Source organism: Pagrus pagrus (assembly GCF_965226575.1).
Source record: "Pagrus pagrus genome assembly, chromosome: 6".
In the NCBI taxonomy this organism is placed as follows: Eukaryota; Metazoa; Chordata; class Actinopteri; order Spariformes; family Sparidae; genus Pagrus; species Pagrus pagrus.
This window is the reverse complement of record NC_140190.1, coordinates 1560577-1632665: the sequence shown is the minus strand read 5'-3', so window position 1 is coordinate 1632665 and position 72089 is coordinate 1560577. Positions and strand designations below refer to the sequence as shown.

The following is a 72089-nucleotide window of genomic DNA, read 5'->3' as shown; positions in this document are numbered from 1 at the left end:
TAATGGATTACGTCTCTGCTTTTCTTGCGGTTGGTGTGTTAAACAAATAGCTAGTGGCAGAGCTGACGCTGCAGGATGTGAGCTGCAGTTTCCCCGGTAAACACATAGACCTCTTCGGCTGTCGCAGCGGTAGTGTCGCAGCCCTGTGGACATCCGGCAGCTCTCCCTAGCCCCGAGATATTCTGACAACAAGGAGCTGCTCTGGAGGATGAGGAGCAGCAGGAGACCGAGAGGGAGGCCGAAGAGGTCGGTGTGTTTACCAGGGAAACTAAAACCCAAATTTGAGCATCAGAAAATCACAACCACTTGGTGAGGAAGCAGCACTGTGAGGACAGCCGAGAACCACAACAGGAAAGAAGAACGGTGAAAGCCATGCTGGGGTTGTAGTTTGCCTTGTAGAAGACAATAGAAGGCCTCAATGTACAAGTGAAGTGCTGTGAGGACACCAGGATCCATGATTAGTCTGTAGAAATGTTTGTGCGAACAGTGGAAGGTTCTGGAGGAAGGACAGAAAGCTGCATTATGATGGTAGAAAGCTGGTTAGTACAAAGCCTTATAGAAAGCATGGTGAGTCTGTCAGCACAGCCGGAGGACTTGTGAGGACAGACGATGGCAAAGATTGAATAGTAGGAAACGATGTGATGTGAGAGGTTTGCAGAAAACTTTAGAGGCAGTAAAAACACTTTAAAAGAACGTTTTTCTCTGCTTCCCAACAAAGTGTTCGACTATTCCCAAAATGACTCATATGAGCATATTTCATTAAGTCGATCTCAATCTGTACATGTAGAATAATTGATCCTTCATATTACAAGCTAGACGGCTGTGAATCCAGTTTGTGTGTCAGTGTTTTTCTATCAGATCAGCTGGATGATGGTGGTGGTCTTCGCGACGTTACGCCAGTGATGTTTTAGAAAGTACAAGTAGTCACCACAGCTAGACATGTTTAAATATTTGACACAGAAACTGTCAGGTGTGGTTAGGGCCAGTAATCATAGCCACAGTCATGACAACTGATCCCTGGCTGGTTCAAACAACCATATTGCCGGGGGCCCAGTTCAACAGTACATCAGTCATGTTTAATAATAAAGACTGTGTTGAAATTTGAGATACTTGCTCTGTTTTATGAGACTGAAACCAAATCCAAGTTGGTGAGGTTGGTTTTAACAGTGAGAGTTCACTGAGAGGTGAATTAAATGTTTTCTCTGTAAATCTAATCTGATGTTTGACTGCTATAATAATCAGGAGGGGCGCTGCTGTGTCTGCCTCTACATGACAGATGGCTGCTAAACTCAGGATTAAATTTGGAAACACTCCATTAAAATCTTGCATTGTTGGTTATGTAAAACACTTTTTTTTTCCTCTGCTGGAGTAAAAGTCCGTCGGAACAGAAAGTCCTCTCTGGTTACGTAAAGGACCAGCAGCAGCAGCAGCAGCAGTTCATGTGAGGTTAACTGTCCTGCGTGTCTTCCGACCAAATGAACCCATCAAGTCTATATAATTAAGCCCTGAGTGGAGATACGGTGTTTGCCTCTTATAAATTCACGGGGGAAATGTATTCACATTGTATATATATAAGTGCATTCATGCATACGTGACTCTCTGAGGGCCGAGGAGCCGGTTGTGCCTTCATGCAGATTATATGCTTTCATAAAGACGAACATCCTCAGCTACCTCAGGTCAGCACACTGCTGATGTAGTTTTCTGTTGTTATTATTATTTATTAATATTTTCTCTGATGTGTTTTTTAATTATTTGACTCAACAGTGTTGTTCATCATCATTTGTCTCATCATGTTTAACACTTTCCACGACACTCTGAACTGTCTTTTCCTCATGAATACACATGATGTAAGTGATGATGACAGAGACAGCTTGACAACTTTGTTCAACTCGATGCATTTTTAATGCAGAGATCTCTGTCGAATCTTTACATAAAGGATAAGATCAATCCATCACACATAAAGGAGCAGATCGGGTAACGGAGACATAATTGCGGCTCGTTTGAACGGACAAAGGCTGGAAGAGGTTTGATGTATGTGATGTAATTCATAAGGTGTCAGAGAGAGAGAGAGAGAGAGAGAGAGAGAGAGAGAGGATGGTGGACTCGTCAAGAACATGTCAACCAGCTCGGCCCAGTGAGGACAGCCAATGAGGAGAGAGGACGAGTGGACGGCTGAACAAAGGGGATGAGATTAGTGAACTGCTGCTGCGAAGAGATAAAACAAAGAGCGGAGGGATGGATGGATGGATGGATGGATGGATGGATGGATGGATGGGCGGATGGATGGATGGATGGATGGATGGATGGATGGAGGGATGGATGGATGGATGGATGGATGGACGGATATTGTGAATGTCTGTCTTTATATGAACATATTTTCTTTTTTAATGTGCGACATTTTATAGAAAAAGACTTTTAGGTGACAAAATAAAGCAGCTGTTGTTGGTGCTGTAAACCAAAGACGAGTGAAGACGTGTCCGTTAATTTACACAGCAGTGATTGTGATTGTCAGTTAGCACCAAGCAGCAAACTGAAGGGCAGAAACAATTACCAACAGTGGCTGACTCATAGTTTTTTCATTAAATGCGGCCAATTTCCACCAAAAATGAACATGTAACGATCACAGTTCGGTTCGGTTGAGGAAAAGATGAGGTTAACGTTAGATCAGAACGTCACGCTGGTGGAGTTACAGACTTACTCTGGCATCGAGCTGCAGTCTGAAAGTCTGAAATCAAACTGAAGTAACTGAAGTGACTGAGCTGAGCGCCCCATTAACACATCCAGCAGACGCAGAGCAACATTAGCATTATTGAGAGTTGTGTCTCTGGGGAGCTGATGAACATAAACCCAATATTCACTCCCCTTTTAGATCTATTTGGGTTAAACAGAACCTCCTGAGCAGTAGGACTTGGTCTTTTAGCTGTTAAATGGGCCTGTGCGATAATCAGCGAGTCGATTAGTCTTTTTTTTGCTGAAAACAGCTGCCTGCTGCTGGAAATGTTGCTGATGAGAGCGAATCAGAACGGTGAAGCTGTAAAACCAACTCAATGAGCCAAAAGACGTTAAAAAGCTCAGTAACGCTGACAAACTGCAGAGGTGGCTAATTAATCTGCAGCGGTCTGTCGCTAGACGCAAACACTGTCCGCATCATCTGGACATCACACTCATTTGAGCCAATTAGTGAAAGAAATATTAAATACACAATATGACATCATCTTTCAGATCATATTTCAGCCCTCTCTGGACAAATGGAGTGAACAGAGGAAACGTGTTCTGTAACAGCGAGATACAAAGTTCTGCTTTCTTGTTGAGAATCAGATCCGTGCTTCAGAGACTTGAAGGGAACATATTAAATGGTTAAATATGAAAGACACAAGCTGAGGCTGTGTGGGGACAGATATGTGTGTGTGCACGAGGCAGATGGACGTAGCAGGGTTGTTTCAGGTACGTTGGTGTGTGATCAGCTGGCAGTCGACTCTATTAGTCTCTGGACTGAACACACTGTGGCCACGAGCCTCCTCAGCTTGGCTGTTTTCCTCCCGTCTGTTCTCACTCTCTTATTTTCCTCCTGCACTGGAGTGAACTGGAGCCTGTAATATTACACTGAGCCCACTTTTCATTGCCGGGTCTTTGGGAACGATGTGGCATCATAAAATATCCAGAAGCCTCGGAGCAATCTCACGATCCATTTTTCATTTTCCCACAAACCTCCTTCTGCTCCGGAGCCGCCGCTTTAAAATGTGTTGAAAACAGTCGAGGTGTTGGCAGATTCGTCTCCGGTGCCACATGGAGGGTTGATGGAGGAATCAAGAGGGCGCGTTTTCACCCACATTTATATTTTTAATAAGAAACTCTAGAGATATGTAGCAGGAAGCCAGCTGGACGTGTCTGTTTGATGCACTGTAGGAGCTGCAGGATTACAGACTCCAAATGCCAATGAAAGGTTTGAACATCTACAGTTTCATGAGAACATGAAGACTGTGTGATGAGGTCAAAAGCTTTAGTTATATTTTTAGCAAATGTTCCTCAAAAGGAGGAAATAGTGAATTTGTTGGCGGATTAATCCACATTTCTGAGTATTTGTTGCAGCAGGACGGCGTCTGTTTCACTTGAGTTAAAATAAACCACGATGTGTGTATGTAACAGACTGCTGTCACGTCCTGGACAAAGAAAGGCCGAACACTAAAAACAAGTTATTTTACATTATTAAAAGGGACATTAAGGTAAAGACAAACTAAAGCCCTGGACACACGTACACAGGTATTTCTCAAGACAAAGCCTTTTCTGCACTTTGGCCTTCTGTACATGTAAACAATGTTTCACGTCACAAAAAGTGTTTTTTTTTTTTCTTGTTCTCTTGGTTTGTCGGCTTCTGATCGTCCGACGTGGCCTCGTGGACGTGGACTGATGCGTGTCGTCCTTCAAGTTTCTGATGCTGGTGGAGAACGATTAGAGAGAATACAACATGAAGTCTGTTCAAAAGGAAAGCTGGGTGTTTTTTTCCTTTTCATGAATGATAACATCGCCACCCTGATGATCACAGCCTGTCAACTCTCCTACAACTTTAGTTTGTCCATGAAATCACTTCTCTCCTGAGATCTCTGACAGCTGCTTCAGCTCTGACAGCCCGTGGACTCAGTGTTTGTGTCTCTCCGCATGTATCAGATGTCCCGGGGTGATGATGTCACGTTGGTGTCTCTGAGAGAACTATTGATCGGTTTGCCGTCTCTGCAAACACGTGGTGGACTGGAATCGAACAGTCCAACATTAGCGGAGGCTAATTGCTTGTTCTGGCTGCCGTTCTGAATCTAATACGACCATTGTGTTTGTGTAGATGGGAGAGAGATGGTGAGTCCTTGAGAGAAAGAGACGGATTGACCGTCTGCGATAATGTAATCTGTGTCGACTCGTGCTCAGGAACTCATCACAGGGGTCACCATCCATCACTCATGCTGCACCAGTGGGCTAATGGAGTCAGCCTCCATTTCAGCAAGAAACCATTAGTGTTAGCATGGCTTACATAAACACATCGAAAAACATTATTAATTCTCCCACTTCACCAAACGTGATGTGTGGGTGGGCGGCTGGAGTCAGAGGTTATGGGAATGGGAGTCCTGCATCAGCGGCACCTTTCAGGAGGCGGGTTCACCCGGAGTCACAGCCAAAAAACGCTCCATGACCGAGGTCCAGCTGCAGTTTGTGAATGTTTGTCTGCAGATGAGCCGTGATGTGTGGAGGACTGGCTGCTGCGTGGATCAGGTTGTGATAAAGTGAGAAAACAGAAGCCGGAGAACAGCGAACGTCAGACGAGCTTCAACAGAGAGCGAGGAGTCTCAGCCTCGGGAAGATCAGCTGCTGCAGAGTCGACTCTGACGCGCCGTGAGATCTGAACAGAAATACAAAGTCGGACGCAATAACTGCTTTCATTAAAATTCACTTTATGGGGCAGTAAAATGTTTGGTTCAGTGCAGGCAGTTGGAGCCAAGCATGACACCCCATTAAGTCTGCTGGATCTCCTCTCTCATCATAATGTCAAACTCTCTGTGTGACATTTTCTGTAATTTGTTGTGCCTTGAAATTTCTGGTTACGAGACTGAAACTGGCCTCAGGCCGGCGCCAACACCTCCAGCTGCTCCAGTAACCTGCACAGACGTCCTGAGGGGCAGCGGGAATAAAATGTACGGCAATGAAGTCACAAGCGGGTCGCTGAGTAAAATAACAGAAATATGTTGTTGGTGAAGATTTCACTGATGCCTTCAACATTTTTGCACCTCGATCAACAGCATTTCCTCATCATCTTAATAGGAAACTAAAATTATTCTGAATATTTCCTCAGGGTTTCATCTCCACATCTGTCTCATCCCAATTCAGATTTGTTCCTTCGTCTCCGTTTTTAAAAACTGTGTTCTTGCAGGATTTCAGTCATCAGCTCTCGTCTGTGAGCTTCAGCTGCCGTTGCTTTGGAGAAGCCGGACGGAGGAAGGAGTCGGACTGTACGTATCCAAAACTGACTGACTGACCCAGAATTTGAAAGTGACCTGATTCTTTTCTCAGGATTTCTTCGAGTGTAATCTTTCGCTTCAGCTCGCTGTTAGTGGAGCACAAAAGATAATTTTAAACTGTGTGATTGGATATTTCTTGACAAAATGCATCTTGAAAAAAGAATGATTGCTGGATGTTCAAAAGGTGCTCGTGAACACAACAGTACGGCCTTGGAGATAGTTTCCTTTAAAATTGGATTTGTGAGGAACTTGACGAATAAAGACAAAATATAGCTGTCCATAATAAAATAATTAAGTAGGATTGGTTTGAAAAGAGTGGATAGAATACCTTTGTCATTGTGTTGTAAAATGTTTCTGCAGGAATGTTTCGAGTCACACAGGTTTGCTTGTCAATTAACCAGGTCTGAAGTTGTTCAGGAAAAGTTTGGATGTCTTCATGTTCCTGACCGTCGCTAAGATCATCTGCAGAACCACATGCTTTAGTGACAAACAGAGAACTTCCACCCAAAGTTCATTTGTTGTTACGTTCGTTAATTAAGTGAGTGGTCAATTAGCAGTGTGAGCGGACTGTAGCTGCTGCTAGCTAACGGCTCGACACGTGGCTTCACCTGGACTGTTCCCGACCTGGAAACAAGACACAAGAACCAGATAGCTCTCTGAGCCAGCCGGGACGGGTCAGAGTTCCTCTGGCAGCGCTGGATAAACACCAAATTCTGTGAATATCCCTCCCTGCTGCAGTCCCGCTCATGGACAGAGACCCACAGACTGCTTATCTTCTCTGAAGGACTTCAGCACTTTGGAAAAGAGGTTCTGCTTTGTTTGGTTCTGTGCTCTTTGCGTGAAGCGGCCGACTGTCTCTATGTTCAAGAGCATCGACGCAGGCCTGCATTGATTTTATTTTCATTGTTTATTCCTTTTGCCTGCTTCTTCTGGAGTGATTATTGATTATAACTAAAAAGAAAAGCCCAGGGAAGCTGTTTAACTTGTTGCAAATTTGAGGTTTAAAGGGAAAATCTGGGACACAACACTTAAAGTTTAAGTTAATATGTGTCTTTATCTTTGCCTCGTAATAAAAGTAAGAAATTATTTTAATTTTAAAACAGTTTCCAGATGTTTTTCTTATTTTAGAGGTCCAGGGACATATTCATTAGACTGGTGCTTGTATATAGTGTTAAAGGCTCAGTACACTCAAATGTTCGGGTCGTCATATTTGTTTGTATCTCAGAGGTTAAAGGTTTCTAGAGTGACCCAAGATAAATATCATTAAGTATCCTTCTACATGTATTAAGTAGACGGGTTACACAAGATGTTTTACTTCTCACCCTCCTCTCCTCTCACGTGCCAGTATCTATGGTGCTGAAAAATAAAATAAGGGTGGAGAGCCGCACACGTCTCCCGGCATTACCTCGACTCAGAGTCACAGTGCACAGACTCTCTGGTGCACGCACCCGGGGAACGCCCTGCCGCCAACGCCGCCAAACGTTAGCGTGACTGCAGTCAGAGTTCAGGAGCGCAGCAGCTGTGGCAGCGTCTAATGAGACTGTGAGTCAGACGGAGGGCAACCTCACCACTCTACATGCAGCCGTGGAGATCACACATGACTTGTGGCCCCTTCAACGTATCCACATCTGACCACGTAATGATCGCTCAGCGTGCATTATGAAAACAGCTCAAAGAGCAGTTTGTTCTGGACCTTCATGGAGGGAAATACCCTGCAGTGAAAACAAACAAGTCGTGTGATGGAAAAGTTTGTAACGCACGTCTGAATATTTGGCATTAAAATACCCCTTTATAGACGTATTAGGATCAGTATTCTGGAAACAAAACACATTCCTGTTCCTGGAAGCGTGGCTGTCAACATCTTTACAATCTAAAATAACTAAAGAGAAACTATTTCAGCTATTCAACCAATTAAAGCGGGGAACCGTTTCTGCCTGATACCATCTGTTTTCCACAGACGTCCTTCAGTGAGCGGAGACGTGCTGGAGGAACACACGCCAAGAAATTCAATTATTTCATCCTGTTCATCAGATGGTTTTTGTTTATTGTTTAGCAGAATATCTTAAAAAAGGATTTCAGTGAATTATAGAAAAAGTTCAGACACCGGCCAAAGAGCAAATTACATTTCCTGCTATTTCCTCATTAACCACTAAACCTGAAATGGTTTTGGCACAAGAATCTGTCAGTGCGTCTCTGATGACGCCCCCAGATCCAGATTTCCATTTTAAAATTATTAATATGAAAATAGTGAAGCCTTAGAAAAGTTGACTTTTCAGAAGAAAACCTTTCACAGTGTGGTCTGTGGACGGTCCAGAAAACTGTAACTAGGGCATCGGTTTTGGAAAGAGTCGTCGCAGCTGAATTATTTAAATGTATTTTTTCTTTTTTTAAAGCTGTGAGCAACAAAAACTACATTTATTTTTTATCTGTTGCACTGGGTGGATGCAGAGACTCCAGAGGAATATCTCAGAACACGGAGGAATTATATAAAAACCATCCGTCTGGACTGACACAACTTCAGCAGTCGACCCGGCTCGGTCACACAGGTGTCGTCACGACTCACTGATTAGACCTGAGATCAAGTTTAAGTTGATGTCACCAGAACCACACGTAGCTGCTGTCCAGTTAAGTTCATGTACAGTTTGTCCACATTTGGTGATTTTTAAGTTTTTTGACAAAATGAAAGATCAAGTTTTACCACGTGCATGGACGGAAACGGTGACACAGACGTACCATGGGAATTTCAAAATAAAGGCGTATCTTAACGATGGAGGTGATATGAACCGATGTTTTCACTTTGCATCGATGCTATTGGATCGTCGATCACTGAATCAATATATCGATCCGGATCGATGTATCGTTACAGCCCTAGTGTCGAGGTAAACTCAGGCTTGTTTACGACACAGCTTTGAGCCATATTGTTGTTTCCTTGAAACTAGAAAAATGAAACAAAAGTAAATATTTTGAAGCTTCTTATTGACCACAAAGGATTTTTTCAGTAAGAAAATATCAGCCTCAGGCTCTTTTATCCGTAAATGTAATTTCAATATTACATTGTGTTTGCATTCATTTTAATAAAGACGGCAGCATTAACATTTCCTTATCGAGTTTCCGTGTGTAATGGATCTCCATATGGACGGCCTGTAAAAGGTTGTGGAACATGAACATGAATATTTATTCGGTCACATTATTTCGGCTGTTTTCATTCGACTGATACCGTCGGATAATAAAAGCTGATTGTTATGGAAGCAGATTTTATTGTGATTTGTGTTGAACCTGCAGTTGAACAGCTGTCAGGCCTCCCGCCGCGTTTTCAGTCCAATCCGTCGATTCTATTCATCAACTCCCTCAAATGACCACGCGGCAGAACAATCCTCTGAAAGTAATGAGACTCATTTACAACTGACCTTTTCCCCCGACGACCGCACATCTTTGAGATTGTTCAATTCTTCATGATATAAGCTGATGTGTCAGAACACAGAAATATGCAGCAGCAGCAAATATCCGTCATAATGAAACGGGTTTCAAAAGTCAATTGGTAATTTTACATATGTAAATTACACATCACATTCATATATTGTAAGCGGAGTTGTAATGCATGTTCAGATCTGTTTTATTCAACAGTGACATTTACATTAATACTGAACGTTGCTGGTCGGATTGACGTCAGTAACCAGCCTGCTGTTCTGACCCTCTGAGGCTCCTGTAGGTAGGTTAGCCTGTCCTGCTGCAGTCAGTAGCTCCCACAGACATAATACATACAGCTAGCTTAGTTGTTCTGAGCGAGCTGGGTGCAATAAACACTGCATCGCATTTGCATTTGTTTAGTTTTGTCAGTGTCAAGTTTAAAGCAGATAATTAATCTAAACAAAGAGCGACAATTACCAAGAGACAGCACCTCGCCCTCGACTTCACCAGACCAACGGAGGGTAATGAAGAGCTTCTTAGCTCGAACAGTACGTAACTAACAAGAGACACCACCTGGAGACTGAACTCTACATTTGTTTTTCCGGTACGACGTCACACTTAATTAGCACTTAAAGTACAGAGGATGTTAAAAATAAATCCTGTAGGAGCAAACAGCCGTACTGTGAGCAGCCAGGGGAAGCTGCACTCATGCAGCAGACAGATCACACAACAGACAAAAGAAAGAAAATGAATGAAACTAAAGTGTCAAAATGTAAACAAACAAAAAACAAAGCAGTGCTCAGCTTGTAGCCCGGGCTGACTCACTGAGTCCATGGCAGCAACGGGTGCCACACATTTAAAAAATCCTGAAGTGGTGATTAAATATGATCCAGGTCGGCTTGTTTGAGTCATAGAAGGCTGAAACGCTGCTCTCTCCCCAACACAATGAGACAGGACTCTGTGGAGAGTGGACACAGCTCAGGACTCTGTGGAGAGTGGACACAGCTCAGGACTTTGTGGAGAGTGGACACAGCTCAGGACTCTGTGGAGAGTGGACACAGCTCAGGACTCTGTGGAGAGCGATCACATGAGCTGAGCCAGCTTTGTTTCATGTTGTTGTTTCGTACGGTGACCCATGAACACCCACACAGTCCTGCACCATCCACCCTGTACAGACACGTGCACACGCACGCTGCCAAAGAGCACGTCAATATTAAATCGACCGCCCATCACACACACACACACACACACACACACACACACACACACACACACACACACACACACACACCCCTGTATTAGAAACATGGAGCCCTGAGGTGATAGGATTGAGTGGACACTAACTCTGACACCATTAATATAACAGTTATCAATACCATCTCCTGAGGGCAAATACCAGGATTATGTGGTGTGTGTGTGTGTGTGTGTGTGTGTGTGTGTGTGTGTGTGTGTGTGTGTGTATGATGAGGTCAAGATCCCACCAATCAAGCCCTTAACGACCCAGCAGGGTAATTAAGACTCTAACAGCTAACTGCCCTCCAGGAACACACACACACACACACACACACACACACACCAATTACTGTATAACAGCTGAATACTGAGCTGTGACTGCTGAGGCTGGTCTGAGAGAGAAGTCAGATGACTGTACGCCACAATAACCCATGATGCACCTGGTTTTAAAGACGTCCGTCCTGGTCGTTTGCCTCCGCAGTGATCAAATCAAAGCGGTGGCACCAGGTGTCCGTCAGCGGCACACTGCCTTTAACTGTTTCTGTCCAAGTGAGAGAAGGTTAATGTGACAGTAAGTTACTGCCAAGGAAGCAGAAGTGGACGAAGTAATGAGGCCGAGGAGCCGCAGAGGACTGAGTGATGGGTTTTCTAAATGTTCTTTGTGCAACTAAAATACAAAAGCAACAGAAAACCTCTCCTACGTCTCGTTTCTGTTTTAAAATGTAATGTTGGCTCTCAAATAGTGAAACAGTGCATCATCACCACCACCTGGTGTGATGTAGCTGTACCAGGGCAGGTGGGGGCATCATCAGAGGACTATTACAAACTATCTGTGGAAACAGACAGATATATACGTATATTCAGGAACCCAACAAATGCAAAAAGAAAGTCATTTTCTTCAAGCACACAGCTGTTCGTACAGTTCAGGTTAGGTTAGCATGAATTATAAATAAAAACGCTCATAAATATGAGGACGAGGTGAAGTGCTTGTATATTTGTGTTAAATACAGATGTAAGAAATTAGATTGACTTACAAAGTTAAAAGAAATGTGAAATTTAAATTGTATTTTTACTTTTTAAAGCAGAAATATGAATAATGTCATAATGTCTCATAATTTTGAGTTTCCAAGATTATTTGTTATTTTTCCTTTTCACTCTTTGTGTCATTTTTCTGATAGAAATAAGCTGCGTTGGTTTTTCAGAAGGACTTCTCTGAGCAGGTGAAGACGTCTACAGACACACAACAAGGAAATTCATGACAAAGACACGAGGTAGGTGGACGGACAGAAGAAAGGAGGGAAAGGTAAAGCGGGGGGTGGGGCTCTCTGAGTAATGTGATGTAGCGGGGTCCCCTGAGTCTCCTGGTGGAGCAGTGAGAGATTAGCTGTCCAGTCAAACACAGCCCCCCCCCTCCACCCTCCACCACCACCACCACCCGAACCTCCCTCCACCCTCGCTCCATCTGTCAGACACCACAGAGACGTCCACCGGCCTCGCAGCAGGATGTCTACACACACCTGCATCCACACACACCTGCAGCTAAACAAACACACACACACGATTGTGTTCGCCTGCATCTGTGAGGACATTATCACCCCGAGCCTACTTACACGAAGCTCCTTCTGACAAAGACAGGGACGATATCTGAATCTTAGTGTTGGTCAACAGCTCGTTCGTCTCTGTCGGATTAAAATATCAAACTACAACACAAAGCAAAGGTCAGTGGCCCCAAACGCCAGAGTCCAGCTAATGTACAGTGAAGTAATGTGGCTACAACATGTTTTCTGTCACCGAGTGAAATGTTGAATCTTTGAAAAACAGCTACAGGACATCACATGAAGTGTGTCTCCTTCTCTACCAACATGCAAACCAGACTTTTTGACCCTCCTGCATAATGTTTATAGACGGTGTTGGACGCTGTGCTGCTGAGCAGAGCGTTCAGAGATCCAGATCGGTAACTTGGGATGAATAACACGGATGACAGGGAACAAAAGGAGAGTGATAAAACAAGAGTCTGCTGCTATTTTCCTCAGAAAATGTGGCTTCACCTCCTGGTCAAACTCAGCTCTCAGCATCCATCAGAGAATATTGCACCGAGCAGCAGATATGCAGAAGAAGAGCCAATAATGGCCGAGGCCACGGACTATTTGCTCAGCAATTTCATCAAATCATATTTCCGAGAGCACTCCGATCATTATTGGCTTCTGACTGACAGCCTGACATGCTGTACGCTGCCGTCCTCTGGGTCTGTGTGTGTGTGTGTGTGTGTGTGTGTGTGTGTGTGTGTGTGTGTGTGTGTGTGTGTGTGCAGCTGAAAACTCTCAGAGAAATGAAAATTACAGTAAATCAACAACTGCTCGTTAGTGTCGATTCTCTAACAGGGAAACATACTGAACATTCAGATTCTCCGACAGACAGACAACACCGAGATGTTGATGATCGGACCGCTCCGTCATGTAGGAGGTGGGTGGAGGTGGAGGTGGAGGTGGGGTGCAGGGGCGGAGGCTCAGCAACAAGAGGTAATAGAAAAGAGAGGCCGAGAGAAATAAAGGAGCAGATATAGAAGAGAAATGAAAGTCTCCTCTGAGGGGAAAGAAGGAAATTGGTGTGTTGAGGTGAAAATGATTGAGCCCTGACCTTCGCTTGAGGGGTGGGAGGGGCCATGACCCTGTTTTAATTTAGGAAGTGATAGGTGTGTGTGTGTGTGTGTGTGTGTGTGTGTGTGTGTGTGTGTGTGTGTGTGTGTTTCACAGAAGCAGCCATATTGAAGCTGAAGTACCGCCTGTGGCCACTAGATGCTGCGCTCAGACAGACTCAGATTTAAAAGTAGCAGCTTTAATAAAATGTGATGTTTATCTCTGAGTTCATTTCCACGTGTGTTGTTGTCGCTTTTGAAAATGATCCCAAAATGTCTTAGTGATTAACTCGTTCCTATACGGCAGCCGGCCCACGGCCCGCCAGAACTTTTAGTAGATTTACTCCCTGATGCAGCATTTCTTTGTTTTCAGGATTTCAATGGCTAAACGATGCAGCAGTCATCCGGGGAGTCGTTTGCTATCAGCTGAGTCTTTACAGGTGGACTTGGGGGCGGGTTCGTCTTTAAGCTCAGCTCTGGTTGGCTATTGCAGCCTGTGGAGAGGATTTGCAAACTGCTACTGGGTGAAATGAGTCGTCAATCTAAAGGTCAGAGTTCAACAGTTGTTTTGATACCAAGGTGTCAGCGGAAATGTTTTACCAGCTGGGCTAATTAAGGGAGCAGATAATCTGAACCACAACAACAACATTTCGTTGCCACTTATCGATGTTTCACTGTGGTTTGGACTGAATTTTCTCCTTGAGTGTGTTCATGGACGTTTTTTTGTTGGAGTATCTCAGACCAGTGAGAGATGACAAGGCTTTAAATGTGAGTTACCTTAATTTCTTGATTGTTTGTTGTTTTGTTTGTTGGTGGTCTGACGGAGCTGTTGATTGTATTTGCTGTTGTGACGGTTTGTATGGCTCGAATCACAAGAATCCTACTGATGTAGCTTTGTAGAAAACAATGTTTTAGGTCCTTGGAAATTCAGTAAGCAGCTTCGGATCAGAGCAGAAACTGATGTGACTCTGGATGTTTATTCCTTTTTGTGTAGGATCTGATGATCGTATATATTTTGGTCACATGGGTTCTTACTCTGTTATGTATGTTTCCATGAATACTGATAATAATACTGATGAGGAGGGCTGCGATCTGGATTTCTTATCAGGATTTTAAAAAACATGTTAATGCTGGAAAAAGCTGTCAACGTGTTCCCAACTCGGGGAATGGGACCAATCCCAGGAGCACCTGAATGCAGCACAAGACAGGTGAATACATACAGGTATAACACACAAAAAAATAAGAAGCAGCGTCACTGACGTCCGCCTGGCAAACAAAAAGCAATCAGTGTAAACTGTGAGTCAGGACGCAGAGCAGAGCGAGGTTTAATTTTCAACTACATCACCTGAGAGTGGAGCTGAAGGCAAACGGAGAAGCTACGAGACTATTTCAATACTGAAAAGCAAAGCTGTGGAAACACACACACACACATACACACGGACACACACACACACACACACACATGAACACACACACACACGGACACACACACAATGGGCTAACACATAAAGACACACACGCTCTCATGTTTCAGAACCAAAGAAGATGTAGTGTCGAAATAAAATCTCGCCAGAGGGCATCACTGAATTAAAACACACACACACACATATATATATATGAAGTATGTATATAAAGATATATATTTATGGAGGCAGCCAACCCAAATGAACTCACACACACACACACACACACACACACACACACACACACTCTGAGACACATGCAGCAGGGAATGGGCTTTGTCAGAACGTACAATCCATTCTGCAGCCGTGGCCTGAGGCGAGGCTGTTAAGGAGACAAATGGAGGGAAATAGACTCTCAATAGCCACTGCTCTGCCTTCATCCTTACACCTACACTCTTAATCTCACACACACACACACACACACACACACACACAGCTGCCTGCCACACAGTGGTCCCATGTGTCCAGCAGCCTCTGTTCGTCCTGCACAGCCATCACACTCTGGTTCACGTGAACTGCCACAAATTAACCAGTAGCCTCTTAACCTTTCCAGTGCAGGAAATACATCAAGGCTGCCCCGACCTCCCCTGGTCCCCGTCCCTCCTGCAGGGTCCTTCAGAACGGCTGGTGGGCTTTCACCATGACAACAGCAGTGAGACTCACATGCCTGAACAGCTGCATTATTGTGATTGTGTTACTAAACAGTACACACAAGGAAAATATCTGCGGTGTGAACTGTGTGTGTTAACTGTGGACACGTTTCCAACAAAGATGTTATCAGTGTTTGTTTCTTTCTCGTTTCACGGCCATCCAAAGTGCAGCAGACCGGACAGAGGAGGAGCAGAAGTGATGAGAAGGATGATAAAAGCAGCAACAACGAGCAGTCGACATCCTCGAGACGAAGGACAGAAGAGAAGCTGCACTTAAACTGATCCACACTCAGTCCATGTTCAGTGTGGATGGGATGCAGGCGCCCACAGCGGCTTTAAAAACTGAGTCATATACAGTTTATCTCCCCTCTCTCATCTCAGAGGCCACAAGACAGAAACTATTCCTCCGGTGGGTTAGCAGCTAATTAACAGAATGCTAAACGCTACACAATACAAGACTATGACAGCCACTTGGTGTGAAACATCTTAATGCCTTTACTAACTGCATCTGAACAGGAAAACTCTGGACTCTTAAAGGGGATCTGGGAAACACACTGTGTTGTGTTGGAAGCTGGTCGTTAGTTTACGTTAGTGGAGTGGAGACGAGGCACTGAGACACAAGAAAGTCGGACCCGAGCCCTTCACAAAGACATCCAGCGTTAAACAACTTCAACAAATCGTCCACAGGTCTGTAAAGACTCATTATTCATGTCACTTTACAATCCGCTCACACGTGGCCCATAAAAAAGCGATTCAGACATGAAAATTCCTACAAATTAAGACATTAAAACACGTTCAGTCTTAGCTTATTTAACACATTCACGTCTTTTCTCTCCAGCAGGACGACGTGCTTCACGCTGTACCTGATGAGGAGCAGCCGGGGCTCAAAACATTTGCTGAATGAGTTGTTGTGTTTGCTGCCTGTGAAACTAATGTGTCCCTTTTACACTGGAAAAAAAATCCACATCAAAAATAAGTTAAAAAAAATGAATTTAGGGTGTTTTTTTTTTGATTGAGTATAAAAAAAAAACTACCTGTGAAACAAGTAAAGATTTTCCTGTTTCCTCTTGAAATAAGATGTGAAATAAAGTCCCTGAGATGTGACTTGTTCAGTGGCTAACGTTACGTATGTAGGAGGGGTGTCGGAGGGAGGCAGAGATCGTCTGTGAGTGATTAAAAATCACAGTATTTTTTTGAACGGACACCTCGGGGCACTGCAGATGGACACATGATTTGTGTGTGTAATGTTTATGTATTGAAAAGATGCAGCTTTTATTTTGTAGACTGCTGCAGTCGGTTTATAGGAAGGACTTTCTGAATAAAAGGGAGTTTAAATGATGAAGTAATATAGATCATTGAGGATGCATCAAGATTCACACCTCTAATACAGACGAGCAAAGAAAAGTCACCAGATACTGAAAAAAACAAACTCATCTCCTGTCGATAAGAAAAGATTCAACCACCTGCTTTTAAAAGAAACCTGCATACACACTAACATCACTGTAGAAATGGTTTAAGAGACGAGGTGAAACAGTCTACGTCCTTGTTCATTCATGAGAGGCATCGGAAAGTTACGATGCTTCAGCCGTCGTCTTTGTGTTTCTACAGTTTCCTTCCTTTCTAACTCAGACTGCTGAAGCCTTGAATGAAAGGAGGAGCGCGGGCTGTGACCCCATCTTCTCCTGTGCACTCTCCTTAAAGAGGAGGAGATACGGCCTGTGTGGAGCAGAGGAATGACTCAATAAGGCTTTAAATGTATTTATGGCGAGCGTTCAAAAAGACTCCTGAACGCATGCTTTCAGTACAGTACTTGAATTAATTATTTTCCACGCACAACCTGGCCTCCATCTTCATTCCCAACCTCTATCTCTTCATCCTCCCCCTCCATCCGCGGCTTTTTATACTCTTCACACATTGTTTTCTTTCTGTGCAGAGTGCCGTTCAGGAGGGGGAGCAGAGGAGGGTTTTGGGGGTAGCAGAGATGTTTCTATAATTCTTCATGCGTTGGGGATCCCCTCCAGGCATTTGTTCGACAGAGGGGGGCTTTGAAAGCAAATTAGGCTCTTTTTAGGCTTCGTCGGGGGCACAAGCCTGTGTACTCCAAGGTCACATCTAATTTGATATGGAAGTGGTTTTAAATATTCATCCATGACCCCAGGTGCTCCCCTATGTACAGGCAGCGGTGTGGAGGGAAGCGGCAGCCTCCTTGTTAGCTGCTGTCACTAAAAAAAACACAGTGTTCCCAACACTCGCTGCAGGCAGTCAGGCAGGGAAGTGGAGGAATAAATGTAGCGCTCAACGTGAACTGCGTCGGGAGAAATCCCTGTTGCATCCGGACAGGTGACATTTCTCAGCCCAATGAACATCTCTTTCCCCGCCACACTAGTCATTTGCATGCAAATTTGTAGGGTTTCTTCACAGCCAATTAAAAAGTCGCCCAAGGAGTGCGTTCTTTTATTAATAGTTTAACTTCAGGCAGAACGGTTCTGCAAGTTCTGGCGGGCACTTGGCACGAGCCTGAACACCACAAAGGGTTTACAGTTATCTTACAACTGAGAATATCTCCATAAATCCTGCTGCATTATTCAGAGTCATACTTCAGTAGTTTAGACCTGGCTGTTTTTGTCTTTGTTGGTGGAAGTCAGAGGTGGGAAGTAACAGAGTACAAATACTTAGTTACTGTGTTTCAGTAGATGTTTCAGGTATCTGTACTTTACCTGAGTATCTCTGACTCTCCCTCTCTACATCTGAACACAAACATCTGATCTTTCTCCTCCTCACAGCTTCAGAACAGGCTCGTTACTTTAGTTTGACGCATTAGAGGTGAATTATGGATTATTTTCATTTCATCACACGGCAGACGCAGCGAGACGAGACAAAGACGTAGAAGACGTGAACAGACAGAGAGGGAGGCTGGAATGGAGAGAAAAGGCGTGTTAGTGTCTCGTATCTGCAGAGAGTTTCTTATTTTCTCTCTTTGTTGCTGCTCGGGACGCTTTACCAACCCAACATGTGGCTATTTGACGTCCTGGGAATGAGACTCAACAATCAACTATCTTTGTGGTGCGTTCAGGAACAGCTGGGACGAATCCTACTGACTCTACCTTTAACTTGAATAGTCTTTGAATTATATTAATATGACGTGAGCTTCAGTTAGTCTTTTTTTTATACAAGTATCTGTACTTCTACTGGAGGAACCTCTAATGAAAACTTTGTGGCTTGTTTATGCAGAAACATGTTTTGCTCTGGTCCCACTAGTGACAGTGTTCAGCTGGTCTGACTTAAAGCACGATAATTCAACAACTACAGCCAGGTTGTCATGGTATTTGTTAATGTGATTTGAATTCTGAATGTTTTTGTCTGTGCACTGCAATCACATCTAATAGTTCTGGAAATCAGTCTGGACCAAAAACATTACCATCCACAGAGTCACGGCCGTCAGCATGGCTACTGATGGAAGAAGGGAAATGGAGAATCAAAGAGAGATCCTCTCTCGTTCCATAGCTGAGGAGATATCAGTGAAAGAAAGGGAATTAAAACAATGAATATGCAGTACGGTTTAATAGTAAATAGCTCCACGATAGGGTCCACAACACATAAGAGGTTCTGTGTGGTTGCCAGTGCAAACAGAGGACAGCAGCGGTAACTTTGATAGTTTTGTGTCATTTTGATCATAAAGTCCGGTCGTCAGCAGAGACGGGACAGTGACACCAGACTCTCACATGAGCTCACTGACAAACACACACACACACACACACACACAAACACACACACACACACACACACACACACACACACACACACAGGGGAGCTCTGACAGATCTCTCTGATGTGTGTCGCTGAGATCACACAAATATTTAACAGCGACAGTGAAATCACCAGACAACCGCTGCTGCTTTACATCACGTGCATTATGTATTCAAATGAGAAGCACACGTACATAAACACAATCAGGACCACAACACGTATCTGTGCATATATATGTGCTTTTCAAAGAGTTTGCATATTTTCATCATGTGCTGTTATCTACATGCATCTGACAACAGGACTGAGGTTGATTTGTTGGCTTAATAATGCAACCAGACAAACACACACACACACACACACACACACACACACACAGAAGAACACACACACATTTCTTTTTTTTTTTTACAGGGAAGCGCAACTTCCATGTCAGCTGTAATAATCACACACACAAATAATACAAAGTGGGTCCAAGTCCAAGCATAATGTACGTGATGTCTCCCCTGTTATAGTGGGATTAAGTCACCCATCAATAATCAAATGCAAATAACATAATGCACCACAGAGGCCTTTTATACGAAGGAACCACGAGGGACGACCGGCTGCCTCGTGTAATTCTGAATCGTTAAATGAGTTGGAGGCATGAATAATCAATCATTATTCACATTAATGAGACGGAGAGGACGTTCAGACAAAGCTCCAGGTGGGGCTGCACATTCATGCTGTGGTTTGGGGGAAATGATTCACCTGCTCCACCTCCCCGAATGCTCCCTGAGACCAGAACCAAAGGATCGGTAAGTGGCTCATTATCAAAAACCAAACGTCAAGTGTTTCCCAATTATGACCATGAAGTGAACAGGAGCCAGTGAACTGGTGTTTCCAGGTTTGTGCCCCCTGGTTTGAACAAACAATGGCAACGGCATCGCAACGGCATCGCAACACAGCGGCTGGCGGGTCGTTTTATCACCAACCTATGACAGAAATACATCCATCAGCATCCTTTCATCGTTCAGCCAGACCAGCTGGACCGCCCCCCCGGGACAAGAGGGGAGTGATCCAGGATGGAAGTTACTACAAGCCAACCAGGCTGCCAAGCTGGCGACCACAGTTCAAGTCTTCAGGGACATTTGAAGCTGTTTTATTTGTGACCAAAACCAGCTACTTTTAATGGGAAGTCGAACCATCTCCAGCTGTTTAACTGGTGACCAAAACCGTCTTTCTGTCACAGGAAGGCAGACCGGTTCTGGGCGTTTCTTGTGGCAAACAAAACTGGGTGTTTTTAACGGGACGTCAGATCGTATCCAGGCGTTGTTTGAGAGACCAAAACCGGTATTTTAAGCCGAAACATGATGTTTTCATAACCAGAACCAAGTGTTTGTGCCGAAACCTAAACAGAGCAGAAGCACAGCGTTACGACCGAGGCCCGCCTCAACCACAACATCCCGGGTCAAGCTGTGGCACTTGATGGGCGGGACGAGGAGAGGTGGACTCAAACGCAGTCACATGTTGATACACAGTGTTTATCTTATCATCACCGTGCTGTTACTGTTATTTACATTCACCCTAATGAAAACGCATATATGTATATAAATAAATGTGTTTCTGTTCTATATGTGTGTCGCATGACAATTTCATTATGCAACCCTGTGTTGTATAATGACAAATAAATCTCATTGAGCCTTGAAGGAAAATCTAGATGCTACAGCATACGATGATATTTCACATCAGTGAGCTTCTGAGCAGCTTCATGAAGAAAATGTTTTTCCCAGTTTGCTGTGGAAGAACTGGACACAGAGCGCTCTCACTTCAACCCCATCCAACACCGGTGAGGTGAACTGGAACAGGGAGTGTGAGCCGGACCTGATCCTCCAACATCAGTGTTGGACCTCACCGACGCAGCAGCGGCTGAATGGGAGCAAATCCCTGCAGCAGCTTTAACATCTGGAGGACTGAGTGGAGGCTGGTGGAGCAGCAGGTTAATGACCAGCGTGTTCAGATATCACATCCAGGGCTGATCACCTCCTTGGTATGAAGTTCACTGAATATGTGCATTAGTGTCTCTGTAACTGAATGCACAGGTCTGTTTCAGAGACATTATACTGTCAGTTTTACTAATGATGCAACAATCGGCTGCTGTCATAGTTTACAGACGTCTCTTTTAATACGGCAGCAACAAACAAAAAAACAATAAAAATCAGATCCAAGTTGCATCCATAGTTTGATCGGAGCAGACTTTCCTGCATCAGTTGTGATGATTAACTTGAACTTGCTGGACGACTGACACAGTTCATCAGGTTCACTTCAGCTCCTCCGTGACATCATCTGTCAGGAGATATTTAAGAACCGGTTGCTTCTCACTCGCAGAGCTGCGCTGTTGATTCATAACACTGCAGCTCTCTTTAACAATGCACCCATGTGAGACCACAGTCAGCCCTGCACACACACACACACACACACACACACACACACACACACACACACACACACACACACACACACACACACACACAGACACACACACACACACACAGTGGTTCAGATGCGCAGCAGTAGCACAACACCAGGAGACACTGAAGACTTCCTTTGTTCACATTTCCCATCACAGCAGAAACATGTCGCTCTTCTTTCATCTCTACATTAGTTTCCTCCACTCAGTCAACGTGCATTTAAACGTCTGTCTGATAAATAAAAGACCAACTTCATGTATTTTCCTTTATGCTTCCATTTCTTTACATTTTCAAGGTAAACTCTGCGCTACGTCTCCTCGTTCTTCTGCTTCCATACATCCCCACACATTTATGTCTTTTAAACTCAACCAGCATGAAAAAATAATACCGGAGCTCTTTTCAGACGAGATGCTCGCACTTATTACCAACCACAAAGCTGAACCTCTTGACAGCCTGCGCACATATAGGAGAGAGAAAGATGAGGGAAGTGAAAGAACAGGAGCATATTTATTTTTTGTGGTTTTGTGCCGCAAGGACAAGGTTGGCCTTTTGTCTGACGAGTCGTACGAACTGACAGACGACTTTAAAGTTTAAAGTTTGTCTCAACTCTCCAGAGGGATGTTTTCAGCTGAGGAATGTAATGTGCTGTGAATGCAGAGACAGGATCTTGTTTCTCTTCTTTTGTTCTCTCTCACTGCATCCTATAGGCTCCATACTGTACTTCTCTGAGCTCCTCATCCTTTGTGCTCTGCAGAAAAATGTCCTACAGTGCCCCCGAGAGGCGCTCAGGAGAAGCGCACCCCCCGTTCAAGCCTCTGCTGGTGTGAACCAGTTTCTTTGTTCCAGCTGTTGGATTGAAATGAAGCTTTCAGTTGAGCAATCGGAAAACGAATTCAAACAGTTCCCAACACAACGAGGACGACAGACGTGACAGCGGGAAAGACTTCTGAGAGGGGAGGGCGGCTCGCATCGTTTTCTTTCCTCCTACAGGTACCTCCATAATCCCAAATGTCTCTGCATGAAACACAAACACACAAACAAGATGAACAAAGACGAACACGTCCACACAAAACCTCCATCTGTCACCTACTCAAGGTTTCCCTCTGTGCACGTCTCAGGTTTTTAATTCAGTTGCCGTAATAAAAAAAACAAACATGTTCTCGTCCCCGAAGCCCCAGATCCCCAAACTCAAGTCCACAGAAGATGAAAAACCACAAGCAACAATCAGATCGTAATGTGAAATCATTAGACGTGTTTGGTTAAGAGTTGATTCAGTGGGAGTTCACAATTTTACAGTCAGTGAGCAGGTTGTGTTTCTGTGATGGGACACACACACACACACACACACACACACACACACACAGCGGTGCAACTGGTACATCCTCTTGATAGGTCAACCATGCAGAACCAAATCAACACACACACACACACACACACACACACACACACACACACCCTGGGGCTCCTCACGTCTCACAATCACATTCAAATTGTTTATTCTTGCAATCTCTCCATGTTAATGACTCTGCTGCGCAACATACTGATTATTTCACAACACTGAGGAGGGAAGGAGGCAGTGGGTGTGTGTGTGTGTGTGTGGGTGTGGGTGTGTGTGTGTGTGTGTGTGTGTGCGTGCGTGCATGTGTGTGTGTGTGACCTTGACAGTGAAGATATTTTGGAGATTTTTTTAAAACTGAAGACGTTTTTGGAAAGTCAGAACATAAAAATGGGATTATTTTCAGTCGACTGGACGAACATATGAAAAGAAAAGTTAATTATTACTGTTTTTCCCTCAATCGGGGAAACGTTTGGTGAGAATGTTTTGGACAGTCTGCTGCAAAATGGGTGAATTTCTAATAAGGATATTTGCTGTTTTTAAGAATAAGTGCACTTTTCAAAGAGTGAGGGAATATTTGAAAGTGAGGATACTTTTTGAAATGGACACTTGGAAGTGTGAGTGCAGGTTTTGGAGTGATGCACACGGCTGACTGCGTCACTCTCGTGCCAATAACAAAAGTAAAGCTCTCCCTCGTGGGTGTATTCATGCTGTGGGGCGATAACAACAAATGAAAACATTTTGCTTGTGTTTTCTACGTGGGCTCTGTCTAACAACTGGAAAGCAATCATGTCATGTCAGTAGACTAATATGTAACGAGGACTCTTGGTAACGACGTACGAATAGTCCCTGTTGGTCCGCTGGCTAACGTGAGCTAACATTAATGCTTCCTAGAGATTGCGGGATTTCCCAAAAAATGAATAATTATCACACATATGAAACCAAAAAACGCTTAGCTAGCTCAGTGTTGCTGTAACTAAGGTATCTGCTGAAAAACAGATTTAGCAACTACACCCGCAAACTCACAGGTATCTAACAGCACCACAGTTTATATCCATTAAAGAAGGTTGATGTACTTAAAAATAAGAATAAGTTATTTATTTAATCAGATGACTGTTTAGTTAGAACAGCACAGATCTGACTTTTCTTTTAGTGCACGTGACAGTCCAACGCGAACATCCTGCAATCGACACGTCAACCTGCCGTTAGAGTCACACATCTTACGTAGCATCCTGCGTCTGTGTGATGTATGAGCTGCATCTATATGGTCCATTTAGTCTCGTTTACATGAGAATATCTCACAAAATAAAGAAAAATGTGATGGTTGACACATATTATCCATGACTCACACACACACACACACACACACACACACACACACACACACACACACACACAGGCAGGATCAACAGTGTCAGGTAATCTCTCTCTCAGGAGACGAACCTGAATCCACCTTCCTAACAGACGCTATCTTTCTTCTTCCCTTCTCTTTTCATCTCTCTCATCCTGATTCCCTCCCTCAACACTTTACTGGCCTTTTCCATCCCCGCTGAGGTTTTCACATTGAATCAAACCCTCATCTAATCCGGCTGCTCTGAATCCAGGAGGGGGATGCACTCGCCAACAGTGAGCAGTAAAACTCCGTTCTCTTCACGAGACGACGACAGAAAACCGGACTAACAGCCCTCCAGGGTCCAGGTGTTGGAGGAGGAGGAGGAGGAGGAGGAGGCGGCTGCAGCATCACCACCAAAACAAACAAAGATAATTTGCAGGTCAACACACTGAACTTTGTGAGTCTGTGCATTTGTGAATGAAGCAGCCTGGAGGCAAAGCTGAGGAAGATGTGAATCCTCCTGCAGAGCGGCCAGCTGGGAGAGAAGACAGGTGGAGGAGTTTAATATCTGGCTCTGTGCGTTGAGACACAGCAGGTAACATTTATATCTCATATTATTCTTCAGGTTTGATATAAATATAAATAATAAATCCCACCGGCTCGTCGTGGTTACAGAGTTATTTCTCTCAGCAACAGGTTTCAGTGTCGCCGACTGTTCGTTGGCTGCAACTGATGACTCTGATTATCGATTACTGACTCAATTTCTTGGTCACGTCAGTCGCCTCGATGGATAAACACTGATCCTTTTCAGCGCCATGGGACTTTAATAACAGACAAATATTAATAGACACTTGGTTCATGTAGCTTTTTCATTTCATCAGGTTTACAATGACTCTCTGTGTCGTGGTGTAATAGTAAAGATATAAGTTGTTTGGGGGCCTTTTGGAGATAATGTTGCTGGACCGTCCACATTTAAAACATGTGCTTGATGGTTTGTTTGAGGCTTTATTTCTTACTTTTTAAATGTTTTTTAAGTTGTATTCATTAAATGCATCTGGCGAGAATAAAAAAGTAAAAGCAGTTTCGTGAATAAAAGAACAAACTTGTTACAGTCCGTGGGCCGTAACACAAACAACACAAACAACACAAACAACACAAACACATCTAAGTCAACAAGTCAACGCCTCAATTTAAGTGTACAGTCAAGTCCTTCATTGTAAGAAAGCTTAGATTCTTGTGATTAAGTTCAGGTCATTTTATGCATTTTGCACTAACTTTTTGCAGTTAATTGATTTTTGTTCTGCTCCTACTGATGCTGGTCATGTTACCATACGTTACATATCGACTCCAGTTATGAATGAATGTACTTCATGTAGGAAACCTCAGTTACAGTTTGTACTTGACGTAACGTGACTTGAATTCAACGAGTCAATGAGCACAGCACCAGGATTTTCATTTAATCACTGAAATAAATGGAAATGTGGGCCAGAACTCAGAGGCCCGGCTGAGACACTCGTACTACAATGGACTTTCACCAGCTGCTCCCTTGATGCATGGACCGCGTGCCAACGGGAGGACTTGGAAGATAAATTGCTGAAGTCTAACAGAGTTATCGTCTTCTTGTCTTTTCGGTTAAAGTGTTCAAATATTAGAAAGTCAATTTTCTTCCAAAATGGACAAAGCCAGGGAACATTTGTCTTCTGAGGGAGACGGATGAAAGAGAAGACACATGGAGTCAGAGGCTGGCTGTGAGAGGGGGCGGGGCCGCCGCTCTCCATACGATCCATATAAGTTTCCTGAACAAAGAAAGCGACCTCTGCCACCTTGATTCCATTTCCTGTTGTCTAATAAAATCAGGGATGACCCCGGCTAGTCCCTTGTTAATGGTTATCATCTCCACTCCTCCTCCTCCTTCACCCGCCACCCCCCACACTCAACACACATAACCCCCCACATCACCCTCATATACGGCAGCCCAGAGGGACCGGCCCTGATATTTACACAAAGACAAGAAGACGGCGCTCGCCTGCTGCACCAGCTGCACTCTCAGGGAAAAAAAACGGTGCATCAGTGGCGAGGCTTTAAAGACGGATGGGAGTCGACTGTGGTCTCATATTTAGAGCGAGTTATGGAGCACAGAGGAGGGCTTAGGGAAAATGAGTGCCTCCCTACACCCCCATCCTCTGTCTTAGATTTGAGCAAATCACCCCCGAGTGTGTAATATTCTGCTGCACTGAAAACAGGATGTGCATTTTACTCTGATCAGAGGATCACAGCCTGAACGGATCAACGTGTCTGTTTAACTCCAGGAGTAAATATTCATCATGAACTCTGACGACAATTTAGTTTAAATCTACATTTTGACAGTTTAAACATTTTAGTAACTATTCAGCTGAACAAACACGCAGTTTAAAACATGTTTCTACTGGATGTGTCACCGGAACAGAAGCTGAAGACAAAAACATTGAGGCAGGTGGACGGTGTGCGCACGTTTATCAAAAATAATCTTTCCCCTAAATACAGAATGATTCAGATCCCATCGTGTCTCTTGGCTACAGATGTTTATAGAGATTACTTATATAATGCAGATTAAGTGTTCAGACATTTAAAGATAATGTTTTTCTGCTCTTCTGCTTCTGAGACTATCAGAGCGTCCATCAACTGTTGAAAACTGTGGCCAACCATGGAAACAAGAGCTGAAGACAGAGGGTTTCCAGGGAGGTCCGCTGCTTGTGAGACAGTCTGGCTTCTAAAGTTGGAAATTTGGAAAACACACTCACGCATTTATAATTGAGGTAACGAGAGGATCCCCTCGTCACTCCTAACTTCTCTGCGGACCACTGCTTGGTCCGTTATCTTCAACTTTTTCCTGTTCAGAGCTACGATATTTGATTCTTCATCATCAGTAGCCTCGGATATACATGCACATCTCCAAACAAACTTTATCATCACTGTGTCTGTTTGTATTCATAGAGGGACAACACATCTACAGGGGGTGAATGATAGACTGACTGGGCTAGCTGATTAGCATGCTAACCTCAGTTGACATCTCTCAGGAAACAGGCAGACTGAACTAAAGAAAGAGGCGATGAACGCTGCTTCGAAAAACAGTTGAGCTGTTGTTTTCTCTTCAATGAGATCAGAGCTCATGTAATCAGCAAAGCAGAACTGAGTGCTGCGGCATTAAACAACATGCACGATAATTCAAGTTGGACTTTAATCATCTTCAAACGACCAAACTGATGCAGTCGGTTGTACAACCTCTGTCTGTCTGTGACTGTGACACTGCTGCTCTCTCTCTCTCAAACAGCAGCTCAGCAGATGTGCTTTGTTCAGCAGACCGACCGATTCTGTCGACACAAAGAGTCCGTTTCTCCGGTTCAGTCTGAACCCCGCGGAGCCGAGAGGCAGCTCGATCCGCACAAAACAATCTGTTCAGGTTAAAGACGGTCGTCCCTTTCTTCGAGACAAGTTATGCTCCGCGCTGAAGCATTCATAATGAGGCATATGTTGTGTATGCGTTCAGACAAACACACAATCTTTCTACATTTACAGCCCGGACAGGCAGGTTGGCAGGTTGCATCTGCTTCTGCTGGAAGACACACGGCACTGATTGGCTGAGTCAGCACAACCGTCTGACAGATACATGGATAGCTGTCGGCCAGCTAATATATATACACACACCAATACACACACAGGCTGCGTGCAGCAAAACAAAGCAATGATACATGCACAGCACAAACATGCACATAAAGGTGTGTAGATGCACAAATACACACGTGCACACACAGGCAGTGAGAAGATACATCAAAGGCCAGGGAGGAGTAATGAAGTAAGAAGTTCGAGGAGAACGACACGGAGAGGCAGCAGACAGACAGACGAGAGATGTGTTGTTACGTGGGGAGCTGAGAGAGGCGCTTGTTACCAGAGACGGACTGATATGTGGCAAAAAGTCTGGATGAGTCAGAAAGATGCAGGGAGCGACACATGAAGGACTTGAGGAGCAGATGACAGGACGAGGTGGGAAAACAAGAACAAAGACGACAAAGAGAAGGTGTGCGAGGACAGATGGAGAGCGTGAACCCATCAAGGTCAGCTGATGTGATGAAACACGTCACAACGGAATAATCCCCCCTGTCCTTCAATCATCCGTCCATCCCTCCGTCCTACCCGTCCTGGCACTGCCATGCTTTATCGCCATCCTTTTTTGGCACTCACTTACACACACACACACATATTTCAGGCATGATGAGAGTCATTCATTAAGGGGCGAGGGCTTTCGTATGCAGCGCCGCTACCTTGCAATCACCTCCGCGGCATCCCAATTACCTCTGGTCTAATTGATGTTAGATTTATTAAAGTTAATGAGCCAACTGGCCATCTGTTGAGCAGCCGAAGGAGCGCGGGGGACGATCGGCTGCAGGGGCAGAAGACACGCGACAAAAAAAAGAGCTGCAAGGGCAGATCTGACTCACGTGGGAGTGAGGGGGGGGATACAAAGCTGAGAGGGGAGACAAAGAGATTCACTGCCAACTCCTTCCCTCCCTCCCTCACTGCAATCAAAGACGAGCTCTCACATCACTCCGTGTTTTTTCCACTCTCCCATACGTCTTGCATCCTTTTTATGGCGTTCATATTTCAACTATATGGCTCTATATATGGCGGGTATATATATGGCATATGATTAACGGCCCTCAACCAGCTCTGTATGTCCAATAAATCAGAAACATATATATTTTTACAGACTTATATACTTCTTGGAGCCGGAGATGAAATTTTAATTTCTGCTGCCGGCCGGTGTGTATTTTACTTTTCGTCTCCGGCCCGGTGGCGGACTGTAACGGCTCCTCTTTGTTGTGTCTTCATCCTCTAGTGGCTTTTCAAAGGCTTCACAGCCTCCGGAGGCTGCAAATCGAACTGTATTTGTGTGTGTATATATTTCTTTGTAAGTGTGTATTTGTCACATGCACAGGCTTCAATAAACAGAGTCCTCGCTCTCATAGCAAGAAGTTTATGTTATGCGTGTGCGTGCCATCTCCTGCCTGCAGGAGTGAATATGCTATTTAGATACTGTTATTAATCCCTGTCAGGTGCAAGGATATGAAAATCTGTGACAGGTGTGTGCTGCTACCGATTATCCATTTTGTCACATTTATCTTCCAGCCAAATATAGCAGCTACCTCTGCACCAACAACATCTGGGCCGAGGACCCGCAGCACTCACACAGTATATTATCGCCTGCAGCAGTTTTTCTCCGAGCACGTGGATCCAATCTTGTCCAAGTCCCAAGGTTGAAAAGTTGACGGATTGAGAGCAGAATTGGGAAATTTGGTGCGCGCTATTTGGTGGTGTGGTTTAAAGATCCCTGCTGTGTAATTATAACTGTGGCAGAACACATTTGGCTCAGCAGTCCGTTTGGGCCTCCATGAATTTAATATATAAATCCCCGCAGGGAACGTGTGAGGAGCTAATGGCCCCGGTAAGTAAATATCCTCTCGAGAGTCCGATATTAATCCTCACTAGGTGCCTCCGAAGACATGAACGGCTTCACAGTTATTCTATAGAAGCTGCTATGGAAGAGTATGTGCACATTAAATACTGTTGTTGGCTTTTTAATTGGTTTAAATCAAGGTGACACTTCATTTTACAGGTCTGCAAAATTCATGGTGAGTAGGTGGTTAATTACCAACTAGCATATTTCAACTGTCTCTGAAATCCTCCTCAATTACCACAATAATTACCCCGAACTTTATTGAAAATCAACATGATTTATTCTTCAATAAGCAGTTAATAAATCATTCACCTCTGCTGATCACGCCAATTCAAAATAAAATGCCTGTGTATCCTGTTGTAAGTGTGGCTGTTTTTTACTCTTTTCTGGGCCAAGGTGCAGAAAAATCTGTCGACTCTGACGATTACACGATCAATTCCTGAGCAGGACACCAAAATTCATACTGTAACTGTAATGAAGATTCATCCAACATGAACATTTCAGTTCCTCGGTACCAGCATGAAATGAGGAATTAGGAAACATCTGCATGCTTCGAACGTGTCGTATCTAATTTAACGCAGTCGATATTTGAGACGGTTTCACCCTGAGTCTTACTTTAACATCGAGACTGCAGATGTTCCTCTTCCTCTTCTTCTTCTTACACATTCTCACAGGACTTTGCAGCTAAATTGTGGTTCGTCTGTGTGTTCACGTGCTGTTCATGTGTGTCGACACACACGTGTGTTCAGTGGAGCCGGGATGTGCTGCGGCGTCCTACACCTCTGAACTGGTTCTGTAGTGAGCAGCGGTACTGTAGGTGGGTGATTATCTGCCCCGAGGCAGTTTATATACCGAGAGGCTCCCGTGTCACAGCCAGCCGCCATCAGCTCATATGAAAGAAACGTGGGCACACACTGTAACCGTAATATCCATCTTATAACGTGTTTATGTCCTGGTTTATTAAAACCGCTGAAACACCGGCTTGTTTTAAGACTTCTCTAGAAGAACTGTTTTGACAGAAGAGTTTTGCAGATTATAGGATTACATTTATTAATTCCACTGAACATGAACTATAGGAGGATAATAATATAAACACCGGATTATGTTACCCAACACAAGCCTAAAGTCCGATCATGCTAGCGAGTTAAAGAGATCCAGAGAACAAGCAGTCCTGCTGTGTGACACTTGCTCCTATTGTTTTGTGCAACAACACACGGCTGGCTAACAGATAAAGCCACGACATTAAGTTTATTGTGTACATATCGGTGTGATTTCCATTAATAAAAAAATAATACATTGATTAGTATGCAGTGACTTCTGTCTGCTTTGCTCTGTTGGTAATTCAGCCGCAGCTGTGGCTAATTTTGTTAGCATGACTTCATTTATTGGTCTTTTCAAGCGTATTTTAACATAAAACAAGATAATATAGTAAAATTCAGTCATTTCATAATGAGCATTTAATTCTATAGTACTGCTTATAATAATATACACACACATATGTACGCACACACACACACACACACACACACACACACACACACACGCACTTGAGGCTTAATTGCTCCTTGAGGACAGAAGCTTCACTGAGGATTGATTCACATCACTTCACTCTATTTCTCAGTTTCATAGTTAAATATATAATTATATTTATGTATATTACATATTTTAATAAGAGTATTTCAGTAATAATAACAGCTTCCACTCGTGGCTACTGCAGTACGCTATATATTTTAGCTGCTGTCACTCACACAGCTCAGTCACCAGGATATAATGTCAGCAGTTCATGTTTCTGCACAGATACGTCCGAGGTTGACATGTTCATGTTCACGTTATATGCTCATTGGCTGACACATTGGGAGGTTGAGGGGACGGTGGTGGCATTATGGGATGGCGAGGGGAACGGCCAACTGCATTTCGGGTCACAGCACTCATCGTTGTGGCGACCAAAACCGGCAATTTTTTACAGGAAGTTGGACCGTCTCCATCTGTGATCGTGGCGACCAGAACAGCTATTTTAAGCCAAACCATGATGTCTTCCTAACCCTAGCCACATGGTTTTTGTGCCTAAACCGACACGGAGCATAAACACAGCGCCTAACTTACGAATAAAGTTGCAACATACAGAAATATGTGGTTTTGCAGAAACTTGATTAGCCGACATTTATTCTGGCGATCTTTAACAAAGCAAACGAGCAAAAAACTAATTACTGTGTGGTGATTCATGAGCCACTGAGTGTTTAATACTCCAACTGCCTTTAATTTAAAACACAAGTAAAAATAACTGAGACGATCATCAGCATAAAAACAATTTACTTTAAGAGACCCACGTTTATTTTGTGTTGACGTGACCTCTTGATGACAGTTATCTCAGACAAAGGTGGAGGTAGTGTTACAGTGTTAGAGCCAAGTGTGAACCCACCATGACGTCATTGATTGGTTTGTGGATTACAGTTTTGACCATAAGCTCATCAGGAAACTGTTTACTGAGGCGATAAACCGAGTTAGAAGTAGGGTAATTTTCTCATAAGCTTATATACAATCAGACTTCTTTTTGAAACCAGTGCAGGATTAAGGTACTTCCACATGGGTTTCACTTTTCAGTTCCTGAAGCTCGGTCCATATTTGATACAGTCAATGATGAGCGCTCATTGAAATCGCTCAGGTCAGAGGTCGGGGGCCGTTTACATCCATTAACCGTGATCACGATCTTTCCTGAACCTCAGTTTTATTTGGACTTTGTGGTCGGACGACTTGTAATAAACACGTCAGAGAGCAAACTTAGCCTGACTCCGGTTCACTCTGTACAGTGAAGGGAAACAGAAACACGCCTCGGCCCACTGAGCCACCCTGACGCCAGCCTTTATTGTTCAAAGAGTTGAGGGGTCATTGCTTTATGGAGGGCGACATGGGGACGCTGTCTACTCAAGCTGGGCCTAATGATAACCATGTGAGCACACGAGAGTCATTCCACTCTTCTCAGACCAGCCGAAATGACTCCCCGCTGCAGTCCCACGCTGTAAATTGTGGTCGAAGGTACAAAGAGAGAGGAGCAATTTCCCTGAAATCCACCCTAATGTGGGACAAAGCCAGAGAGGAAAGCCACAGGGATGAGATTTCAGTCTCGTCACCTTTGAACTGCTGTTTGGGTAACAAAAGGGATAATGGCAAAATGAAGATAAAGTGAACTGTGAAGGTGAAGGGGGAGCGAGAGAACGAGGCCGGCAAAGATAGAAAGAAGAAGGAAAATTAGAATGATTGAGGGAAGTGACAGGGGATGCTGCCAGATGAGAGAGGAGGAGGAGGAAGAGAGGGGAGGCAGCCGATCAAATTTTACGGTTGACTTATTCCTTTCACAGCCCCTCGAAATAGCCAAACAATTTACAATCATCCAAAGCATTAACCTTTCACGAGCCAGAGGGACTCAGTGTCCATGATGCCGCGATGAGACGCTTTGCATGCCTGATGAAACGACGCAGAGGAAATAACTCACTCTGCGAGCGAAACAAAGGCAGAGAAGGAGTCGGAGAGGCAGACAAAAGAAAGAAGGGTAGATTAGCAGAGGAGGAGAAGGAGAGAAAGGCATGTTCGAAGGAGGACAAGGAGCGATGTTATGGAGAGCCTTTTGTTGGGGCTGGCATATTGGCTCGTGCGTCAGGGTGAAGGATGGCAGGGAGGCTTCGCAGTGGCTTCGCTGCCCTCCACGGTTCATACTTAACGGTTCTTCAGGTGAGGAGGAGGCTGTGGGAGGAGGTTTACAGTTACAGCCAGAGAGGGGAGGAGAGGGGAAGCATTAAGAGCACAAGAAGCAGGCTTGATTCCCATCTCGTGGCGGGGAGCCAATGTCCATGCTATTTACTGCATGACAGCCTCCCGTATCTCCATCAATCCCCTACACGAGGCGGGAAACAGAGAGGGGGGGCTGAAGGGCCGACAGGGACAGAGTGTGTGTGTTGGTGTGTGCAAATAAGGAAACAGGAGAGAAGGAAGGAGAGAAGGAAGGAAAGAAGGAAGGAAACCAAACAAAGAAGCGGGAGAAAGAGGAGAAGACAAAACCGTCTAAAAACCCAAAAGGGTTTCGAGGTCATACAGCAGAAGCATGTGACCTAACCCGGACCTGATCAGAACAGACCTGGCCCGACGCTACGAGGAACCGAGCAGGTCTGGAGGACCAGCCCAGTCGCCGCGATGAAATGTTGGCAGTTTTTGTAAACCACGTTCAAAACGGTTCATGTTATACGAATGTCTGATCACGTTCACATGGAAAGAATTTGAAGTGACTTCAGGTGGAGGTGGAGGCAGCTATGGTATATAGACGAGAAGGCTGCCAAGCCAGTGACCACCGTTCAGGACTATGCTTCGCCATTTGTAAGTTTGAAACCACTGGATCATTTTCATGAGACGTCTGGACGTTTACAGTCATTGTGGTGACAGAAATTGACATTTTTGGAGACTGTTGTTGGGACATTTACAGCTTTTTCCTTATGGTGACAAAAACAGGTGGTTTAAAAGAGACGTGGGGACGTTTTCCAGTCCTGTTTGTGGGGACAACAACTGACATTTTTGACGTGGTGTCAGAAACAGTTACAGCCGTGTTTGTTGCAACAAAACCGCATTTTTAGCAAGACGTCGGGACATTCACAGCTGTTTGTGGTACTTTGAGCCAAAACATGATTTTTTCTGAACCCTAACCAAGTGATTTCTGAGCCTCAACCTATCCGTAAACACAGTGCTGTCACAAGTTAAAATTAAAAACTGAACCTGAAGCCATGAATCCAATAAGTTGCAACATAAAGAAATGTTAAGTTTTATTCTGTTGTTTGCCAAAATGAACCGTACAATGCAAACATGTACTTTGGCAGGTGTGTGAGGACGACCTGTGTCTCAGTATAAAAAATACAAATAAAGAAGCACGTTTTATTAATTCCCTCTTTATAGAAACTTGGAAAAGAGGAAGGTGTCAGTGTGGTTGTGTAAGTACATTAGAAACACTGAGGGAGAGGAAATGAAAGTTTCTGAACTCTAATCTGTCAGTGGTGCCAACAGCCAACTTATCAGCCTTGACTCAGGCTAATTATTAGACCAGATACAATTACAGTCGCTGAGACAAATTGAGATAAGACTTGGGGGGGGGGGGGGAGCGATAACCGAGAGACAAAAAGACAGAGACCAAGACACAGACAGAGAAAAGAGAGCTGCATACAAATGACCCCTTTTAGCTAATTAGCAGCGCCGCTAAGAGCCCTGCGAGGATTGGCCCCTATATGCTGCTGCTGCTGCTGCACAGTGGCCCTATAGGTGGGGAGATCGCGCCCGTGGCCACAGGGGCTCATAAGCAATGTGTGTCATCGGCGTATACCATCAGTCACAGAACAAAGGAGGCACGCGGGTCAAAGGCAGCGATACACCGCTGCACACTGCTCTTCTGCTCTTCCTCCTCTTTTTCCTGTCCTTCACTTAATTTTCCATTAACCCCTTCCTCATCATCCCCATTTCCTCCATGTCCTCCCCCCCTCCCTCCTATCTCTTCCCATCGTTTTTTAAGCCGTCCTGTTCCTTTGTGTGTGAGTCAATTAGCCAGCCCTTTAGTTTTGATTTATAGAGCGCGGACCTCCTATGGCCTAATGGATTGCTGTGAATTAATATGCAATGCTTATGTGTGTGCGTGATAAATTAAAGAGCATGAGACACAATAGAGGTCACAGAGGTACCACTTCTATACCGACGGTGTTTAAATCGCTGCTCCTGATTTTCATCCCTCACTTGAGAGAAAATGATCAATCTGTAACGTCGACATAATGGATTATGAACAATAATAGAGTGACTGCTGTGCTCGTTTGGATGAAGTCTCTCAATATCGTTTGCCATGTGGAAATAATTAGGCGCTTCATAAAGATCGGGACCGGCGATTGTTGCCACTGCGTGAACAAAAGGACGTTATTGGATGTCAGAGCGACGCGTTGGGAGACGATTCATCAGCTCGTGTTTTCATTCCCTTTGTTGACCGAGGACAACAACACGGAGATTAGAGACACATCCTGCCTGGGGGGCGAGCAGAGAGAGGTCAGGACAGGTGCAAGTATATATCACCATCATCACCATCATCACCATCACCATCACCATCATCTGACTTTTGTAACAAACACACTCGATGGCCGGAGGCTATTTACACCAATCCAAAGTCAAGAGGCCTCGTGCTGGTGGTTTATAGTTCACGGGTTCATGAACTCTGCGGTCTCTATCAGAAAATACACACACACACACACACACACACACACACACACAGGCAGTGTATCATCTTGATCAGGTGAAAAGCTTTTCATCTCCACAATGTCAACTTTTCAGGAGGTAACTAAGAAAAACCACCATGTTTTTCACTCAGCTCATGGGAATCTTTGACAAATCCTGCCGTCATATCAGTAATGTCTTTTTTCCCGAATACAAAACATTCCCTCAGATTCTGAATCTGAACTCTTGATACTGTCGTGGAAATAACTTTTTTACTAATAATGAAATAAAAACAGGGACGTCTTCTTGTCCTTGAATCTTTATTCAACAAACAAAGACTGTGCACCACAGTCTGCAGAGCACGACAAATACAATCTGATTTTACAGTATCATCCTTCATTCTGAGTTGTTTTCTATCAATGTAGTCGTTTCTCTGCTTTTAGACGCCTGTCAGTCGTCCTCATACGAGTCACAACTGACCAATAATATGAGTTTCCATAAGAATAATAAGAATGTGTGTGTGTAATTTTATATCATACTTTTTTCCCTAATTGTTGTTGTTTCTTCCCAGTATTTCCCATATTAGGCCTTATTCAGACCAAATTAGTCCTCTCTTTTATCTGAGCGTGGACGGTGTGTTTGGGTTTCAGCGGTACTGACAGCAGGGGGCGCCGGAAAAGAAACACCACAGAAATACAACCTGACGTCACCTTGTGAGGGCTAATAGGATAAACCAATGATCAGACTGGAAGACTAGCCGTGCTCGCCGTCTAAATCATGGAAGGTGATGTTATGTTTCATGTGTCGTGACTCGATCTGGTCTTGTGCACCAGCTTAAAACCATTCTAGTTGTTTATTTTTAGTCAATTTTAGTAAACAAGCTGTTTTTAATCAGTCAACATGGACAGCTCAGTGGTGCTTGGAGCCAAAAAAAGAGACTTCCCAGGTATGAAAATACCCAGAACTTCTGAGCTGTGGGGTCCACAGAGCGTGAGCGTTGGCTAACTTGAATATGGTTCAAGTGTATTTAATCGTGCAGCTCTTCGAGACTTTCCAAATGTTATTGGACCGAATGCCTCAAATTCTGACAGTCAAACGAGTTGTGGGGGTTGTGAAAAAAAATTAAAAAATGTATCAATCGTTTTACAGACGCTTCTTTCACAATGGTAGCTTATGGGAAAAAGTCATTTTGGGCCGCAGTGCATCACGTGACGATGTAATTACACTGTTTAGCCACTACGAATACGGGCTTCGAAGCCTGGCGCTCCTCCTGGGGGCTTTGGACCAGCATGCTAGTCACATAACATCAAAGCACTGATAGCAGCTTCACTTCTGACGTTTAATGGCGGATAGCAAACTGCTTTTCAGGGCACTACTGCCACCTTCTGGTGACATGTCGTCACATTGACACTCCCACAACGCTGCACAACCCTGCTGCAGTCCCTGATTTGGCCTGAATCAGACGTCAGTTTAAAAGTCAACAGTGACATCGGTACGTTACATCACGTAGCTGAAGTCAGTAACTTACCCCACTAACCCAAACCTAACCAGGTAGTTTTGTTATCTAAACCCTACCAAAGTGCAACTGCATGACGGAGGTCCGGTTCACCTGATTCTGGTTTTTGGAGTCAAAGGCAACCAACCAATTTAGTCGTTTAGCTACGAGGATGTGTTGGGTTAAGATTAGAGGAAGATCATCGCGACGGTTGAGTAATAATATTAAAAATAATGAAATTATTATGAATAAAAAATCGTAACCAAACCCCAGGTCCTCCGTCACCGTAACCACAGGGTTTGTCGATTACACCCAGCGGCTCCCAGGCTTCTCAGCTCGTGACCCCTTAATGTGACCCTGTGTGACCCGTCGTGATAGGTTGCATGTCGATGGTGTCAGGTGTCAGCAGCTCAATCAAACAGTGATTTTCGCCTCTCACCACCGGATGCTGGTGCCAACCATGAACCGCAACGAGCCCAATTCAAGTGCATCTGGGGACCTGCTGCGTGTCAGACCCGTCTCCGTCCTGTCTCTACTGTCAGCTCTGATAAAAACAATGAATGATTCAGAGGCACTAATTCAGACGGATGTTATTGAAGGAAATATATTGATTGTAGGTTTCAGTCATTTGAGGGGATGATTTGGACTTTGAGGGTACGAATTAATTAAATAATCTTTGCAATTAAAATGTTCCCCTCTGATATCGACTGAACACACAGAATCAGAAGGTTTCCAAACAAACTGCAGCAACATTTGTGCAGTTATGAGAGATTTCCACGTGTCAACTACAAATTAAAGCTGCTGAGCGATGAAGTAAAATGATTCCTCATTTCCAGGCTGATTACCATGAGTCACACAAGCTCTACCAAGGACTAAAGCTTTTAATGAGCATTAGGACCATTAAAGCTGCTGAGAACATTCTGGATGATATTATATCAACCTTAAAATCAAGTTAAAGAATGAATCAACGCTCACATGGGACTTGCAAGGTATACATGTAATGGCAACGGCGCGGCAGCAGTAGATGTATAACCGTGGCAGCTGCCCTGGGGGGCCACTGATAATACTCAATCTAACAGACCTCATTAAGGGACCCTTGTTTTTTACCTTCTCCATCTCACCCAGGATCTCCACAGCCCGTCACTGCTTTCATCAGAGGTGATGAAAAAGCACCCGTCTAATCATTTCTTTTTCCACGCACTGCGACGAAGGCTGTGTGCGTGCGTGCACGCTGGCAGAGATTATTAACGGTTTAATGGCTAACGAAGCCTGACAGGTGCTCCTCTCGCTGAGATTAAGGACCGGTAGGTTAATGACGGTGTGGGTGAGATTGTCATAACTCACAATAAGGCCATTAAAGTGATATTACTGAGAAAGACTTCAGCTGATAAGGGCTCAACTCTCCAACAAGGTGGCATTGGGCGGAGAGCTCCTGCCATTTCTCAAAGAGTTTTTTTCCCTCTCGCCTGCAGCTCAGTGTAAATGGACTCAAAGAGACCTCGGGAGGAAACGAGTGATGAGACAAAGGAAGACACTGCGAGCAGCCACGGCTCCGCTCACCCATAAAACACTGGTGTAAGGACGCAGAAAATCTGTCAACAACAACAACAACAACAACAACATCTGTTATTAAATATTTTGCTCAAGCTTTAGATTTATTTTGTTTTGTCAATCGATTATTTGTCTTTAAAATGTGATCACTAAGTCAACGGCATCATGAGAAGATAATGACTGAAAACACCAACAAAGAAAATAACAACTCAGCATCTTATTCTAGTTTTTACTTGCAGTGTTTCTCTCGCTGCAGGACAAAGAAACATTCCTCCACTCAGAAACACAGATCACCAGTTGAAGCTGCAGGACAACAATGAAGAGGAGGCTCTGCAGTTCACTACTCCCCTCTGGTGGCCAGCGGGGGCCACTGCAGCGCTCAGGAGCCACAGGAACAAAGGAAGGAGAGACGAACAATAGAGTCGACCGCAGAGAGCAGCAGCCGAGCCACAGAGCAGAACCAAAGGTCCAGAGTGGCTAATGATGCCGTTTTTCTTCTCCTCTGCTGTTCTTTACTGAAACATACGTCTGTTCACTGCTTCATCCTCCTGAACTGCACTTATCATTATGTTTTTATTATCACTGAATCAACATGAATCATGAAAGGGAACAACAGCAAACCCACAGATAACTATCCCAAACTCTGCAGCTCAACAAAGCTTTTTAGCCTCTTTCAGCATATTGTTTTGGACTGGCAGCATAATCTCTGTATGGTCAGTCTCAGCTGGTGAGGACTGAGGGACACCGAGAAGCTAAAGGTTGGTGGAGACCAAACTGGAGCTTAAAGAGACCTTAAACTACCTGGTGGACACAAACTGGGCGACACCACTCCGCCTCAGTTTCTGTAAAATGTCTATAAATGACTCAACTTTAGTTAAATGTTTTGTTGAGCGGTGTTCTGACAAAAGTTTCCAATAATGTTCTAAACCCGGAGAAAACACGTAAATTAACTCAATGTTACGGTGCTTTTCATTTGTCAGGAGTGAAGAAGGAAGTCGGCCAACGTGACCAAACATCACGTGACTATAACAAAGACAGAAACTCCCATGATCCCGTGCTACTTGTCTTTTGTTTTGATTGGGAGACCCTAGCGGCAGGCTGCCCAGCTTTCCACGGTACATGTGAAATTTACAACACTGCAGTTGTACAATTTGCATTCATCGTGATTTTTGAGGCAGTGTGTCTTTGGTAGAAGAAGACAAAATCTGGATTAGCATTTCTAGCTGGCAACATGCAATTCTGCAGGAGACATGAGTTTTTCAGCTTTTACCAGCGAGCTGATCAAGCAAACGTTGATTGGAAGACGCCGTTTAGACTTTTTCAGGGATGACGTGGTGGCTGCATATTGTGCTAAAAGACTCAAACTACATGTCCAACGTGTCCAAGCTGACTTCTCAGCAGAAAAGTATGTGGATTAACTGATATACTGACAAAAATATACCCACCTTGACGAACACTGGGTTGTTTCAGTGTAAAATTCCCACATTCAATAAAGACAATGACTTCTTCTAACGTTGCTGCTGCTAAAGTCACAGCATGTAGGCCAGACGCGTGACTTGCCTACTGATGGTTGTTATGCTATGGTTGCATATTTCCTGTTTCACACGAGACAAAAAACCCACTAACACCCACTTACTTCTGGGTTTCAGTCAGTCTGTTTGATAATGTTGCTCTGAATCTGCCAAGTGGGCGTAAACACAACTGTTTTTCTAGAGCTACAACCATAACAGAGAGTTTCTTCTGCATCCTAAAAACACAGAGTTTAAAACACTGATTTTCTAAGTGAAATACAAACGAGTAGGGCTGAAAGATTTGGGGAAAAATAAATCATATTGCAGTGTTTCTGACTGATATTGTGATTCAATTTCCGATGTTGTTTTAAGTCAAGCTTCAGTTCAATTTTCACTGTGTATCACTTTGTTTTTTCGCCGTACGCTGGTCATATAGATGCCTTAGGTGTTTTTTTAAGAGCTGGTACAAGTTTATGGTGTTGCCTCGTGGTGCACGTCTGTCTCTTTGAAGCCGAAACACTTCCATATCACAGAAGTGCCGCCTTTCTTTGAATCTAAATCATCCGAGGTTGCTGCTGGATCAGAGGACGCCATTTTTCCACACCACAAATCTAAAGTTGTACTTGGGGTTTCACGTGTTGGTGTTGGTCGTCTTATACACAGTTGCCTTGGGCGACGTCTGATTGGTGAGCATGACCGTCACAGTAGGAAGACGGCATGAATTTGTAAAACCATTGAAACACGGGTTGGTTCAGAATCAGAATCAGAATCACTTCATATGAGTTTGTTGTGGTCTGTAGGTGCAAAACAACAATACTAAAAGTACTAGGGACATAATAAAACTATAAAAATATAAATAGAGTGTTTGACCTGGACTGAGGTGGCAGTAGATATGGATATTAAGAGCGTCAGTGACTCTTTCAATTTAAAATCAATGAATCATTCAGTCCTACGAGCCTGTGGGACAAAAAGTGAGTTCACTGCAGACAGTTTTATTCTTCTTGTATATGACACCACTGTAGACACGACAAACCTGACAGGCTCGACTTAAGAGGCAATGACTGCATCTTTAGCAACATTGTGCAACATATCACATCACGTCTTCATACGACTCTCCTGTCTCAAGTTTGGAGGATTATTTTTGTCTTTTCACAGTCTGACAGCTCTCTGGCAGAGACACTGAAGACGTCCACCTTTTCACACCTCAAATCCCAGAAGAGGCGATCGTGTGCTGTGAATCTGTGTCACTGTGTACCTGCAGGGGTCAGAGCTGCCACTCGAGCCGCTCTCCACCTGAACAACATCCACCTGTATCCTCCGGGACCACACCCAGTCCTCGCTCCCTCCCCCCCAGAAAGCCTGAGGAAAAGCACTCATCAGATTTCTGATCTCCGCCACCGGCTTCAACAGAATCACCACACTGATATATTTAGACGGACTCATCTTCGCACTCACACCTGGAAACACCTGAGCCACAGGAGCAGACAACTCCTGCCTCTTTTTTAAGCGTTTTTAAATGTTCTGATGCGTCTTTAAGATCAGTTCGACTCTCCAGAACCCAGGTCAGGAGCTTCTGAACTGGTTTGAACCTGCTCTGCCTCGGATATAAAGAAATATTAGCACACTAAAGGGTAAGATTTGTATTCTCTGTGCCTTTATGTCTCTGCCACGCGTAAACACTCCTTCCTAATAAGTCTTTCCTGCTCCTGTAGATCTCCCATTAACACATATCTTTACTGTTTCTCACAGCTGTGCGTTATCATTAAGACGCATTGTCAGCGATGTAATTTTCACAGTAATTTTTCTGGGATGTGAGCTGGATGTAATAGCACGGCGTGCATGTGAAGATTGGCCACGTCGACTTTGACTTGTTTGTGTGTGTGTGTGTGTGTGTGTGTGTGTGTGTGTGTGTGTGTGTGTGTGTGTGTGTTGGCTGATGAAAGACGAAATGCTATAATTTATCTTCTCCTTTTATTACAGATTAAAAATGGGCTGCTTCACATTCGTCAAATTGATGATGGTCTTGTTCAACTTGCTTATCTTTGTGAGTATGTTTCCTCTTTGATTGGATGCTGGTGTGTGAGGAGGAGGCTGATGAGGAGGACGAGGAGGACGAGGAGGAGGAGGGGGACGTTTTATTGATCGTGTGAAGTCGTTACAGGAAAAGTACAAACAACAGCTTCGACACAACGCATAGGAAATCATTTCATGCCGTCCTTCGATTGCAAACAGAGACGTTACATAAACATTTCAGATCAGTGAGCCGGAAGTCCTAAATGATGCTCCTCTCTCTCTCCTCCACTTTCTCCCCACCGTGGCAATTTTCATCTCATTAACTTCAAAGGCTCTAATTTTGCCTCCTACATCTTCGGCTTAATGTTGATAACTAATGTGGTTTGTGAAATGGAGAGAAACTTTGGCATGGGTAAGCTGAATTCTCCTGCCGAGTCGGGCCCACCTGGGCTCCCGCTGTCACAGATGAAGCTCCCAGCACAAGTCATCATTTTCTCCACATTTCCCATTTCTGCCCGAGTGCCACCGCTTGATAAATCTGATGCGGCAGCTCTAAAAGTCACAGCGGCACACTGATTATGATGTCCCTCCGTTTTTGAAATGTTAGCCAGCAGAGCAGAATGATAAAATGATTCTCTGCAGCTCATAAAGACGACGCTGTTAATGCGAACGCTGGCTGCATTTCAAGTTCGGTGTCCCAACTTTGTCATCCCCTCTTCATCAGAGGAGCCGTCAAGTCATTGTTCAAGGAAAAATCCTTATATATGAAAATCAATGTTCCTCTGTGAATCAATTCATAGATTACTTTAACCCAGTCGAGTTTGCAGGAGCGGACGCTTCACCTCCAACCACAGTTCACCACAACACCAGAGTATTTACACATGTCAGTGATTCACTCTGTCTCTACTCAGCTCAAGGATGCAAAGAGAGACATGTAAGCTTTAACTAGAAATATGATTCATGTACTTCACTGAAAGAGAAAATGAACTGAAGGAGACAAACAGAAAGGCCGAGTCTGTGATGCGTTTTCTAGAGCGCTGACACACGCCCACACTGTGTCTCCGGTTTTGTTTGCTGACCCACTATTCTGTCCACGGAATAATACGTGTTGGCTTCAGTCTCGTCTTATAAAAAGTGTAATTGTTCTCTTCTGGTCCAAAGTTTGGTCCTGACTAAACCCTCAGATGTGCTGATATTATATGAGGGGGAATCACAAGTCAGGGGCCGTCGATCTAAGGTGATTTGAGATTTACAGATCACAGGCTGGCAAGTTACAAATGTGATTCTTGGAGCACGATGTTGGAAATTATTTAAGTTCAAGTATAAATCTGAGGACGGGTTCATGAATGACCAAGTCGAGTCGAGATCAACATTAACACAAATCGCACGGTGCCTTGTTTCTAAATCCCATTAATAAATCATTTTTGTAGTTTGTAAGAAAACAGCCTGTTATCTTAGTTTCTAGTGCATCTGTCCTGTTGTGAGGCTTTGGTTTGCGGTTTCCTTGGACCCGATCTAAATGCATTGGACACTGGAAGTGTCTGGATGTGTGCAGATCCACGGGCCCAGTGTCGAGACTTAATCAGATTGTCCGCTCACGGTAATATGACCCATGAAGATGGGTTTTATTGTCAACTGACATCTTTCTCATTCCAGCCCTTTCAAAGAGAACCAATTCCATTTCAATTGGTGTGGGACGGACCCGTTCTCCTTTCTGCTCCCTCTGTATCTTTCTATCTCACCTCCCCCTCTCTGGAGGCCGTGGCCTCCTATTCTGCAGCCTGTTTTTCATCCCCTTCCCTCCGACTCTAATAGGTTATATTTCCCATCTCCATAGACGGGACGCTGCTTCTTCTTCCCCCCGTACTCTCTGAAAAACCTGATTTACTTTAAGTCCTTTTGCTGTGTGGATGTTCAACCTACATCCACCTGCATATGGCACACTGTTAAATGGATTAACCATCTTAAAAGAAAGACAGCGTGCCAGCTATAATTATACCTGGTGAGGGATGATGGTGGCACACATGGAGTTAGAGGGGGAATATGGTTGTCGTATCACATTTAGCTAACGGTGCGATGATGACACCGAACAGGTTCAGGAGACGAGCAAAGTGAAAGGTGGAGAGAGACAGGAAGAGCGAAGGAGGGTAAAAAATAGATAGGACGAGGTAGAGAAAGGTAGAGACAAAGAAAAGAGGGGGGAGATGATTCCCACGTGGGAGACGTCAGAGTCTGACAGGAGATGTGGAGTGTCGGGGCCTGATGGGGAGCAGAGGGGCCCCCTGACTGCCGCGAGTCTGATGGAGCCTGACAGACAATATCAGGTTTCAAACATGGTTTCTGCAGAGGAGGCGGAAAGAAGAAATCACTCAGTATGAGTGCAGGGTGAAACACAGAGGGGACGGAGGAGGATAAAAGGGTGGAAAAGAAGAGAGAGGGGAGGTCGGAGGTGGAGGGATGAGGAGGGAGAGGAAGGCAGAGAGAGATAATAACGGAGGGATCAGGTGATTTCCAGAACGTAATGTGAAACATGTGACACACTTCTGATTATGTTTGCTCCGAGCAGGTTTTACTGGTTTGAATCAGTGAAGAGATGAGTGTCTGCTCGCCTTATTTTTAGACACGTCTTTACTTCTGGCATAATTCTTCATTTTCAATATTTTATCACATCGTAAGACTCCTTTTCTTGTGTCCCCATCTTGACCTGTGTTCTTGATAAATTTAGCATAATGTTCACCACATTGCGATCAGTACAATTGTGACCTCGACTCGACGCAGATTTTGAATTTGAAACTGTCTAAATGCACAATCTTTTCCCTAAAGTTTCAGTGAACGTAGCTTAAAGTGTCATAGTCCACAAAACATTTCTGGAGCTTCACAGTTAAACAGTTGCAGGTAGCTGGCTACATGTGTTGTGTCTTGTCCTTGTTGTCACTTATTCCTCACTTGAACTTGCAGAGCTGGAGAAAGAAAGATTCCTCTGTCTTTAGAGGACAGTGAACGTCTTCCCTCTTAACTGTTCATGCTATTATCCCACAACCTGCTTCTGTACAGCCCAAGGCTGGTGTTATCCACTGGCACAAGATGATCGCTAAATGGATTTCTGCACATTGTACCTGCCTAAGATGAGCAGGGAGGTGAAGGCAGTCGTGGGGAAGGGCAGTCGTTTCATTCAGAAAGGTAAAACGAGGCCGTGTTGTTTCTTGGCCTCGATACGTAATGGGAAGCCCGAGGCAGCACCTCTCTCCGTCTCACAAAAGGTATCGTGCTCTCTGAATGGAGGCAGCGATATTGAGGTGTCATGGTGTCACAAAGAGGCAATAGTAAGAGAGGGTTAGTGATGTAAGATGGCCTCTCATTTCCAGAACCTATTACCACCTGAAGAGCTGTTGACCCCACCTGAGTGACTGCCAGTCAAACAAATGATTGACGCTTTACCCGCCATTGTTAAGTGTGGATTACATCCTCTGGAGAGCTGACTGGCTGATGTTCCACTTTCATATATGACGGGGATTTGTGTGCCGCCGACGTGCATAGAAAGTATGTTGATTCTGTTTTATTGGATCCTCCTGCAGCTGGGAGGCCTGACCCTGCTGGCCATGGGGATCTGGGTGAGCGTTGACGGGGGCTCCTTCCTCAAGCTGCTGGGGCCGTTCTCCAGCCAAGCCATGCAGTTCGTCAACGTGGGCTTTTTCTGCATCGCCGTCGGGGCCGTGCTGGTGCTGCTGGGGCTCCTCGGCTGCTGCGGGGCCCACAAGGAGAGCAAGTGTCTGCTGCTCACGGTAGGTGCAAGACACCTGTGTTTACAATGTGTCAATATTAATGCAGATGGATGTTGATGGTGTGTCCACGACAGCAGGGAAGCTATCTGCCTGTTCACAAACCTGGTTTTGTTAGAAAACAAAAACCCCAGAACACACAATATCGCGAGATGGCTTCTGGTCGGACAGGAGTGTGTCGGTCTGATGGTGTTCACAGTCCGACAACTAAACAGATCCTTCACTCATCAAAGAAAAGAGACCGCTAAATATATCCACCGGTTTCATACTTTCAAAAGCTGCACCACCATCCGCTCCTTCCATCATGAACATTGGTTCATAAACATGCAGTGTGAACGTGATATGACATGTTTTGTAGAAATGTCTATATGGTACCTATGATGAGCGAATATGGACTAAGACTTGAGCCTTTTTTAGCTCCTTTATTTGTTTTGTTTCTGCACATTTCCTGTCTGGTACAGTCTCAGTGAGACTCGATGATAAACCCGACAGAAACTACCTGCCCGTCACCAACAGTCAACAGCAGCTGGTGAAGAAAGTGGAACATACAGCAGCTAAAGAGTCAGATATTTCCCTCAGGAGGTGGTGGAGACCAAACAAGAGCTACAAGGAGAGCAAATATTGGATTTACAATCATCCGGTGATGCATTCATGACTCCTCCAGGATGGTGATGATGTCGCTCTGTGTCTGCTGGATGTTTAAGTGGACGATTGGGCTCCGTCTATCTTAACGCAGCTGAAGACTCAAGATGATAAAACTAAACAGGAAAACCAACCGTGCAGTAAAACCACGAGTGAGACATTTCGGTCACCTGCTCATGTATAGTGTCTAAAAAGAGTTCAACCACTGACTGTCGAACACAAATGATCATGTTTGGCCTCACGAGGCTCTTTAACGTCCAGTTGCTCCACATTCAGGATCTCACCCGTCATCAACACCAGCTAATATCCACATCTGCACCTCCTGCCTCATTCACATCAGCAGCACCACCAACCCACCGAACGCTACAGTGTACATTATTATGCTCATTAACGACAGGGCTAACTACCTCTTAGTCCACTGCAGTGAGTCTAATGAGGAGCACAGGAGGCACATTTCCCCCCGCAGAGCCTCCATCATGTCCACATCTCCCATCGAGTTGAATGATGACGGTGCAGCCGATCCTGCGACTGACGGCGCAGGACGGGCTCATGTGAGAAACAGCTGTAATGGACTGAACGGATGAGCTGATAGAACGGACCATTCTGGCTCTGTGTCTCCTTATTGTCCCTCTGTGTAATCAGCCAGGCTTTATCGACAGTCTGTGATTGTTACCAACAGTAACGTGTGTTAAACAGGAGCCTGGACGTGTCGGTGATTACATGTGTGTTTATTGAGGCTGATGTCTGAGTGCGTTATTTGTTTAAACTGGTTTAAAAGGTTCGATGCAGGATTTAATTTAAATGACTGTTTATTTGGCACACAAGAAATAAATCAGCAGAAAGGCAAAGTCGTCTCCTTGTCATGATCTGAGCTGTGGTACTTATTTCCTGTTTTATTTAGAAGTTCTCTCCTCATGTGTCCGTCTGGTTTTTCATTTCCTCCCTTTGTCCTTTTCCTGCCTTTTTAATTAACCCTGACACGCAATGAGTGTGTTTATCACGCTATTAAACACCTATATAGTCTGCTGCTACTAATGGGGCCTTATTACCTGTCAACTAACGCTTATTACAATAATGATAATAATAATACATTTAACTTATTTAGCGCTTTTTCGAAATACTCAAAGACGCTTCACAAAGAAACCAACCAAATGAAAACACATAGAGACGCATCAAAAGAGGAGGTTAGGAGTTGTAGGTGGTTTTAAAGAGGTGTGTTTAGTTGTGTTTATTATATTATGAGACAAATCTTGTCCGTTGTGATCTAATGTAAGAAAACAGCCCGACGCAGTTATTTCCAACAGTGATGGATGTGGAGATACTGATGAGCTACTGAGGGTATTTCTGCAAACAGTCAGCAGAAAAAGGTCTCACTTATCTTCCAGCCGGACCCTTTAAACTCAAGACTGCGACCCCCGGGCTGCCGGGCAGCGCTGCTGTGGGTCTTACAAGAGTCTTACTGTAAAGTGTGACTTTATCTTTTTTTCAGTCATTTTGCTGATTATTGTCTCCACTAACTGATCAGAAAAGAGTGAAAAAAATGCCCATTATGATCCTACATGATTTGAAATGATGTAACATAACTACTGAACCAACAGTCGGAAAAAACCCAAAGATGTTCAAGTAATTAACTTTTTTTTCTAGTTTTATAAAAAGTTTGACAACAGAAAAGACTTTTCTTGTTCTGTGATGATTAAACACACTAAACGTCGTCCCTTCTGTCCTCCCTGCAGTTCTTCTCCGTCATCCTCATCATCTTCATCGCTGAAGTGGCAGCTGGAGTCGTGGCTCTGGCCTATTCTTCATTCGTAAGTTCCTCACATCACTTCACCTCTTCCTCTTTTTATTTTCCTCCTCTTCACTCCCTTCCCTTTGTCTCTTAATGCTTCTCGTCCCTCCCTGTCTTCTCCTGTCACCCTCTCACCTCCTCGTCCCACTCTCTGGATTTTATCTCCATGTAAATTCTCCATTAAAGCCGCGGCCATCATTGAATTACTGGCTTTATGCCCGCCTCACTACATTCGGCTACTTAATGACTCCAGGATCGCCCGGGGCCGTGTGTGCTGTCTCTAACTTTGAGCAATTTATTATTCTGGAATATTGAAGCTAAAGCATTTTATATGCAAAACAGCCTATTTACATATGTGCCCCCCTCACACACACACACACACACACACACACACACACACACACACACACACACACACACACACACACACACACATGCTCCATTTCCATTTAGTGCCACATATAATAATTACAAGGATTTCAAATGAGGTATGTAAAAGGAGGTTAGTGAAGACTGGGATCCTCATAAAGAACAGACAGAGTGGAGGTTTTTTTTATCCAATCAGAGGATGTATCAGAGTCTCCAGGAGCGAGAGAGGTGATCTAACAAAGCTGCTGAACGGAGGAGAGTGGACTCTGCGCTGCCCGGGAATTTCACCTTTTCTGTGCCGGTATCGTTTGTTAAACCGGTACGAGCAGCAGCTGCTGCACACTGCAAAAGATCTGAAGCCCCAATTTTTTAAAGCAGCTGTTTAAAGATGCAGAAACTCCCTCATAGAAATGTTTGAAGTTGATTTGTATTGTGGACGGGTTAGAGGTCCAAAGACACTTTGGGATGTGGCCGACCCGACCTATAACCCCAGAGCTCCGGTATTCGACGAGTTGAGAATAAACATCCTTACGAAATGGACCTTTAAAATATATTCACGGGATTAAGATTGTTAATGTTGTTGTGACCACCATCACCAGTTTTTCAGAAAATGTTTTATTTAAATATGCAAATGAGGCTGTCTAAGTAAATATGTGCTAATCTGAAGTTAAACAAATGTTTATTCTGGGGTTTTCTCTCTACATGTCTGATAGGAGAGACATGTCATGGAGGCAAAATTGCCCAAAATCTCATAATTGATTGCATGAAAATAATTTATTTACTTATTTCCATGTAGTGTTTCCAGCCATCAGCTCCTCCACACTGATAGAAAGTCAGGTGAAGTTTCATAGTCCACAAAACTTTTTCTGGAGCTTCACAGTAAAACTGGGGACGACGAAAATAAAAATAAAATGTCTCCACACAGCTGTAATCAATAAGTCTACGGAGCCCCCCGAGATCCCAAATTTATATGAAAGGATGTTTTTACACCCTGGACGCTCGGTGGAGCTCGTAAAAAAGGTGTAAATAACTTATTTTCATACCAATTTGGGATCTCCAGACTTGGATTACGGCGAACGAGCTGCGTGGAAACATTTTATTTCTTTTTCTGTTGTTTTTATGTTTTAATGACGTCCCCAGCTGCTGCAGTTGTTTAGGAGAATGCTGCAATGTGACTGTGAGGCTTCACCTGACTCTCCATCAGCTCCTGGGGCAGATAATGACTGAATTTTATCCATGCATTCATAAATGTATCCATCCAATATGCAAATGAGGCCGTCTAATTAAATATGTGCTAATTGGCACTGATGTCCAGAACAGAAATCTGACCCAGATGCATAGTTTGGACATTTTCTTTCCACTAGTCTGAAAAAAAACGAGTTATAAAAGCAGAATAGCGCAAAATCAATCAATCAAATGTTTTGTGGTCCTGTGCTGTGATGTGGCTGCTCTCACACAAAGAAGCTCAGTGAGTGTGTATGCGTGTGTGTGTGCTCGCTGCCGCCGCTGCCGCTGCTGCTGCTCAGGCAGCTTTGTTGAGATAAATCTGCCTCATCTCTCGCCTGTCATTTACAAAAAGCCGAGCTAACCAGGGCGAGCGATGTAAACGGCATCTGGCGAGAGGTGAATTGAGAGAGAAAGAGAGAGAGAGAGAGAGAGAGAGAGAGGTGTGAGCTATTGTCAAAAGCTCAACGAAATGCAAGACATAACTCATAGATTTGTCTTCCTTAAGGAGATCACAGATATGGTTTAGAGTCAATTTAACGCTCTGTTTGTTAGCTTTAGCATCATCTGTTCATTACACACACAAAGGACATCGCTGCTTCCATCACGGATATGAGCGCGTGAGAGCAGCTGTCCATCTCCTGCTTTTGATAACACACAGTAAACACAATGGCATCAGAATAATGAATATGGGCAATATACATCTAATATGCATATATATAGCTGCCTGTGTCAATAAGTAAGAGACAGAGGCGTAGACAATGAAAGGAGACGATAAATAAAGCGTTGATCTATTCTGTTCTACTTATCTGCGGCATAAATCTGCCTTTTGGCCACCGGCCCCGCAGTTCATCTAACCAAAGATCCAATAACCTTCAGGTGGTCGGAATAACTGAGATTTAATAAGCAATTCCAGCGGGCATTATGAGAGGCCGTCAGTGGTCATGGTTGTTCTTCCTCCTGCGAGTGATTCGGAAGTGACCGGGTAGAGATTTATTAGCGGGGCTCATGTGGACTTCACAGTGGGTGGATGAAAATGGATGTGATGAATCACAGCGACCTCCGTCCACACTGAAGGAATGCACTGTCACATGTAATCTAATACAGATTTGCTGTTCGCTTTAATATCTCATATTTAAGATAAAAGATTAGCCTGAGTTCGTAATGTGTGTAACGTTGACCTCGGCTAAAGATGAACTCCAATTACCTCTGCTTCAAATCTGCACCAATCAATACCAACAACTATGGAAGAAAAATGGCTGTGCAGGTGAAAGGTGTCAGATATGCAGAGAGTTATCACAAAGTCTGTAGCTCCCCTCAGCACTACGGAGCATTTTAGCATCTTTCAGCTCATTGTTTTGGTTTTACAACTCGCCAAACGTAGCACAACTAACGTGTCAGGCACTGCAGATGGATACATGATTTGTTGTTGTAACGTTTATGTATTGAAAAGATGCAGCTTTTATTTTGTAGACTGCTGTCGTCTGATTATTGGAAGGACTTCCTGAATAAAAGGGGAATTTAAATGAAGTGATATTGATCATTGAGGATGATCGTTTTGTTTTCGGATCGTTGAATCGTGAGGCCGGTGAAGATTCACACCTCTGATGTACAGCAGCCAGTAGCTCCTCAGAGAAACTGATGTGTTCGGCCACAGGAGGTTGAAGATGTCATGATCTCATGCATCCGACTGCCTCGCACAGTAACAGACACAACACTACATGTTGACCTCTTTGTTTCTGCTCAGTGGAGTCTTTGAGGTTTCTAGAAGATCATCAGGTATTTTTCTTTCTTTTACATGTGCACCATCTGCAAAATGACAGGACAGCAATTTACTGACAATCGCCCCCCCATAGAAATCCTAATCTCATGAAACAGACCAGATGATGTGAACGTGATCGAGCTGCTTCACGTCACCTAGATGTTGATCATCAGGTAATTTTCCAACTGATGTTTAACAAAGAGCGCGAACCAGAATTTTATCAGAAGTAGATGAAGCAGAAAGTCAAACTGTCAAAATATATTCAAAATATTTCTCTTTTGCTTCTTTATCTCAAACGTTATTTTAAATAAAGTTGCACGGAAACAAACAGGTGGATGGAAACGCTCCTCGTGCGTGACGCCACTGAGCATTTGCTTCTCTCTTAACAAAGCAACACTCAGCTGAGTGCAGTTTTCATTTATTGCTTCGCCTCTTCAGAACAATAACCAATTAGCAGCCGGCGAGTCGCTGCAGTAAACAGTATCGATTAATTATTTCAAAACCAACAATACGCTGTAAAGAGATCAATAACACGCGAGGCTGAAGATTTTTATCATGCGTGTGGACGGTGTTCACTCCGCTGTATTGATAGATGTGTTATCGCTGCCTGCCTCACTGTGCTGCACGCTGCTACAGGCTTTGTCCTGCCTGTCCACCCTGTGTGTGTGTGTGTGTGTGTGTGTGTGTAGGGGCCCATATCAGTGTGTAGGCATGTGAGAGTGTGTCCGTGTGTGTGTGTGTAACGGGATGTGGTGAGGCACGGGGCCGAGTGACAGTGATGAATTAGCCGGCTGGTAATAACCCTCTCTGATCTCAGCCGCTCTCACAGCTTCTTGGGGGGCACTTTTAATTGTGGCATGTATCCCAGCATCCCCTCGGGCATCTCGCACGCCTGCCCCCTCAGTGTGCGCTCCACACACACACACACACACACACACACACACACATATACACACAGGAGGGGAAGAAAACACACTTTCAGACACATGAACCTGACAGACACACGGCTGCACGCGGACCACGTGCACATACAGTGAACCACACACACTCCCTCCTCATCAAACGGGTCTTTGTGTGACTGTACGCGACGGGATTATTAATCAAACAGGAAAAAACAGACTGAGGGAGGAGGAGGAGGAGGAGGAGAGGAAGGAGAGGGAAGAGGAGGAGAGGGAGGAGAGGGAGGGAGGAGGAGGAGAGGGAGGGCGTGAAGGAGGCTAACCTGTGCGTTAGTGAAGGAATCCTTTCACAACAAAAGACCGTCTGCCTTCTCTGCACTGTGGCGAAACGCAAAAAGCCGACAAAATGTGTCCCGACCGAAGCCATCAGGAGCATCAATATATATGTAAATGCCCCCCACACCAGTTTACGACCACAAAAAGGAGAAGAAGAATGGAGAATAATGGCTCGGTCCATTTTTGATTTATTTTCATTTTTTCCAGGTGCCGGGCCGCGGCTGTTTATTTCCCAAGTGCTTTGTGTGAGAGAAGATTTATTTAATTTCTGATGAATAGGTGACTCCAGGAGAATTAGCCTTCCTGCCTGTGAAATCAGCTGCAGTGTTTTATTTCCAGGAGCTTTTCACGGTGTGATGTGTGGACCTGATGGGAGAAGCTCCACCGTGCAGCGATCCACTCACAGGAGCATAAAACGGGCCTCTCATCTACATACTGGACCCTGAAGGAGACTGATGAAGTAGTGGGGGGGTTGGATTTTTTAGGCATTATATTACCGTTAATGGAGCTCGGCCACGTATTTTAGGACAGTGAGGACATTTTAGACAGCAGAGGACAATGTTGGGGAAACAGGATATTGATGCCAAAGTGACATTTTTGGCCAATGAGAACTCTTTAAAAATACCCAGTGTTGTGGTGCTGACAAGGGTTAAAACACTCTGTGGTCCCTCATCAGAAAAATTCAGTCGTTTCATACTTAACTCGAACTCATAGAGCACATACCTCCGCCAGGACGCAATAGACACCATCCACATGAATACGCCTGATTCTCTTCATCACGATGCACAATGCATTTCTCCTTCAGACACTGACAGAAAACTGTTCCTTTATCTGGATCTGCACCAAAAGTTAATGGGGTCTATTCTGGGTCGAGACCCATCCTCCTTCAAGTTTGGTGGAAAGACAGAAGCTCCTTGTCGGAGGTAAAAAATGTGATACCGCCGTCTCTGACAGCCTTCACACCTGGCTGTGACTGCACCAGCATCGCCTCGACCTCCTGACAGTAAAGTCAGCTCGTATGCAGAGAACGTGAACGTGATGTGACACGTGTTGTAAAAAAAAAAGGCAATATATGACACAGAAATTTGAACCTGTCTGTGGTTTGCAGAAACGTCACTGACACCATTTTATTCTGGCGACTGGTGTGTGGAGCGGATATTTCTGTAAGATTCAAACATGTCTGGAAAGTGAGGAAACTTTTCTGGCATCTCTGAGTGAGAATGTTTCAGGCTGTTACCTGTTTGTCTTCAAATGTTTTTAAGGGGATAAAGACTTGATTTTACAGCTAAAGGTTAAAGGCTAGTCATTAAGTGTGTGTGTGTGTGTGTGTGTGTGTGTGTGTGTGTGTGTGTGTGTGTGTGTGTGTGTGTGTGTGTGTTTCTTCCTCAGGCTGAGGGGATCCTCAGAGCGTGGGCCACTCCTGCGTTACAGAAGGATTACGGCAGTGATCTCGTGGTCACCAAGATCTGGAACACCACCATGACAGAGGTTCAGTATCTTTAACACGTTCATGTCCCTGAATCCAAAAATAGTTTGGGTGCGGTTTCTTTTTCTGGACTCAAATCTTTATATTCGACCTTCTTGCATCCTTCTTCTTTTATTTCCTCGCCACTAAAATCAGCTCACTGAATCTTGAAACCTGCTACATCATCTATGACAGTCACACTTCTTTTTATTTCACGTTATTTACATGACTCATTTCTTTACTGAGCGAGAAAGAAAGAACGAGGCGTCCACTCGTGGAAGAGAGGCTCGTGACAGCTACCTGTCCACGAGTAGCTGCGCGCTGCCTTCTGCACTGTGATATGGAGAGAAAATAGCTTCTGTGAAACTGCTTACAACAAGGTCTGTGGATCATGTTGAGTAGCCGGGACATGAGGTCCACTAGCTCCACTACATTCAGGAGACGGCAGAGATCTCAACAGCTGACACATCTCAAGCTATCTAAACTGTTTGACCTGTAACACTGTTGTTCAGCTGTGTCCTTCACTGAGCTCAACGTGTGAAACAAAACATGAAATTGCTGAATTGAACTTGAACAAAAGCAACGACAGAATCTCTCCTCCACACGGAGCACATTATCCGTCTGCTAGTTCACCTCAGCTCACCTGAACACAACAGCTTCAGTCCAGGTGACTCAGGACGCCTCCTTCTGTTATTAAAAACTTTTTAAAGTGGTTGAGTTTACATCGGCGAGGCCATGTCAGAGCTTCTGTTGTAGAAAATAATGTAAAAAATCTCCTCACACGACCGGTTTTGGTTTTATTTCCTGTTTTGACGTGAATGGGATTCAGTTTGTAGAAGCTGAAGGCCTCTAACAGCGCGTTATAAAAGTCAAAGCAGTTAAACTCCACAGACGGCGTCAGGGACGATTCACTGTCAACACTTTTCAGTGGCTGAATACTTTCTGTGCACAAAAGCTGTGAATGCAGTGAAGTAAACACTGATGTCAACAACACAGAGCGACAACGTGACCTCACACAGCCTCACTGAGAAGAATGCACAGTGGAGATGTGAACAACATGTTTATCCATCCACACTGTCCTCAAGTGTCCTCCTGCTGTGTTTCCCTCCCTCGTCCAGATGAAGTGCTGTGGTTTCACCAACTACACGGACTTTGTGGGCTCTGAGTTTGAGAAGGAGAACGGAGGCGGTCTGCCGCCCAGCTGCTGCTGGACCAACAGCGCCCCCTGCAGCCCGGCTGAGGCAGAGCGCAGCGCCGTCAAGGTGAGATGGTTTCCAGGTCGCAAATCTGGCAAAATGTTATCGTTTCACCTCTTCATGATCCGCAACTGATCAGACGATGATCGTGAAGATCTAGAGCGACAGCGGGCCGTATTTTTAAGATTTGTATTTTTTAAGTTGTTTATACGACTTGTAGCCTGTAACACAGCAGCGTGATAGTTTAGTTTCCCACCCTGAGCGTGATGTCAGAGGAAGATGGCTGCCTTATGAATACGGTTTATTGATTGGTGATCACAGCAGCCAGTAGAGCTTCATTTGCCATTGTTGGACCTGATATTGGCATGTAAATGAGAAAAAGGCATTTAAACATCAAGTTTGACAGTTTTTACAACATTCACTACTTTGCAACATAGTCAGCGTCTTGTTTCTGGGCACTGGTGCTTCCATGTGTCGTCTGCTGTGCATCATGTTATATTTAGACACTTCACATTCAGACTTTCCTCCTCAGGGCTGTTTCGAACACATCCTGAAGAACCTCAAAGAGCACGCCAACATCGTGGGAGGCATCGCAGCAGGAATCGGAGTCATAGAGGTAAAATACCATGAAACAGAGGAGCATCCTGTTTTTTTAAGGGTTCGGTTCATATTAAAGAGCTTAAATCCACTGACTCCAACTGGAAAGCCACTGTCACTGTTATTAATATCTTTATTATCCAACATGCGTGTTGGAAAGAGGAGATCTGAAGCCCCTTGAAGGCAGCTTTCCTCAGCATGAGGCTAATTAGCTCAACACACCGTGTGAGCTGGACAGTTTTGTGGAAGCAGTTAAGAGCGAAACATTAAAGAATGACGTTATTCAGACAGTCGATGTCTGAAAGATGTAAAATGTGAATGATGAACAGCATCTGTACGTCGTGTTAAAGGTCTGAGATAGAGCTACAACTCCATAACTCAATCAGGTTCCTCTTCTGTTCTGAGTGGTCTGTTGTCTTCTGAAACATCCGGTTAACTCATCGGTCGTCCTGAACATCTGTATCATGTTGTTCTTCAGGTCGCTGCCATGGTCGTGTCCATGTACCTGTACTGCCACCTGGACAACAGAGTCAGCTGAGACTCCTTCAGAGGAAGCACGACAGGAACGACTCGGACTGATCACATGTACATCGTTTGTTTTTTATGATCTGCGTTATCGATTTGATTTGTTCTTTCTGGTTCAGTCTTTTCAGGGATGATGTCCAGCTTCACTATAACCTCAAGTTTGATGATGGTATTTTATGTATAGCGAACGTTTTATAAGCACCAGCAGAGTGTAAATGTTTCATATTTGCCAATAAAAAAGTGCTGACTGCATTTTCTTATTGTAAGAAGGGGCCACTCGTAGCTCTGAACCTAATTTTAGCTTTAGTTCTGGTTTTCCAGCACATTTGTTCTGCTGCTTTCCTCAAACAAGTTCTGATTAACCCAGCGGCCACGACCCGTCCATCACCCAACAACACAAACCTGCTGACCTGAGGAAAAGAAGTCCGCTACGAACTTCTTCAGTAACAAACTGATGAAGAAGAAGACACTTATCTCAGAAATGGCCACAACACCAACGTGTTGTATTGAGAAATTATCCAGGACACGAAAACATACACAATTTTAAGAAGTTGTTGATTTTTTGGATAACTGAAGGACATGTTTGGGAGCCCCTGTGCTCACCCTGCAAAATGTCACTGAAAAATACACAAAAAGATATGAAATACCCAGAAAGAGACACAAAATGACCAACAAGAGATGCCAGAACACCACAAAGCAACACAAACCACCATGAGAACACAAAACCAACACAAAGCGACACAAAACTACGTCAGGGAAATCAAATAATCACAAAATGATGCAAAACGACAACAAAGCTCGGGTGTGTTGCCCGTATTAAGGTTGACAACTGTGTTACACTCGACAGTTCAGCTTTGTTTTGGACACAGACGTGTTAAAGCCCGTTTTAAGTGACAGGATGTGCATGTGAGAGGAAGCAGCACAGCTCAGGATCTGTTTTGTCCTGTATCGTAGTCATCACTGTAAGACTGCCTGCACTGTGACACACGGCTGAGTAAAGACTGACCAATAAAAAGCCTGTCAACAGACGCTGCTCAGCCGTGCAGCGGGTTATCTGTCGCTCCTGAATTAGCGCTTTATTCACAACTCCTCAACCAGCGAGCAGACGGCTTTGTTCAGCCGAGAGAGAAAAGTCACTCGAACGTGACATTTGAGAGAAACAAAGGGGACGATATGAAAAGTACAATACGAAGACTTTAGACTCTTTTATGTGACGATGGTTCAACTTTCCTCTATTGTTCCGATTTCAGACAGAGATCCTGAAAATTTCCCACTAAATGTCACGTTAAAGCTGCACTAATCGATATTTTTATTGAAACGATGAATGAAATGTCAACGCATAATGTGAAAGGTTTCAGTCGCGGTGATGAATCCATAAGGAGACGCAGGGTCTCCACCAGGTGTGTCGGCCGGGCTGAGAGTCCGGGACGCATCAGAGCAGAGAAATGAAGGAGAGACGGTACAAAGGTTCAAACACCAGTGATGGAAAATGTCAATTTCAAAGAGAAAAGGCCGACAAAAGACAGTAACGTGGGGTCAACACCAGAAGCAACTCTTCAGTGGAAATATTATTCTATCAATGGTTTCAGACATTTAAATGGAAAACAATCTGCTGTTTTTAATAAAAACTAAGCAGTGTTCAGAAAGGAGATGCTCAAGAAATGGTCACACAGACGTGTCATCAGAATTTCAAGATAAAGGCGTAGCTTAACGATGGCGGCGATATGAATGATGCTATTGGATCCAGATTGATGTGACGAGTGTCACTTTGAGTGGTCAGCAGACTGGAAGAAGCGCTGTGGAAATGCAAAGAGTCCATTTACCATTACAGCCAACAAGGCTGCCAAAAGGACGACTGCAGTTGGAGTCACACCACTGGATGGTTAAAGGACACAGTTACGACCAGAACTGGTTACTTTAATCCAAACCATGATGTTTCCAAACTGACCAAAAGGTTTCTGAAGCAGAGCATCAGCACAGCGCTGTGACGAGAGAGAGAGAGAGAAAACCTAAACAAACATCCGGCAGCAACACAAAGACACGTCCGGGTTTAACCGGGCTGTGGTTCTGCAGAAAGGTTCTGAGCTGACGGTGATTCTGACGCGTGTCACGACAACACGGCTCGCTGAGAAGCAGCAAGAAGACAAACTGTGTTCTCCTCCATCCAATTATAAACCTGCGAGGTATTTAGAGTTAAATCTGTCATCATCTCAGTGCTGCTGAGCTCCATGTTTAACAATAACCAGCAGCTCACACACACTCACACACACACACACACACAGACACACACACGCAGACACACACACACACACACTCACACACACACACACACACACACACTCACACACACACTCACACACTCAATCAATATTCCATCTACATCTCAGCCATCAGCCTCTGAGCTCGTCTCATCAGGATGCTCAATAGGTCAAAAATGACATTTAAAAGGTGGTGAGCTCACACACACACACACACACACACACACACATGCAGACACACACACAGTAACACACACACACACACACACACACGCAGACACACACAGACACAGTAACACACACACACACACACACACACCGATACAAACCAGCGACTTCTGACTGACAGGCACAAATGACCGGGTTTAGAGCTGGTGAAGAAGGACATGTTTGTGTGTGTGTGTGTGTGTGTGTGTGTGTGTGTGATCAAACAAGCGCCTCATGTGGAAATAAATCTACACGACCCCGTTGGCCCCGTCATTTAGTACATAACACACACAACTGCTATTATTTTACATTCAGTGTGACGATCCGTCTTAATTAGACCTGATGCAAATGTTTCCAACAGACAGGATCACAAACACAACAGTGACATTAACACACACACACACACACACACCAGCGCTCACTGTTGATGAATGGATGGAGGATGGATGGATGCTCGGCCGCGCTGCTGATCGTGATCATCCATGAAATCAGATTAATTCTGGTTTATCACAGCGGTTCTTGTGTTCATTGTTTGTATCATTAAAATAATAATACGGCGCCGTGTTAATTGTAACAAACTCAGTCAGATGATTGGTCAGGGCTGGAAACAGGAAGTGAGTCTGTAAGTTGAAGTTTGGACCTTTTCAGACTCACTTCTGTGTAATTTTCTGCTTTGTATCCAGTTCATCCTCAGAGCTTTTTCCAGTGATGGTTCCTCTTCACCTCGTTCATCTGTATGAAGTATAAACAGCGTTGAAGCTCTCGGTCTCGAGACCACTGATTGAAGGTCTCAGTCTCGTCTGAGTCAAGACCAACGCTGCAGCGATATCACTGTGTAATCTATAACTGTTTGACACCTGCTGCACTTCACGAGTCACAGAGGAACCTGATGCTCGGTTAAAACATGGAAGAGAGAGTGTTGGATAAAAACAGGTCATTTCAGCTCCTCAGGGTTTGTTTGTGTTTGTTGCTCATTAAAACAAACAAACATATAATTCACACTGATAATGATTTATAATTATTCTATCAAGACATATCTAAATGTACGCATATATTAAATATATATACACATCAATCATATAAACATAAACAAAACATATAAATCAACCCCATCATCTTTTCTGCTTAATATTGACCAGCCAATACATCATTCAGGCTATATATGATATATGTTGATGAGTTGAATGAGTTCTGAGGGTGTTTTCATGTGAATGTGGATCTTTCAGACGCGGTCCCGCCCGGCCGGCCTTGGACTTGGTCTCAGCCCCTCTAAGTCTCGGTCTTGATACACTCTGGTCGGTTGAAGCAGCAGCGCCATCATCATTGCTCAGGACGGAGACGCGTTCTGTCCTCGAGAGACGAACGTACTTAAACATGGTTTTCAGATGCCACAGAGACTTTTCAAAGTCTGCAGTGAATTTCCAAACAGCAGAAGTCCGACAGTAAAAAGCCAACATGGTGTTTCTTATTATAATGACTGAACTCCATCAAGTTTAAAGTTTCAGTAGTGAAACAAAGGAAATGAAAAGCTCGTCAGAAGGAGGTGAGATCACCTCTGAAGAGGAAAAACTCAACCATGAGTCTTTATATAGATTAAATGTGAAGTCTTTCTAATATTTGTACTTTATGGATGTAGAGTCGCCCCCCAGAGTCAAATCTCTTCTGCTTTACGTTATCACAGGTCATGAAAGTCAAGAGCTGAAAGGGCAGGAAGCCACATTTGTCCTTGGTGGACGGCTGCAGAAACCCGCACAGCCCCGAGGATTTGCATACATTTCCCTCGCTGCACACACTTCCTCTCACCGTTGCTTTGCCTCAGGCTCTCCTGGGAAATCTGCAGGCGGCACAAGGCCACAAAGTACAGAAAAAATCTGAGCTAAGAATAACAATAGCTCCAAGTTTATTTCATGAATAATATGCACTAATAATAAATCCTCCAACAACATACAGCAGCCGAGACCTCAGGATGAAAACACGAGACGAATCCTCAGTAAAAAAACATTTTTATTCATTTCCATGATAAAAGAAGTCAAACATGTCAAACTGCATCAGAAACGTAGAGGATGTCCACAGATCATCGTTCTCATGGTCACACATACAACGTACCATCCAGTCCATTAATATCATCTCACAGCATCAAACAAACCAACTGTACTGCTGAAGAGACGATGATTTAATTAACCTCCAACCCTCAAACAGAAACACAAAGAGCAGCTTACAGAGAGGGCAGATTCTACATTTTCATTTTCTTAGAACCAAAGTGAAAATTGCAAACGGACATTAAATCAGTCCCGTGAGCTGTAACACCGTCTGACGGGATCATCTGACAGCACATATGAAATGTTGAGGTTTTCTGAACACAAACACATCAAAATCAAACCAAATCCAAATCTGTGAACACTGATGGAGCTGCGTTAAAAACAGCTCACACACTCATTCATTTAGTCGGCACACTGTTAACGTCAGCTGGATGTCGACTAAAAGCTACGGTGAAGTCAGTGATGGCGGTCAGAACTAACCAGGTTATTATAACAGCACTTTTTAACACTATAATGTAGTTTCAGCAGAAATGCCTCAATAAACACATAAAAATAATGATACTGCTGCTACGTGCACGTTTTCCAGGAGGATTAAACTGTTTTTGGACACAATTATGGAAACAACAAACACGACGTCCTCTCTGACTGATGCCCTGCTAACTGATACCCCACTACAAGTCAGCTCCTTCAGTGATACGTCAAAACACAGTCGGCAGATTAAATGTTGGCGCTCCACATCGGCTGATAAACGGATGTTACATTTGTACGTTTCATACGCAGCAGATATGATGAAAATGTACTTTTATTACGTTTAAATTTTACGTTGTGCCGTCGCTGTGGTGATGATGGTCTTGGTGTAAAACACGAGGCTTCGTTGGCCCAAAAAAGTCCCGTATCGTAGGAGCATGAAAACTCACAGCAACAGGAAGTCCTGTGATGTCAGAAGACGGTTTGTGACGCTGTGATTTGAATCACGACACAGAGGAACTAATGGAGACACTGAGGTTCAACACCTGTTGGTGTTTGGACCAAACAAACTGGAGAACACAAGCACATTAATGAAGCTGCCCATCACTGACGTACGCAGTGTGTAATTAGTTAATTAATGCTCTAAGACACTGTACTCATGAACATAAGTTATGTTTAAAAAGAAGAACAAATCAAACTGTTGTTGTGAAAGAAGTTGATCTTGAAATAATGAACCTCAAACACCAGCAGCAGACAAAATCACACTGAGCCTCCGTGTGAAGAGTTTCACTACTTCATAGTCACATTGTGGAATATTAATGTGGTTGTTGACGTCTGGCTGATGATATTTTATAACAAACTCTGAATATTTCCACCACAGACGACGGTCACGATGAAGAAACAACAGAACAAACTCCCTCCTCACATCGTCAACTGTAACATGAACGAGTTAATGTCGTCTGAAGTCATAAAACACATGAGGACCGTTATAATATTTGTTTGGCAGCTCTTAATGTTTTCAGACTGCAGTTACCTGTAGTCTGAAAACACCCAGACAGGCTTCCTGCATTCAGTCTATATGATGAATGTATAATAAACCGTCACACAGCGCACACGCACGCGCACGCACGCACGCGCACGCGCGCACACACACACACACACACACACACACACACACACACACTGCAGAAACACACAAATGCACGGTATGCCTCCATTTTGTTTTAAAGAACAGAAGCAGCATTTCTAAAAAAAACTACAAACAAATGATGAAGAAAGAAACGAGGAACTAACATTTTATATTTCATTTTCAGGATTTTCCACTTTTTTGTTTGCGGTGTAAATGTCAGAGCCGAGCAACGTTTAAAAATGTTTAATGTCCGTGACATTTCTCTGTGGACGCTGTCTAACTCTAAGTATTGTGCCAGACCTTCATCTTCATCTTTGTCTTTATCTAGTTGAAAACTGGATTTTTGAAAAGTTTAAGTCCAGAACTGATAAAAGATAAATGTTATAAGTTAAGTCAGTGGACAGCCTGGTGGTACTGTGTACGATCAGAAGACACATCACGTGTATCTCACTGGATTGTATGTTGATGAATCTGTGAACATTTTCTCCTTTTGTCTCTTTCAGCCACCGTAGTTTCCCCTCACGAGGCCCATCAGTCACTAAAAGTAAAAACCCACAGGGCTGTTTATCAACTCAACCTCGTCATCTAACGCTGAAAAATATTCTGACCCTTTTACATTTTTCATCAAAAAATATATATAGTCATGTATATACATTTTATTATTTCATTATCTGTAAACGTTAGGCTCTTAAAAAATGCATTTATCTTGATAAAAGTGATTTAAAAGAAGATTGCAAACAAACAACTCAACTCCTTTTTGATCGATAGATGTAAAATAAATAGAGATAAGTTAAAACAAATGTACAAAACGCTCAAAGCACTCGGTAGTTAAAAAAAACACAACAAACCAAGAAAAACGGGACAGGTTGTGGTTGAGTGTCTGTTTTTATCGTTTGTACCGTTGTTGTTGAAAAGTCACAGCTTGAATTGAAATTCAACGGACCGCGGACCGACCCGCAGACGCCACAGAACCAGGAACAGCTGTTGAAGGTCGGATAGTGTTTTTGGTTGTATGGTGACGTTTAACCGAAACTGGTATCCGGCATGATCGCTGCTCGTCGAGCTGTCGGACGGCGTCAGTAGTGCAGTTTGTAGTGTTAATCCCTCTTTTGTTTAAAAAAAGAAAAGGAAGAAAATTAGGACTCCGTTTCCCAGGTATCCTCTCGTACACGAGTTCAACATCTAGGGAAAGTCAGTTCGTCGTCGTGGGTCCCAGGCTGGAGTATTAGTGGTTGTTGAGTTAAGGCCTGGGCTGGTTGAAGTGTGTGTTCGAGTGTCACATCAGGTCTACATCTGCTCCACCGGCGCTCCCTCGTCTTTGGGTGGAGGCTCTAAGTGAATGGGAGTGACGCTGGCTGGTTTCTTCACACTGGTCATGAGACAAAGAGGTGGACAGAGAGGAGGACAGAGACAGACAGAGACAGAAAGAGACAGAGGGAGGACGGGCAGTGGTAAAAGATGAGAACAGGAAAGACAGGAACATTTTGTCTTGTTTGTTGCTGCAGACGGAGATTCTTGTTATAAACCCCTAAACTTCAGGTAGATTAAAGATGTTCTGAGATAAACTTGTTCGAATATACGAGTGAGATTATTCTTTTTTTTCTTTGTGCCTTTTGTGAAAGCGTCCAGTTTTCAATTGCAAATTTAAAATAAAATGTTATGATAGAAAAACCTCTGGAGAAGACGGCTGTAAACTACATTCCTGACACACTGAGACGTGTGTTGCAAGTGTGCACAAAGATACATGAATCCAGTTGCAGTGACACCAGAATAAAATCAAAATGAAAAGTTCTGAGGCAAAAAAAAAATTCAGGAATCATCTATGAACCTGAAACAACAGAAGAGAAAGCCTGTGAGAAGCTCAGGCTAAAACACGATGAATAACTGGCAGAGTTTCAGGTTGCAGGTTGGTAGTTTCTATAATAAAGTTAACCAGGAGTCTGTCCTCCATGAGATGAGGATGTGCTCTGCTAAAAAGAGCGACTCAGTGGGCTGAAGACTCTGCAGACGCCTGCAGCGCTTCATCTAGAGATTACCAGTCTCGTCTATTCTTACTGTGACACACGTGCAGCGAACATACAGTACACCTGCAAACCACCTGGAGACGGCCACATCGACATCACACCAGCATTTCACTACAGCACAACAGGAGAGGAGCAGAACTTTCCTGTGTCCTCTCTCTTCCTCCCTCCTGCTCTCTCGCTCTCTCAACAAAAACATTTTATTGATAGTGATCGAAGTCAAACTGTGTGAAAAGATACGACTGGCAGTCGCCGCGCTGCAGCAACGCAGCCGACTTCAGACTGCTGCTTGTACAGCAGCACTTCGTTAGCTGTATTATGTAACAGTTATATAAGGATTTAAGTCAAACAAAAACTTTCTGACAATCAAACTTACTTGTTGATATAACCTGCAAATCAATACATCCACCATGTGACAGTTTGACAGTTTGATCTTTAAACCATACTGTTATTATTGTGTAAGTGTGTCGTGTTCCAGCTTTCACACACTGATGTCACATTGGGCTGTGAACGTTGCACAAACACTTGTAGTGTCCAGCAGGACTGTGGCTCAACACTTCCAGCGTAGACACTGACTGAACTGTTCCCGAGTCAGAGCCGCTGCTCAGCGACCGACCCGTTCAGAAAGTTAACACAGCAGCACACACACACCCGAACAAATATATCGACAATTGCCAGCGGTTGGAAAATTTGAACATGCAGCCCTACACTGCTTTACATGTTATAATGTTACAAAGCCCTAAAGGCCACAGAGCTGCTGTGCGTACAGAAGAGGAGGTGTTGATTCACCTTCAGGTGGACAGCGAACACAAACACACACCTCTGTTTATACGATGTTGTGTGTCTGCACAGCTGGAGGTGAACAACATGAGCTTTACTTACGAGTATGGAGAAATTGGCACAGCGACCACCAGGACATGGTTCCTTTTCCTGAAGAGCCGCCACAGGCCTCTGTGGTACCCCCGAACATCCAGGTCCCAAACATGGAGGCACTGAGACGGAGAAAGACAGAGAATGACCCGGGTTCATTTCATGAGACAGAAACATCATTGTAGAACGACAGATATGGAAGTGGGAACACTCGACCGGTGCTCGTGCTCTGACAGGGTACCTTGGCGAGCTCTGTCCAGGTGGACGTGTCCGTCTCGGTCTCCATCGAAATGAACATGACGTAGGTCTTCCCCTCAGAGTCTGGCAGGAACGAGTCCTCACACGGGTTCTTAGTGTGGTCCAGCACCTCTGCTTCCCTGGGATCACACACAGCATCAATGATTCACCATCACTCTGAACTCTCTAAAGTAACTGAAATCATCTACAGTCTCAGAGTCTCGGCTGGGTTTCACTCACTTCAGCAGGTTCTGGATCTCCACTTCATAAGCATCTTTCTTCAAGCTGTGAAGAACAAGAACACCAGAACTGTCACAGTGTGGCCGGATCATTTTCCACATACGGCTCCAGATCCCAGGATATGAAGAACGGTGAATAGAAATCAGGTGATCTGTGTTTACACACCTGTCAACGTTCTTCAGCTGCACGTTAGGAACAGTGTTGAACTTGTGTTTCTTGAAGTAAACCTCCTGTGAGACAGAAAAGACAAGGGGAAGACAGTTAATGTCAGTTAATGTCAATTTAATTGAAAATATCTTAAGAATGAATAAAAAACACTCATCACAGCACAATATCTTGTCTGATACAGGGCTGTTGAAGACAATCTCCTGAACTGATTATGAAGGTGACCTGTTGACTGTCTGCTGACAGCTTCATGGTGTTAACGCGCACCATGTTTAAATATTAAGACTGAAGATTTCTATGCAGTTATTTTTGTACCTGGTTCTGGTTCTACTTGTATCTTGGAGGCCTGCTGAGACCTAAAACGGTGCGTTTCCTTCAGAACTTACATGAAAATATCCGTTCATGTTGAGGCCGATGATGCCGAAGTGGTACGATCGGGACACGTCGGGGATGATGCACTCTCTGCCTTTCCTCTGCTCGGGCATTCGCATCCACATGTCCCAGTCCCACAGCTACGAGACACAAACACACGGACAACTTACAATTAATTTAACTGTCAAAACATCTGTGGATTATTTTCTCCCATAAAAAACTGTCAATCAAAGTCGCTGTCTGCAATAATTAAAACATAAATAAACAAAAGAAATCTGACGATGACTTCGATGGACTAACCTTAGAAGATAAGCTGGTGTAAAATATGGACAACTTGTAAGTGGTGTATGAAAACGTCCTGTGTGTTCATTAAATACAGAAAAGATCGATCCTGCACCTTCTCAGGAGTCGGCCACTTCGGCTCCAGTTCGTCCTTGTAGAGGCTCTTCTTCAGCACCCAGCCCAGGCCGGGCATACTCTCCACTCTGTACAGCAGGGCCGGGTCCTCCGCCGTGTGCTCGTACCCCTGCACAACAACAACAACAGCTGTCAGTGACACATGCAACTCCTCAGTGATCATCCAGTGTGCCTCCAGGTCACCCAGCGGGGAGGAAATGAGTGAAGCCACATCGGGCAGGAGGAAGCTGAAACCGGAGACTGGGAGACTTGTTCAACTGTTCTGGGTTTAGAAAGTAAAACAGTCTCCGAACACTGTGGAAGATGTTGTTACACCCTCAAGTTAAAAGAAAACTGATAGATCAGCTCATCACATGTTCTTTTGTTAACGCTGCCTCAATCTTAAAACCTTCAGAGATGTTCAGACATTCAGTCGTCGGTTACGCAACTGTTAACAGCTCGACACTCACTGCAGCATGATAAAATGTCGTACATCGTCATGAACGTTGCTGCCTGAACGAGGGTACATGTGTGACGAGGAGGTGTGGGATGACAACACGCGGACAGACGCAGATGAATGTCCACACTGACTTTTAAATAGAGAAATCACAGGAAAGAGATGAAGAAGGAGAACAGAGGCGGCTTTAAGATGACGCAGGTACAGTAGTCGGCACTCACCTGGTCGTTCCAGGCAGAGATGCAGTACAGGCTGTCGTCCTCATCCAACAGGTGGATGGTCTGACTCAGAAAACTGCAAAAAAAAACACAAACAGAAAAGCAACAGCAGCTACATCAGTATAAATATTACATAATTATAAAAACTTGGCAACAGTGAACTGATGGTGACAGCAGACTGAAGAAATCTGACTTTTAAGAGACACAGTATCAAGAAATGAACCAGTTTTTGGACCAATCAAGCAGAAAGAGTCCAGTCAACAGCTGGTAAAGTGACCAGCTGCCTTGTGAGCAGTGAAATGGTGACGTTGAAGCAGGAAGGAGACAAACACACTGTTGACAAAAAGCTGGAAGTCTAAACTGAACTGTCCTTTCACTGGGACCAAGTGTCGTCAGTGGGGAGGTTGGAAGTGTCACGTTGGCTGAAGGAATCCACTAATTCTGACACAAGAAAAACTGAACTACTCAATAAATACATTAAAACGTACGATATATTTGAGTTGTGAGTTCAGAGCAGTAAACAACAGATAACAGGCTCGTTTCTGTCGATACGAGGCCTCGCTCTGGTTTTCAGTGCTCTCCAACTGAGAGCTCGACGATCGTTTCAGAGAGCAAACTGGTGTTAAAAGTGAGCGAGATGGCGTCTGCGAGTGCTTCTGAACTATTTGAAGTCGGTGCATCAAACAGACCGGGCTGCCCGGGAGGGGAACCGGAGCTTTTACCGCAGCAAACACAGTTCAAAGCCGAGTGAGTCCAACAAAGGAAAGCTGGAGCTCCCAACAGCTTCATCACTGTGGGTATGTACTGCCACCTAGTGGTGATTCTGACAGCTGAGACACGGTGAAGTCCAGAATCTGCTCTTTAACATGGACACAACATAAACACAACCTGAAGTCATCTTCACAGTCATGGAAACATGTTTATTACATTACAAACTACAGCCCGACCGATAAAGGATTTTTAAGGCCGATACCGATACAAATATTTGGTGATTTAAAAATTTGATATTCCGATATATCTATATATATATATATATATATCTATATATATATATATATATATATATATATAAAAATCCAGAAACGTGTAACAAAACATAAACAGATTTCCGTAACATTAGTTATTTGTAGTTATTTATGAGTCCTCACTGAAATAATATGATAATGCAGTTTAAAAATAAACTTGTTTGTTTTATTGTCACAACAGAACAGAGGAACATCAAAATTACTAGCTAAGTCAGTTTCACTCTCGGCTTACACGTAACAGCAGCAAAACTGGACATGGTAGTCACAAATATTGTCATGCTTATTTGAGTTAAGAGAACTGATGGGGATGTTCTTTTAATTGTTATTCAAGCATGGAACGCCAACACTCATAACATAGTTGAAGGGTGTTTCGTCCGTTTTTATTTTATTTTTTAAATATTCATTTATCGGCCATTATAAATGCCGATACCGATAGTTTGGAAAATGCCTAATATCGGCCGATAATATCGGCCAGCCGATATATCGGTCGGGCTCTATTACAAACTCATATGAATGATAACAAATGTGTCTACACCAAACATAAACGCAACCCTACCATTCAGCTGCCATTTCTCACACGTTGAAGTAAAAGATCTGACTTGTTCGATCACACAAAAGGCTCATTTCCTCCCTGCATCCACAAACAACAACCTGCTTAACTCTCAAAGAAGATGTGTCGCACTGCATGAGACAAAAGCTGGTCACACTGATACTGTTGGCTGAATTATCTTGAAAGCAGGAGAAGCGTTCACCAACATGGATTTTAACACATCTCTGCTCAAAATTTGGGAGAAATAAGCCATTAAAGGAGCCCGAGGTTACGTCAAACTATCAGAAAAGCAGTAAATCACCACATCTGGGACACTGCAACAAGCAAATGTTTGTCATTGTTGCCTAATGAATGTCTTCACATCCCTGATAATGTTCACTTACCATTTCTTCAGTTTTTGACCTATTCTCAGTAGCGGTCGTGCTTTCTGGAGGACGTACCTGAAGAAGTCGATGGAGATATCCAGGTCTTCTTCCAGAACGATGGCAAAGTTTGCCTCCTGATGAAAAATAAATAAATAAATAAATAAATACATGCAGGGTCAGTTGTTGTCATGAGCCTGTAGATATCTCAGAGTGTTCATTTAAGGCCAAACCATAACAGCCATCCTTCTTTAACATCTGTGTTTGACAGTGAGATGATTGTGACGGGAGTTTTGTTGTTTGTCTTGACAAAAGGAACTGAAGCACTCACTGGGTGAAGGTTGAAGGTTGCAGTCAGACTGGCCTTGTAGTGCTGCGACAGAGAGCAGAGACACACTGATGAACTTCACTACAGGAACACAGACTAACTGCTGGAGTAACTTCACTGACTTGAAATCTTCAGAGTGGTTCACACAGTGGAAACAAAACTCAGACAGAAACAGCTTTAAAATGTCTTATTTATATTTTCTGTGAGCGACACAACATGAATTATTGTGTGTAAACCCTGTTTACCTGGGACACTCTGGCATTCTTGATGCTGATTGGTGTGTGCTGAACTCCTTTCAGTCCAAACAGCTCCACGACGTCCATGGGCTCCTGCGTCACACACACACACACACACACACAAGTGGTTTATAAAGCCAGCGGAGCAGTGAAGCAAACACCAAAGTAATGCTGTCTTTATTATAATTACAGGGTTTTTGCTGAGGAAACTGATCAGCAGAGGTGCTGAGTGTCACCAGAGCCTGAAATGATCTCATCACTTGTGACCCGATGAGTTATTAGATGAAGGTTTCTAACGTGCAGAAGTTTCACATGGACTGAACCTCAGTGTGGAGGAGACTGAAATGTGCCTGTTTCAAAAATGGTCAACTACTAAAAGTTGGTATTGAACGTACGTTTCGTCTTAAATCAATATTTTGTGATCTTTTGAAGAACAGCTGCTTGTGTTGAGACGACATTTAACATTTGAGACTTTTATTTTGTTTCCTTTTTGACAATAAATGTCAGACTTTGGGTTTTGGACTGCTGGTTGGACAACAGAAGCGATATGAAGACATCACGTTGTGCTCTGGGGAACTGCGATGAGCAACCCTAACTGGTAAAAATGTATCTGCAGATTAACAGATGAAATAATCATCGCAGCCCAGACTTTGACATGTGAAATCACAGAGATGATCTAAATCCATACAGGTCAACTCACAGAGTCACACTTTTTAGAAAACAACTGAAGTCCAGTTGCCTATGATATAATGCTTAGTATTACAAAATTAAAGATTTTGTAACAATATGCAAGTATTTAAGATAACATAATAAAAAGTTGAGACAAATAAGTTTTAGCTTTTAACATTGTCTGACCATCCTTTACCGAGGATTAAAAAGCCTGTACCTCATAATATCCATCGATGAAGACTGTGATCATCTGCGGGTTGACGCCGTGCGCTGAAAGAAGCGAGCGCAGCATCCTGAAAACAGACGACGAACACGAGAGACGAATGAGGAGCAGTTTCCATTTTGCATCTGTGTCGCTGTGCGACTGTGCTTTGTTCTGATTAACAACACGTCGACAGCTACGATGTAATTTCCCTTCATATTAATACGAAATTAATTTCTAAGGGAGGGGCTGCCATCTTTCTTCATCCTGCCCTCAGCTCATTACAGCCCGTTTATAAACTGAGGTTATTTTCTCTACAATCAATTTAAAATGTCACGTAAAGCAGCAAGTAATTAACTTCAGTGTCTGTACGCCTCGTTTGTCTTCATTCAAGGGCAACATGCTGAAATGCAGTTTATTTATGAAATACCAACAAATATTTCTACAGATGACAAAGACCTCCACTCACAATTACTGCACGTGGCAGGAAACACAAACTGAGTGAGTGAAACTACAA

General features: G+C 44.0%; 2 protein-coding genes across 2 annotated transcripts in view; one reads left to right on the top strand and one right to left on the bottom strand.

The window, feature by feature from the left end:
* Window positions 1-42514: 42514 nt before the first annotated feature.
* Window positions 42515-57325, top strand: tspan1 (tetraspanin 1; the record flags this gene model as incomplete). Its single annotated transcript, XM_084354654.1, has 7 exons — window positions 42515-42571; window positions 46116-46322; window positions 48695-48769; window positions 54730-54828; window positions 55924-56067; window positions 56534-56617; window positions 57077-57325. The coding sequence occupies 7 exons, from the start codon at window positions 42515-42517 to the stop codon at window positions 57134-57136; spliced, it is 726 nt and encodes a 241-aa protein (XP_084210780.1). The 3' UTR covers window positions 57137-57325.
* A 4249-nt stretch (window positions 57326-61574) lies between these two features.
* The window catches only part of pomgnt1 (protein O-linked mannose N-acetylglucosaminyltransferase 1 (beta 1,2-)), a 15626-nt gene continuing 5111 nt past the window's right edge, over window positions 61575-72089 (bottom strand). Inside the window, exons 11-22 of the mRNA XM_084356175.1 lie at window positions 71588-71663; window positions 70711-70794; window positions 70469-70510; window positions 70216-70274; window positions 68204-68276; window positions 67527-67655; window positions 67144-67269; window positions 66758-66822; window positions 66593-66637; window positions 66357-66492; window positions 66128-66237; window positions 61575-64593 (exon numbers count right to left, since the gene is read on the bottom strand). Coding sequence (XP_084212301.1) covers window positions 64512-64593; window positions 66128-66237; window positions 66357-66492; window positions 66593-66637; window positions 66758-66822; window positions 67144-67269; window positions 67527-67655; window positions 68204-68276; window positions 70216-70274; window positions 70469-70510; window positions 70711-70794; window positions 71588-71663 — 1027 coding nt within the window. The 3' untranslated portion in view covers window positions 61575-64511. The remainder of the gene's footprint in view (window positions 64594-66127; window positions 66238-66356; window positions 66493-66592; window positions 66638-66757; window positions 66823-67143; window positions 67270-67526; window positions 67656-68203; window positions 68277-70215; window positions 70275-70468; window positions 70511-70710; window positions 70795-71587; window positions 71664-72089) is intronic.